Here is a 72,089-nt window from a genome sequence, read left to right as displayed (position 1 = left end):
AACTATCATTTCCCAAATCAATGAATATATAGAACAGATGGGAGAAAATTTTGATACACTGATGACAAGTTATTTTGAAGATTTCAAGAAATCCATGAAGCAAAGGGTGAGAATACTAGTTTCTTTAGTAGAAAAACATGTTAATGATATATGCTTCTTAGTTGATATTGACTTCACCTACATTCAAGCTACAATTCCAACAGTGAGATGGCTAAGTCCATTTGGATATGAAATCAATGTTGATGAGGCATCTGCAACAATAACCTACATTATTGGCAAAAGAGACAGATAAAAGTGCACCACATTTTGGCACTTATGATGTAGTAAGATCAAAAATAAATATGGAATTAAAGACTGCTTCGACATTAAAGAAGAAAGAAAAATTGTTAAAGAAGATTAAGAAGAAATTTGGTGAAGAAATTGAGGCTGAAGTAGAAGAAGAAGAAGATGATAATGATGATGATGAAGATGAACAAGAACAAGGCCCAATGGAATTAATTCAATGCCTAGGTGAAGACAAGGAGAAAGGTGCAGAGGAAGCCAAGGAAGCACCAACTGAAGTTGAGTCAAAGAAACGAAAGGAAAAAAAACAACCTCTAGCTCAGTATAAACCAAAGAAATCTGCCATGCCATCACCTCAAAAGCCTACAACATGAGCTACAACAAGGGGCTCCACTCAAAAGGCTAAAGAGGAAGATACAAAGAAGAAACAAATCAAGGAAAGATAGGAAGATCCAAGGAAAAGAAGAAGATATGTGGCTCAACCTGATATAGATGAAGAAGATCAATCTGAAAAGGTAAGCCATTCTTCAGTTGATACTTTATGTAAAAAGATTGGAAATGGTGATTTAAGCAACTTAAATAAAATTGATTTCAATAAGTTTACTAAAGAAGAACAGAATAAGATAGAGGAAATAGTTTATGGAATGATGGCACAGTTCAAGTACACTCCACTTGAACTAGATGGACAATTGCCAAATGAACTATCTAAAATTGTGGAAGACAGATGGCATTTTTTCTTGAAAATGGAGAAGGAGATGAGGGAGTCAACCCTAGCAAGCGTATTTCCTGATTTGACTAAGGAACAAATAAAGAAAGTAGTCAAAAGGCATAATACTAGGTTCGCACCAAAGTATAGGGCATTCTTCATTCTCCAAAACAAGATAGAAGAAATTTTTCAAAGAACAATGAAATCATGGAAAAACTTGTACAAAAAGATTGAAGATTTTCTTGAAGAAGAATACAAGGAAGAACCTACTGCTCCACCAGAAGAGAGAAGAAAAAGAAGAGAAGAGATGATAGTAGAAAAGAAAGGAGAAGAAGAAAAGAAAGAAGAAGAAGAAGAAAAAGAAGAGAAGAAGGAAGAAGAAAGGAAAGATGGAGAGGAGGAAGAGACACAAAAAAAAGATGTAATGGAAACAACTCAGTAAGAGCAGCAACCAGACCAGAGTGTGCAAGACACACAATTGCCACCCTCCAACCCTCCTCATGTACCCATCACACCTACATAAACTGCAACTATTATTGATGTTCCTGACACTTTTGGTTAGAACATCAATCCATTAACTGTAGAAGATCTCAAAAGAATCCTTGATCAATCTAGACAACAAGCAATATTATGTGCAAATCTAGTATTGGTTAGAATGGATGAACTGCAAAAACTAGTAGAAAGCATAGTTAGAGATAAGGTGAATCCACAAGAAACACCTTCCATCATATCTACAACTACTAGTGGTCAACCTCAAATGCCAACAATTATTTCAACAGGAATAGTTGACACCAGAGTATAGAATCCAATTGTAGTCATAGAAAAAGGAACAGAACAAACAAGACAAACTATTACATCTGATCCTATAGCACAAACACAAGGTGCACTTCCTAAGATTACCATAATTGATCAAGGTAATAGACAATAGGAGGAGAAAATAGTGGAAACCCCTAAAGAGCAGGAGGCAATACAAACATTGATAAATTTGTCTACCTTGGGAACTCCTTCACAACAGCCATTGCAAATATCTACACCAGGATCCAGTACTACAAAAGTTGCAAGGGTACTTCACTATGGAGACCCTAAATTAGATGAGGAAATAGTCATACCAGGATATGACTCAAAAACAATAACCATTGATCAAATCAATGAGGTGCAGGAAGTGCTGAATAGGAGAAAGAGACAAGAGATACTCAGGAAGGAGTATAAACAAAAGAAAACACTACATGAGATTAAAGACATCTTTATGGATGCCTTCAATTTGCAGTCATCAGATGAGTCAAAGCATATTACAAAGAAATTGTCAGATATCGTTGACCAGGTGAAAAATGAAGACCAACAAACAAATGCAAAACTTATGGAATGGTCTGAAAGAAAATTTCAAGGGAAAGTAAATAAGAAAATATCTAGTGAAATAGCACTTTCACAGGTTGAATTGGCAAAGTTAATAGACAAAGTGAAAAAGGTACTTGAGAATATATTCTCATTGTACAAAAAGTTGTGTGACTTTTCATACTTCACACAGGAAATAAGCCAAAAGCTACTGAGCTTGGAGAGAAATTTAAACATTTCAAGCATACAGCTACCAAATGATCTAGCTCAAAGTGAGAAGCATTTTGCTCAATCGCTTCACACTCAGAAAGAAATAGTTGTATTAACAATAGAAGAAGCCAATATCAAGGCAAAATTGATACAACTCCAGTCCTCCATTACCCCACATTTGGAAATACTCCATAAGGAACAAGTCTATGCAGAAACTGTTCTCAAGAAAGATCCTAATCTTTCTACTTCAGATGGACTTATTCATCTTGCTACAGAGATTTCCATCCAGCACAAGTCATTGGAAATTTCTTTGAACAATTGGGATGCATATCTCAAGATAATTATGGAGGTAAATAGCACAATTTTGGCAAAATATGGTCTTAACCCTTAAAATTCTTTGACATAAGTGTCAAAAAGGGGGAGGTAAGAATAAAAGGGGGAGATATTAACTAAGGGGGAGATAATATAAGATGCATATGAAGATGAGAGAATGGGAGAAACAAACAAAACCAAGGAGAGCATGATATACAGATAATGGCACAACCAACTCAGGGGGAGTTATGATAATTTTGAGGTATATATTGTAAGTTACACAAATTTTGATTAAAGGTTTTTAAACCTCTGTATATACCAAGCAGATTAGTTAATGTACTCATAAGGTTAGTTAAGTGTTTTTGTAACTCATGTCAAAGGGGGAGATTGTTAGTCTTAGAATGGTTTTTGACACTTGAGTGCCAACACACTTAATCACTTTTTATATTGGAGCCGAGTACACCATGTATGCCGAGCCACAACATGAGCTGAGTCAAGAAAGACTTTAGGTGCCGAGTGATCTTCATGTGCCGAGTAGTCTTCAGGTGCCGAGTGAAGATCAAGTGTCGAGTGAAGTTCAAATGCCGAGTGATATTTAAGTACTGAGTCACAAATGATGTCAAGCAATACAAAAATACAATAGGTGCCAAGTAAGCTAGTCTATTATTAGTGTCGAGCATCTAGAATCAGCAAGTGCCAAGTAACACAGAATGTACATATGAGTTTGTAACTTCATTGATTCATATGTAAACCATTTTCATGGCCAACATATGATGAATCTCAAAGGATTAAATGATAAGATCAAATATTTTGTATTTCCTATGCAATGTACATGCAGCCAATAAGAAAAATGGAGAAGGCATGCAACCAATAAGAAAAGTGCAAGGAATGAGCGGAAAGCAAAGATTCAATATGGATCATAGATCAATATCTAACCCTAAGTCTTTGAATGTCTTTATAAGGAAGATGAAGTTTCATTGTAAAGATATGAGGATGTACAAGGGTGTGAAAGGAAAAACTACTTTCAGAGCAAAGAGTATCAGATCTTAGAGGATCAAGATCAGAGAAAATAGATCAAGTGCCTATATTCAACAATCGAGGGATTGTAAGCTATCAGGTTTATTGTACCTAATACTCTCTAGCAATTGTATTAGAATGAAAACCTTATGGTTATAGGTTAGGTTACCAACTATTTTGTAGATCCTTTAAATAGGTGATTAAATCCTTTGACAGGGTGACACTTCATGTAAAGTGTTTGTAAATCCTTTAACCAGGTCACTATTGATACAGTGTAAAGCCTTTAACAGGGCAAACCATTAGAAGTGGTTAAACATTATTGCTGCAGTAAATTTGGTGGGTATCATCCCCACCCTAGTTTTACTTTCTTATTTCTGGAGGATTTCTGGGTTACCAAAATCTCAAGTGTTATGTGGTGATGCTTATGTGTTTTATCACAATTATCTGATATGTTTATATTCATGCAATCTACTTTTAGTCAAAAGGTTTTAATGGTAAAAATAAAATACTTCTAATTCACCCCCCCCCCCCCCCCCCCACTCTCAGAAGCATTCTTCCTATTTGAATATTTCAACACAGCTATCCAGCAAAAATGTAGAATGTCGTCTTTGTCAGAGGCCACTTAAACCATATTAAAGTCCTCACACATAACCCAAGTAGTTGGAGGCAAGTTTTCAGCCATCTAGGCCCACATTTGGGATCTTTCCATAGCATCATTGGAAGCATAAACATTAATGACTCCAAAAGAATGATTTTTAATGGAAAGAAAATGGCAAATAATTGTATGTGTGGGGTCAGAATAGTGTGAAATAACATCAAAATAAACGTGAGGTGATAGGAGAGTAACTACACCACCTTAGCCAACTTCGAGCTGGGATAAAAACATGATCCCATCCTACCAAATTACATGGCATGCCAAAGAAAGCATGAAACCAAAAATTTTAACTTCTAGCAGACAGAGAAAATCTAAATTACCAAGTCTAGTATGGACATCTTGAACATAGTACTTTTTGGGGAGGTCTGTGAGACTTTGAACATTCCATGATAGGAAGTTCATGAGAACTCTTCCATATCATCTTCATCCTTAAGAGAGGAATAGCTATTCTACAAGAAGGTAGAAACATAGTAGAAGTCAGATGGAAAACCCTCTAGACTTATAGCTTTATGTTTCACCTCTGGTATCTCCGCACATCTAGGATGACTATGAAAATATTGTGTTGCTAGTGGTGTTATGAAAGAGGTAGCAAGAGGAGTTAGTGAAGGAAAAATCCCTAGTATCTACCTTAATCCCCTGCGAGCTAGCAGGGTTTGAAACCTACGAAACTCCAGAAGCAGTTCCTTTGTCTGCCACTTGTGTCCCTATGCTGGCTAGAACTAATGCTCCTATAGGGATAGGAGGAACCACAGTGACTGTAGCATAGGACTACTTGGGAAGAAAGGGATTTAAGGGAGCCTTGCCCTTATGCCCAATAGTAACCCATTCTTCTTTTTTCCCTTTGGCCTATTTGACAGGCACCTCTTTAGGTGTGGGCTTGACCTTATGCATAGCCAGAGGGCAGTCCTTGATCTTGTGTTCTATGAACTGACACCTATAACAAGTTTTGGGGAGGTTCAAGTAAGGCACCTTCTAAAGAAGTTTTTAGTCCTAATCTAAATTTCCATAGAATCCTTGAGATCATTGGAAAGATCCATCTCTACACAAATGTGTCATTACGGGTGGGCATTGAAGAATTTTGCAGGCTCCTTGGTGACAACTTTACCAAGGGCTTTGGCAATAGACTCAATGAAAGGCTATCAAGGTAGGGGTAAACCTAGGAACTCGACCCATATAGGAATCCAATCTTTTTATCATTCAAGACTGTGAAGTCTCGTGATCATTTTTGAAAAACAAGCAAGGAAGAATGCATAAACCATGGTCCATTATTAAAGACCATGTCTTCCTATGAGGGGTTAGTGAAGAAAAATTTAAAAAAAACCTTTGGTAAGGTTTTGCACAACGTCAAGGTGGACTCCATGTGGAGTCAAGCTCTTGTTAACCCATTCTCGGAGCATAGCTTTGGGGGGAGTCCTACCCACAAAATAACCTATCAAGTTGTGATGTTCTAACCAATCACATGTATCATCAAATTCTTGCAAAGGAAGGATAATGTCAGGATTACCTCATGAAAAACCTTTGAGACAAACTTACACAAACATTTTTTCTATGGAGGTGCCATGGCAGACCAAAGCAGTAGTGTGAACACTAGAAACAATTGGTTCAGTGCTAGTTGAAGCCTTTATATCCTAGCCTTAAAAAATCTAATAGTATATGCGGTGTGACAAGTGGAACTAATAGAGGGAAAGCTCAGATGAAAATCCGTACACAAAAAATTGAAAGATTGCATGAAGCAAGAAACCCTAGCAGAGTGAAAAAAACTCTTCATATCTTTCGTTTGAATAAAATGAAAATATCAAAATTATTGTATAGTTGTCTAGAAAATCTTCATTGAGGATATGATCTTTTCACCTCATGACCAATAGATGATATTATGTTTACATAAAATGAATGAACATGATATTATATTTATTTTTGAAGTGTAAAATCTTTTTCAATTTTTAATTTTAAGTTAAAAATATATTAAGAATTAATAGAAAATAATTGAATTGAAATTATTTTAATATAATTTATATAGTAATAAAGTATATTTTTATAAGTAATGTTGATTTTCTCTTTAATTTTTTCTAGGGTCTATTTGTCTAAAATATTATATTTCTTATGTGGTATAATCTTTTTGTAATTCCATTTATAAAATTGCAATTGTTTTATTATTTAGTGTTTTCTTTTTAGCACTCAGATAATCTAATGTAAGATAAGAGCTTTCTAGGATTTTGGCCTCTAGGGAGTGTTGCTCTCCACTAGGGCCAAATGTTTCCTATCTAGTAAATATTTTGTTTTTTCTTGGTACCAGTAGATTACTAGACAATTGTTAGGGAATGCTAAGCTCCCTTGGTAGAAATAAGTTTGGAATAAGTTTTCTTGGTCCAAATGTAATTTTTGCATGTGGTCAGTGGCTCACAACTAGTGTCTTATGTGGGATAATCTTGGTAATCATGCATTTCAAGACCCATCCTTTTGTGTGATATGTGGTAATAGAGAGGAGTCTATCTCTCATCTCTTCTTCCATTATTCCTTTTCTACCCACTTCTAACATCTTTTTTGGAGTGCTTGGAATTGCTCTTATCAGCATGCTTCCTCCTTGACAAAGTTTTGGGATCACTTTGGGAGTGGCCCCTCCAAGCCTTCACCTCTTTAGGTTGCATAGACTACTAGCCCCTCTTTTATTCATTGGCATATCTGGTTGGAGAGAAACTTACGAATCTTTCATGAAGTCTAGATCAGAGTCATGCATCTTTAGTGGAATGTATCCCATTCTCTTCATGCAACTATTCGGGTTAAGTGTAAGTTAGATGGAGGTATGGATCATGGTGATCTTTATATTTGTAATCGCCTTAACTTTCATTCTTAGGATGAGTTCTCATGAGCTATAGGTCAATGGTATCATAATGTTCCAAAATATCCTACACATCAAATGAAGTGGTGGGTGAAATGAGTGGGTCATTAGTTTTCTCCTCTACCTTGAGTTCTTAAAGTCAACACTGATAGTTCTTTTCAACAAAATTCAAGTCATGCTGGTATTAGGAGTGTGGCTCGATGCAACTCTAGAGAAGTTCAAATTATTTTCTTAGTACATAAGGGTTGGCATACTGACAATCTCATGGAGGCCCTAGCTATTTTATATGTTGTGGAGAAATGTTGTTTGATGGGATGGCACAAGCTTATTCTAATGAATTTGACACTCAAGTGGTGGTGAATTTGCTTACTTCACAGTTTCTTGAGGATGTTAGTTGGCAATCAACTTCATTTATTAATTAGAATATTTTCTTTTTTACTTCTTTCGATTCCATTAGTTATAATTACATTCCTTGAGAATGGAATGGAGTTGCTAATTGTTTGGCCAAATGGGCTTCTTCAGGATTGGAATATTCTGGATAGGGGATAGAGCTACCCTTGGATCTATCTTATGAGTTAGATGACATTGTTGCTTAGGATATAGCTCCTTGTTGAAGTCTCATTTTTTTTTTCTCTTTTTGTCTTAATAAATTTTTACCCCTTTTTTAGTCAAGAAAATAATAATTAGTAAGTGTAATAGAACTTTCACACCATTGTCATCTTGTAGCTGTCATAACTTACAAAAGGTTGAATTCTTTAAAATTTAATCTATGTCATGAAAGGTATTTAGAACCATATTTTATTTTATTTTTGTTGGCCATATCTTAAATGATTTCTATTATTTAAGACTATGTTCATGGACAAACAAACAAATTCTTTTATATCTCACAACTTATTAGATACAATGATGATCTCCTAAATTTTGTAGCTCTATTCTCCTAATTTTGATAAAATTATGCATATGTATGGCATTCAAGTACTAGTGATATGGTTAAATTCATCATTACTTAGCCTTTTTATACCTACACTCTTCTCTTACTCTATCTTGCAAATATCATGAAGATTTCATAGTCACTCTAAGAAGCTAGCCATTCAACAATGTATATGTCATGCATAGGCAATCACAAATATTTATCCTATAGGTTTTGTTGCATTTGAATACATTTTTTTGAGATTTCCACTAACGTGTACTCCATATTTTTTTTTCTTTTTATTCATAAGTAAAAATGAAAATATTTTTATTGTAGAATGTACCTTCTAAATATGATACTCCTTTATGAAGAAAATGTTGTTTCATTTTTGCAATCATTTTCATCATTAACTTCTAATGGTTGATTTGAAGACAAAATTTGAAATTACAAATTTTAAAATTTTCTAGTTTAAATGTAACTCATACATTAGCTAATCAACTACCCTCCCAATTCCCAATTGAATAATCAAGTAAGGATGTATCTAAAAATGTTAAATCACTTCTTTGTTAGAAAGGAAAACTAATCAATAGTACTAATTTTATGCATATAGAATGGTTATTAGATAAATTAAATTTTATTTATTAATATTTTATGAAATGAATGAAAGTTTACCTTCAAATTAGAATTAAAAAAATATTCTTAACTTACTAATATAAAATAAAATAAAATGAAAACATAATGAAGATTTTTTTAAAATGGTTTTTATCTTTAAGATATTAGTTTAATTAAAATTAAAAAATATTATAAGAAATAAAATATATAATATATGATTATATTTGTAATATACATTCAAATCATTAAGAATAGTACATAAGTACTTCAAAACATTTGTAATTTACTAGGAAATATACTTATGCAATCAATCTGAAATAGCCATCCTTGTAATGGTAGGCAATATTGTTTTCTAATTTCAAAAAGAGAAAAACTTGAAAAAACACCCCTATCTTAATGTCCATATAATACTATTCTTAAAAATAAATTTAGTCTTTCATTTCTAATTTTATCATTGCCATTAATGTTAGTATTTTCATTTTCCGAAGATTTTTTTTTTTTAAAAAGGGATTTGAAGAAGTTGTGGTAATATGACCAATGTGTCTATTTTCCTTGTTGCACTGTTAATAGTATCTTTTGTGACTATTTTAAGTCATTTTTTTACTTTTCAATCACTCTCACTCTAATTAGAACACTTAAAACAAGATAGGATTACTTGTGTCCGAGCTATGATACTCTTTGACTCCACTTGATAAATACATACATAGGATTGAATGAATGTGAAATTGTAATATTGCATTCAATTATATGTTTATTGTTCAACGTAAAAGGATGATGCCTATCTACTTGGAAACCTACTAAAATTATCTATTGATTTTATTGGGACTAATATTACCCTCATGTTCTTATGATATAGTTTAGGCATATCCCTATCCTTAATGTCATGTTGTAACACTATGATGTAATTAAAGTTTTCGTATGATGTATAGATATTTCTTTTGTATCATTAATTATTTTGTGTCTTATATTATGCTTATGAAATTCTATAATGATACATTTGTGGTATTAAATCATATAATTTAGATTTATACTATGGGTCATACTCTACATGGTTTTTATACTTCTATTTATGAATTATGTTACAAAATAACTTTACATTGCATTTTTAGTATCTTGGTTGGACATATTTGTTATATGGATGTTATCACTATAGATATTATTTCTTTTAATTTATATTTATGATTTAGTTTAAAGCAAACAAAACTAGCCTACAATGTCTTATGCATATGTATTCTCTACTTTGCATGTCTTATGGATGAGCCAATCAACTAGTAATGTACCTTAACATTAGAAGTAGTGTCTAGAACTATGTTCTCATGGTTTAGATATTTTGTTGCTACCATGATATTTTAGGTATATTTATCAAAATATATATGGGTGCACAAATATACGCCAAAATTCTATATATATTTTGGCATATATCTAGATCATATATGCCAAAATACTAGTAGATTTCCTTAGAACTTATCTAGATCATGACATTATCTCCTACCTTAGGGGAGTGTACCATTTATGGTTACATGTGGTTGGGTGGTAAAATATTTATAAGGTGTTTGTTTGAGTGTTGGATGGCTTTATATGGATCCTTGTCGAGTAGAAGTTGAAGATTATTTCTTGAATTTTATACATGTTTTCTTGACTTGGAAGAAATACATGTAATATTTTAATGTAAAATCTTGAATAAATTAGAAGTTCCTATGTATACATATTGTGAATTAAAAATCTATGTAAAAGGCTAGAGGGTATCTCTAAGAGAAATGAAGGGATGTGCGAGTTCACATATTGTATTATTTATAAAGATGAATGAAGTTATGATGATGCCATGAAATTGTATATTTCTATTTTAGATGATGATAATAATATGATTTATGGTGAATAAAAGAACCATGTACAATGCATAAGGTTATCAAATATATAATCTAAGTAATTAGTTAATAGAAGATGATTTGGTTTACATGTATGGTTTATATATATATATATATATAATGAATCTTTATTGTATGATAAGTAGATGCATTTGATTATAAGGCTTAGGATATTAGCTCCTAATTTGGAAATGAGATTTGTGAAAAGATCTTTTCAAATTTAAGAATAAATGGCCAGGGAAGACTATCTCAGTATTTTTAATCATACACTAACTCATATAAAAATATATGTGGAAAATGTTTATTAAAAGTGGCTAAGTCCTATATGAGATCTATGATTAGAAAGTGATCCACGAAAATTAATATTGGGATAAGCACTTCATCGAAATGGAATTTATAAGTAGACATAAACTAATAGGTGATTTAACTTAACTAAGGAAATGGTAAAGAAAACTAAATGAGACACAATTAAGAAATATGTGATGATTTGGATTAGTAAACATAAATTTTGAATTTGGAAACTAAGAAAAGTGTTTAAAGATAATGTTAGGGAACCTATTAGGACTATTACATTTATGATAAATTAAATATAGGAATTAAATTATGTTCAAAACAAATTTATCTAGCAAACACAATAACTTTTAACCTCGTCCTTTTTGGTTAACTAGAGGGGCATTACACTTAATAAGTTTTAAAATATTCTTTAGAACAATTTTTTATGGTAATACAAAATATCATAGCTTAGGATGGATTTTTTATAATTATTTGTTGATCAAATCTTCTATTGTTACTTGTAATGGTATGTTTATTTCAAAAAATTGAGCATTGAAAATTGGGGGAGATAGAAAGGGAGAATTCCCCTAAAGAAAGACACAACTTTAGGATATCTTATGCTAAAAGGAGACTCTATTGAATAGGATAGAGGATGTTCGATATATGGTATACACATACCTAAAAATCCACTATAAAATAACTCATATTCAAAAATAAAAATAAACATTACATAGTTGTACACATCCACATATACTTCCATGGTTTTTTTTCATGGCTATTGTTCTATTATACTTCGAAGTTAGTCCCAATGGAGATTTTTTAGTAGATAAAGAAAGAGAAGGCTTGGACCCTTAAAAAATCTAAATTCTAGTAGAAAAAGAGACAAGTTTTTATAAGAAGTGAGACCCTAGAAAATAGAACAGAAACTAAACTACTACAACTAGAAACAAAAAACCTAAAAAGAACTAAACTAAAAAATAACACAAGAAATGACAAATAACCACACTAGCATGAACCTTGAGTATAAATAACCACAACACTAGACAACCACCTGGGAAACTCATTGAGCTTATCTAGGATGGAGGGAAACTTAGAGGATCTCTAAAAGGCCACATCCCTAGGAAAAACCTCTTACTTTGTAATTATCAAGAGACCCTCTTCTTTACCACAAATTTTTTAGCCCAAAATTTTATTTTCTATTTCCTTTCCTTCATGTCACCTTGAGTCCCTCTAATAGCATTCTCTAATATGTCTTGGACTATCTTCTACTAAGTAGCGAAGTCCTAAATCTGACCTTATAGCTAAATTTGGGACTTTTCATGGATACAAGGGCAATTTTAATATTATTTTTCTTATGCTCTGATGGAACAATGACTCTAACATATGAAATCTATCACTCCATTATTTGAGTTATGAATATTCTCAAAAAAGTCTCTTCCCACTTCCTACAAAGCCTTGTCCCTCTTTGCTATGATCCATTCTTCTACCCTGAATTCAAAAAATTCTTCCACTTTTTTTTGTATCTTTCTTCTTCCTATTTGCAGTTGGAAAAGGAGACAATTGATAGCTACTTTTAGTTTATTTTTTATAAATACACAACTCATCAAATTTCATAGCCAATGCCTCTAGATCAATGATACCATTGGTAGCCTTAGGAAGTAGGGTAGGGAAAGAAGTCCTAGGAATATGGGGATCCTTGGGGTAACTTAGTTTAGTTTTAGGAGAGGGTGGGAAAAAGTGGTAGGACATGTAGAAAATCACAAGTGTGATTATTAGGAGTGCTCAATATATTCATTGATCATGAAGAATCAATGTTTGAATCATCAATAAATCTTATAGTATCATCTTTCTACTCCTACTAGGAGGAATTTTTAAACTTTTATTTCCATTATAGTTTATCCTTAACTTAAAAGAAATAAAGAGGGTAATTTATGGGGCATACAATAATTTAACTAAGGAAGGAACAAAGGTAAAGAATAAACAAATAAGCATAATAAATGTGTTATAAAACTAGACTTTAGGGGTAAGAAAACAATGAAAACTATAAAGATAAATAATAATAAAAAATTAAACCCTAGTGAGAGGGGTTCCACCTTTTTCCTTGTCCTTGTTACAGAAAAGTGATAGAGAGGAGTAAACTAAGAAAACAAAATGTAATTTAATATTATGTAAGAAGTGATTAAGAATGTATAAAATATGGGAATGGAAGTTCTTGTACATTTCTAATAAACATGGTAAGAATCTTTGCAACCATTTTCAAGTCACTTGATGATGTAGCCCAACAATAACTTAGAAAATCACACAACATAGAAATTATAGATTGCTAGATTGTTCAATAATTTTTCCCAACACTTACTCTACCTCTACAATGAAAGAAAACACCTACTTATTAAAATTCCAAAAATTATCATATTCGCCAAATTTTTGGAAAAAATAGATTTTTCCATTTTTGGTAATTTTCAAAACCCATCCTACAAATCCCAAATTTTCCCAAGAAAAACCCCCAACTAAGACAAGATGAATTTCCAACTAATCTACAAAATCAAGAATATTATTTTAGATTTATTTAAAAAAAAAAATTCTTAACAATTGGATAAAAACACAAAAAAACCAAATTTGTAGGTCAAGATGAAATTTTAGGCTCCTAAAAAAATGTTGAAATAGCCACCTATCAAGCTAAGCTCCATTGGCAATCCAAATAACTCCTCATGCAACTACCTATAAAATTTCAGCCAAAAACCACATTGAAGTCAAAAGTTAAGACACTAAGATGATCCTGCATCACTTGACAACTACTAATGATTGAAACTACTCTAAGCTTCAAAATTTTCTCCCTATCGTGCAAGAAATTCTTGAAATTTAATTTGAATGAAGATTTTGTATTTTGATACATTTTAGATATCTTCATGCTCAATTCAATGACCAAAATAATGGTTTCTATCATATTCATGAATAAAACTCCCCAAATGGAGACTTTGTATCATCTCAAGAAACTAAAAATTTTTGGAAAATTTGAGGTTGTAACCCTACATATGTTCTACATATTTTTTCATATCCCCATTCTCAACAACCTACCAAACCTACTATTGCATTTAAAATCATTACATTTATCAGGTTCAATTTAATTCATCTTAGCACACAAGGATACCCACAACCCTCCCTTCTCATAATGAAAATAGACCAAGGGACAATAAAAATAACCCGTAGAGAAATGCTTGAGAAAACGTAGATATAGGGGTGACTCCACAATAGTGGGTGCCACTTTTTTGGCATTAACAAAATTGGAAATTCTACAAAAAATACAAATTTTAGGGGTTCACACAAACCCTATATCTCACATTATGATCAGACGAACCCTACAGTTCATGATATGTTCGCATAGATCCTATTTCATTATATGTTTGTGTGAACATAATTTAAGGGTTTGTGCAAACTCAACATCTAAAATCATTGTGTTTCCCTTCAAATTGATATTTTTTGAGAAACATGTTCACACAATTTTTTTTTTGCATTAACATGTACTATATGTTCATGCAAATAGTGTGTTTGCACAAATAGAGTGTTCACACGAACATGTTTTTCAAAAAAGCTTTCTTATTTTTCAAAAAAGAAGAAGGAAAAATTGGCCTTTTTATCCTCAATACTATGATCAAATGACCTCATACTATAAATCTAAAAATGTCAAATTGTTCTTGTCAGGGCAAGCTTCCCAATAACTATAATTTTAATAGGTATTATATTCATTAAGACTTTCAAATATGAGTTTAACTCATTATAGGTTGATTAAGGATTGAACATTGACTGACTTCAACACTTTGGGAAAAATTTTAAATTAGGTCATTTTTTTTTTCAAAAAATAACTAGGAAATAAAATACTGAGTTAGCTTTCTATTAAAAAAAGGAAAATTGATTTATGATATACTGAGTTCAAGTTATACTTGTCAAAATGAATGTATGTGTGAATTATGATTGATATCACATTAAAACTCCATAAACTATACAATATACAACTAAATTGAATATAACCAAATTTATCCTTTAGATATTTATGTTACAAATCCAACATAAAAATAATTATCTCATTATCATTTGTAGAAATAAAGTTATGCTTGTCAAAATGACTGTCACTCTTAAAAAAATTTAATCTTTCATATGTACCACTTTTTAGGGGAGAACAATTTTTTTACTTAAATAATTTTCATTTTTCTAAAAACTATGGTTACAAAGTAGGAAAAAAGTACTAGAAATCACTAGTTTATGTCATCTTAAAATTCTTAATACTTTTAGAGATATAGTCACCCAAATATGAGGTCTTTTTAAACAATATTGATTTCAGTATCAAAGTTGTTCAAAAAGTAGAACCATTATTATGGGCTCACCCATAGTCAAGAAGGCACCACTAGATACTTGTAAGTGAAAAATATAGAAGGAAAATAAAAAAAAGGATACCCACCCAAATCCCTAGACAAAGTGTAACTACTAAGCCTCATTACTTCAATCAATATTTCAATCATTATTGAAGGAAGTGACAATATCTTGCAATATCATTGGACCGGCCTCCATGGGTATAGAAATTTTAATAAAACACATATACTTTAAAATGGTTTCCAACCTATTCATAACATGATTTTCTTCTCCAAAAATATGTTGGAAAATGACCCTATCTGTCGTGTCCATGGAATGTAAAATTTTGTTGATGATGTGATAATGTTTTCAACTCCTATGAACTTTATGATTTACAAAATCGATAACATTTAGAGTGTTACCTTTGACCGTGATTTTTAAAGACCCATTTTCACCTATTATCTCAACCCCATGAAAACATACTAAAATTTCTATCACATAAGCAGTTTGATTCTCATATTCTTTGTATAAACCACCAAAACTCTACCTATATAGTTTCTTATGTGCTTACCTCTTTCCTATTAGCTAAGATTAGTAAGAGACAAAGCAACATAATTAAATTTTATCTATCTAGGATATATGTGTTAGGCCTAATAAAGTTTTATGAGGAGATGTGTATTTTATTTATTGTAGAATAAACATTAGAAAAAAATAATTAACCACAAGTATTGGAATATGGTGAATGCTAATTGTAACAAATATAGATGGAGCAATAGATTTCATTTCATTAAGCTGAAACTTTAAAAAAGCTATAAAAATTATTTTATCGGTACATCTTAAAAATAATTTGCTAACTATAATTTGATCATATCCAAGGTAGCCTTAGAAACTTCAGCTTTGTGAACTTGGTGATTGTTGAGTAACCCCTTCTAATAGTATACATATTAATCATTTGTGTGATTTGATGAATACTTGTTGCTATAAAATTTTCATAAGATTTTATGATTGTTAGGGTTAATCATAATAGTAATACAAAATCCTAGTAAAATATAATAAATGGATTTAATAGTGTATGGATAGGTCACTGTAACTTAGGAAAAAACCTAAGAGAAATTTTAAGAGGTTATTAGAAAGAAACAAAAATGGTTAACTACTTACCAAAAATGGAAAAAAATAGTAATAGCGAAAACAAATTTGGCAATCATGTTTTTCAGAATAAGTCTGAGCACATTTACCCAAAGAAAGGCTTCTATTGTAATAGGGTAAAACATCCTATTTATGATCCTCCAAATCACCATTATGTCTGAAGAAATGGCCAAGTAGAACATTCTTGCCTTCCTATTAGTAAAAAATTTGATGTCTTTTAAACAAAAATAAAAGAAGGAAATGGATAGAGGAGTGCATATTTTTAGACTATAGTAAAACTTCATGAAGCAAAGAACAAATAAATATCCAAAATGCAAGGAAAGTAGAACCAAATCTCCACTAATGAAGATAAAAATGGGTGGTAACAAATGACAAAAAGAAAGATCAGGAGGGCAATAATGTCCTAAAATAACATATACACAGCCTCAAACCACTTAGTAGAATCATTAATTATCAAAAATAAAGAGCCTTTCTTCAAAAAAAAATGCAAAGAAGATACCTATGATTGATGGACAAAAAAATCCCAAGAATAAGCCAAAAGAAAGTAGAAATTTAAGGAAACAAAAACCAACAAAATTTTTAGAAGCAAATAGAATCCCTCTAGGACCTAGACAATAGATCATCACACCTAAATCTAATCTTAGGGATTCCACTAATATAACCCCAAACATGAAAGTTTACATTCCTCCCACAAAAGAACATATAAATGTAAGGGAAAAGGTAAAAACTTAGAACCCCTCTCTATAGGATCCCTAGATAATCATAATCATTATCCTGATACAATAATCATAAGCGATAGATATATAGAGGAGAAATGGATGGAATTTTTAGAGCTAGGTAAATTTGTACACTAGAGCGGACCAAGTACACTACACTAAAAACTGGTAAGAAGATTAGAAAATATTTGTCAGAAACAAGTATCAAAATCTTTTCTAAATATTCATTATATGTTCACTATAAAAACAAAGAAATTAAGAATAAATTAATATCAATTTTGTACTACTTTAATAAAGGATACTTAGTTAAATTTTAGCTTGGGAAGCAAACTAGAGTGTTAAAAATATTACAAGATATAAATCTCCCAATTGGTTTAAATATAAAAAGTTTCCACATGAACTTAATCATCTCCAAACACTAATAAAAATTAGTAAATTTCTAGAAAATTTAATAGGTATTGAATCATATTTTAACCAATCTAGTAACATTAAAGTTTTAATACAAAATAAATTAGGAATACATTAGTATCAATTTTGTACTGCTTCAATTAAATTTCTAGCTTGGGATCCAAACTTGAGTGTTAAAAATATTATATGAGATAAAGCTCGCATTTGGTTTGAATGTAAAAACTTTCCACCATAATTTAATCATCTCCAAACCCTAATAAAAATTGGTAAATATCCAGGAAATTTAATAGGTATTTAATCATATTTTAACTAATCCAATAAAATTAAATTTTTAATAGAAATAGAGTTAGGTTAGAAGGATTTTAACACTAGAAGGTTAATAACAAGGAGATCCATATATAAACCAGGTTTTTGCAAAATTTGAAGGAGAAATCAAACTAATTATCAAACCTAATTTGAAAATTGAATAGAAAATCTTGAATTTAAAAGAGGCACTTAGTGGCATCACTAATAATCAAAGGACATAAATAATAGAGGTAATAATAAATTAGAAGGAAGATAACATAGAGGAAAGGAAAAATATAAAAGACAAGAAAGAGAAAACATCAGTAGGAAGGATAATGGGATAGAGAAAACAGAGAGAAGAAATAACATTAGAAAATCAAAGAAAAACACAAAGAGAAATAGTAATAGTTGGGGAAACAAAAAGAAACATAGGCCAACAATGAGAGATAGTTAAAATTGACAAAACTCAGAGAATGCAAGGTGTGCCAAAAACACAATAGGGCACTAAAAGAAATTGACATGAGCATTCAGGATTTAATTAGAATGAACCATGATATATTGTTATTACAAAATGATATTTAAGATCAAATAACAGTAGGAGAATAGGAACATATTGATCATAGGAATAGAGAACAACAAGATCAAAAGGAAGAAAAAAGGAAAGAATCAAGTAGTATAGAATCAGATGAGAGAATAATAAGGGAAAACATCCAAAAAGGAACAAAAGTGGAAATTAGAATAGAAGAGGACCAGAATAATGAGAATTTTAATAAAGATGGAAAAATTGTAGAAGGAGAGGTCTCATTAAAACTAAATACAATTGGAAATAAGCATGATTAGTTAAATGATCAAAATAGCAGTGATCAAACATATCCTTCTAAAAGTAAAATAGAAAAAAGGAATCAAGACAACATAGAAATAGAAGAGAGTTGGAAAAATAAGGAATAAGGATTCTTGATCCAAACAAAATTATCATCTCAATGGAGCAACATAACAATTTCAAAAAATAATAAAACAAAAACAGCCATAAGTTTTGGCAAATACGCGAAGAATCGAAGAGACATCTTTGGAGTAGGAGATAGAGAATAACAAGCTGTAACTAATGGATCTCTAATCCTAGCTAAAGTAGCAGCATACATAGAAGCATTAGAACTAGAAGGAAAAATAAACAACAAGGAGCAGAGAATAGGAAAACAATATAATGGGATCAATCAAATATGGGAAGAGTTTGGGGTATTGGATGACATACATATAATAAAGGAGATAGAGGAGGTCAATGCATCAGAGAAACTAGTCAATGAGAATAAAGAGAAAAATAGAGAAGATAATGAATTAGATGATCAAATATTTAAAGAGCTAATAGAAGATGGAGAATATAAGAAGAAGAAAAAAACTTAAGAAATGACAAACACTCAATGGACAATCTAGGCATCACTATTAATCAGGAAGGTTTTAGAACCCTAAAATGTGGTAAACATATAATGAATAGAGGAAGAAAATAATTAAAAGAACCAAGAGAGGTAAATGGACAAGAAAAGGAGCAAAAAAAAATTTGAAAAATTAAATGTAGGGAAGTGGAAGAGGCTTCACAAAGGTCAATGAGGATTACAACTTTGAATGCTATAGGTCTGAATGCCCCTAGCAAGCAACTATTGTTAAAACATAATCTTGTTTTATTTGAAATAGATACAAAATTAATACAAGAAACCAAATTGAATAGAGAAGAAGGGGGTAAATTAGAAAAGAAATTAGGAAGATGGAAAACACCAATCAGAGAATCAAATGTGGCTTCAGGAGGATTAGGATATATTTGGAATCCATAGAAACTAGACATAAATATCACAAAATCCAAGAGCAACTAGATGGGGAGCATATTGTTTAGCTATAGATATAATTTATAGATAATTCTAATAAATACCTATGGAACCACACAAACAACAAATAATAAAAATTTGTGGGGAGAAATCAACATATTTGTGGTGAAATATCCTAATGAAAATCTTATTATTTGAGAAGACTTTAATGCAATTCTAAACTTAGAAGAATAATATGGAGGGCCTCAAGTAATCATAAGAAAAACTATGGAATTCCAAAAATGGGTAGGGGATAATAAGCTACTTGAAATACCAACCAGTAATGGAATATTCACTTGGAACAACAGAAGGAAATATTTTAGTTATATATTAGAAAAAAATGGATAGGTTCTTCTTTAAAGAAGATTTAACAAATATAAAATCAATAACTGCTTTTGATCACTACCCAATTAGAATGAACTATATACGGCCTTAAAAACCCTCGAGAAATCCTTTTAAATTTGAAAAACTGTGGTTCCTAGATAAGAACTTCACCGAATGCATTAAGCTATGGTGACAAGAAGGTAACTTTACAAGATAAAAAATGTATTATTTTCTATCAAAACTAAAAATTATCAAAGAAAAAATATTAAAATGAAATAAAACTCAATTCAATAACACATTTCATCAAAATATTGAAATAGAAGAAGAACTAAAAAATTTAAATGAAAAAGTAATTAAAAACAGTATGGACAATGATAAAAAAATAAAAATAAAAATAACTATTACAAAAATAGACAAAAATATTAGCAAAGGAAGAAATATTTTGGAGGTAGAAATCTAGGTAAAAATGGTTAGCAGAAGGAGATAGAAATACTAAATTATTTCATAATAGTACTATCTGAAATAGAACAATCAATATTATAACTAAAATGAAAGATGAGGATGGTAATATGTAAGATAACCCCTCTAAAATAGCATAAATATCCCTAAATTGATCATAGAAAGAAGATAAAAGACTGCATTTATAAATATCCCTAAATTGATCATAGAAAGAAGATAAAAGACTGCATTTAACAAACCATTTTCCATAGGGTAAATTAAGTCAATCCTCTTTAATCTCAATCCAGACAAATCACCTGGACCAAATGGATTCTAGACCTTTTTTCTTTCAAAAATGTTGGGATATCGTAGGGGAAGATTTTTTTGAAGGAAAGAGAGGTATCCAAAAATGGAGGAACACTATTAATAGAAATCAACCACACTTTTCTTGCTTTAATTCTCAAAAAATCTGCCTCAGAGACTCTAAATAACTTTAGACCTATTCCTCTTTGTAATACTATATATAAAATTTACTCAAAAGCATTATCAAATCAAGCTAAAGCTATTGTCCCTAAAGTTATTTTATAAGAACAAATTGGCTTTGTGTTAGGAAGATCTATTCCTAATGAGATTTTAGTAATTTAGGAAATCATCCGCTCAGCAGTTAACAACAAGGAAGCATGTACATTTATAAAATTAGATATTCAAAAAGCATATAATGTAATGGATTGGAGATTTTTATGTAAAACTTAGAACCTTTTGGGTTCTCTCCCCAATGGTTCAATGTTATATTCAATTGTATCCCAAAAAAAAAAAAAATCTCTTCTAATTAATGGAACGCTAGAAGGATATTTTATTATATCAAGAGGTATTCAACAAGGGGACCTAATTCTACCCTTCTTATTCATTTTCATGGCTGAAGCATTAGGGAGATAAGTAAAGATAGCACAGGAAGCTGACAAAATTAGAGAAAACACAGTGACAGAAAATATTCCTAACATTACCCATCAACAATTTGTTGATGACACTATACTTCTAGGAGTCAATACAAAGTAAGAAGCCCAAAGTTTAAAAAAGAATCATTATAGACTACTCAGAAGCCTCATGACAGAAAGTAAATACAAAATATTTAGAAAGTTTCATTATCAATACAACAATAAAAATAAAAAAATAAATATGTAATTAGATGGTATATAAGAAAGGCATGTTTTCATGTAAGTATCTTGGAATCTAGTCAAAGAAAGGTACAAGAAAGAACAAGGGATGAGATAATGTTTTAGATAGAATTGATAAATAAATAGAAACATGGAAAGGAAAGTTTTTAACAAAAGTTGGTAGAGCATTAAAAATTAAATCCATTCTCTTAGGAATTCCTACTTATCACATGTCATGCCTCTATTTACGTAACAATATTAATAAAAAAGTGGAAGGATAGCTCAAAATTTTCTTTTGGAGTGGAACAAAAGAAAAAAAGATATTATCCTTAATAAAATAGTTTAAGGTATTAGGAACTTCAACTGGCAAAATGAAGCATTGGGAGCAAAGTTAGTATGGTAAATATACATAGAATGGGAAATAAAATGGACTACAATCTTACACAATAAATACTAGAATGAGGATGAAACTTCATCATTATTTTAAATTATAAACCTACCTTCTAGATCAGAAGCATGGAACTTCATGGTAAAATGTCAATCAATGATTAATAAATTTTCTAGTTGGGACTTAGGTAGAGGAGATGAAGCTCTTTTTTGGGAAGATTTCTTAGAAAAACTAGCCCCCCTTATCAATGCTAATGTCCCCGCTAATATTAAGAATGTGTTTGTTAATTTATTGCATTCAAAGGTTTCTAATTATAAATATATTAAGAATGAAAATGGGGAAGATATATGGGCATGGAAAACTCTAGAGAATGTAGATATTACACCTAAAGATAAAGAGAATTTTGGAAACATCATAAATTAACAACATGTGAAACATAAAGATAGGAAAGAAAAACTTATATGGGGAGCTTCCAAAGATGGATGATACAAAATTAAGATAGGATATAATCTTATCATTAACTCTCAAAGATGGGAAAATATTAACATTCCCCTCAAGTTATGCTAGGACCCAACATGCCTACCTAAGGTAGGAATCTTTTTATTGGTTGCAATGCAATAAAGAATTCTAACAATGGACAAATTCATAAAGGTGGGATTTTAAGGCCTATCAAGATGCTACCTTTATAAGGAAAACTCAGAGATAGCTAAGCACCTTCTCTAAAAATATTCCTTTGCTAAAGAAAGTTGGGATTGGTTACATCAAAAAATAAGTTGGTTATTGTTCGTGTAAATAAGTATTTACTTATTACACTTACTTAATTTAGGTTAATTCATTATTTAATTATTTTTATTTGTGAGATGCTTAGGAGTTTGCATAGCTTTTTGAGTTTTCACGTAGACAACATAGGAGTACGCAACTCTATTTAAGCACATGGTGTCTACAATACTGTTTTGCATGTCACACCCTTGTAGGATTATCCTCTCATCACCACACTTACTTTTGTGCTTAATGGAGGATAACCCATATCTGGTGGACATGTGCTTGGTTGTATGACACATCATGGTTTTGATTACGAAGCATTTTATATGTATCTTATAGGCCTTTATATACAGGCACTCCTAGTGTACTTTTACATTGCATGAATTATGGCATATTGAATACATTGTCATTCTGATCATACTCTCTCTCTCTCTCCTTGGTCTACTGTGTGCTTGTGTTTGAGTTCTTAGTTCTTGAGTGAATTTTCCCCTTAGGAAAATTCTTACATGGTATCAGAGCAACTTGGAGACTTTCTCATCTCAAGCCATTTGAGACCTCTCACTTGCTTGATCACTTCAACTCGAATCTAGAGTGCTACAAAAATTAGGAGTGTCTAGAGCCAGATTTGACCTCGCCATTGCGTCACAAATGTTGAACCGATCAAAATTGACTATAAACTTAGCTACCTTGGCCCAAAGTCAATGGTGAGGCAAATTTTTTTTTGCAAATCGAAACCCAGAGGCCCCAATTTGCAATATGGGTATGGTCTTTCGAAGATCTCATTGATTATATTCAGATCTATTTGATTAATTTTTTAGATCAAAATTAATTTTCATCTCTACAATTAGGGTATTTTTTGAAATAATTTTTGGAAATTATTAACCTTTTTTTCTTAAATTTATTTCTAGTCAGAGAGAGAATTTTTCACAAACTCGGGCTGTCAAATCCCAGATCAGTATTTGGTGGTATTTTTATTTGTGACAGGGGTATATTTTTATACCGCACAGAGGCCATATCATTTAATTGTAGTGGGGACAAGACAGTGCTAGTGAATAAATTCGGGCTGTATCAATTCACCACAAACCCAGAATATTCCACAAGCAAGTGGATTCTCCAAAGTTCCCGGCGGCATTGGTGAAGATCTTTGGTGACCTATGCATGGAATCAGCTAGCAGGCATATTCATGCACACTTTTTTTTGATGGTTAAAGGTTTGATTTTCTGGTAATTGTTTTGCAAATTTTGAACATTGGTTTCGGGCGATTGTTGAAGACTCTACCTGTGCGTTTCAGACTCTTGCCCATGATCTATTTTTTCTAGCATTTGCAGGTTCATGATGGTCACACATTCCAGGATTATAGGCAACCAGACTTTATCTCTTGCAAGGGTGAGCAAAACTGTGGCAAAGTTTAAAATCTCCCGCCCATGCACTTAACCCGCTAGCCCTCCACATGGCTGAATCCACATCTGTAAGCCACGGGGGACACAATGACACTTCAGCAATTTTCTCAGCACAGTTGAGACTGCCACATCCCCATGTGGAACTCAAATTCTTCTGCCATGTCACCTAGCAGAAGACTCAAACACGTGTCTTATCCATAGAGTACGGATGACACATCATCTGCCACATCAACCCATGCGTTGATTTTTTGCTGACTTCACATTTTAACTTGGTTAAAATTGATGCCTAACTAACCATCAAAGCCATGCATTTTACACTTGTAGTGACGGCTATTTGATCATCAAATTTAGACTCACAATTTTTCTTTCAAACCCCTCTCCAGATTGCTTTTCAGTTTGGCAGCTTGACTTTGCGAGTTCATATCTCAGACATCCAGACTTCAATTCAGGTGTAATTTTTTTTGAAATTGGGTAAAATTTCCTATATTTCTAGTGGTGGTGTTTTTTTCTAGTTTTGGTACATATATGTTGTAGTAATTTCATTTTTTGGCAACTGTATTTGCATAATCCTACATTTTTCAACTTTAGAAGCTCCGTACGGACACATCTGATCACTTTTGTAGGTTTTTTTTAATTTTTTAAAGTGTGTATTTTTTTGTCTACTTTCTAGATCTAAAGTCAGATTCTAGGGTTGTGTGGACCAATTTCTCACTTTTAGAATTAGGCCTTCTTTGGCATTGTAAAGCTTTGATTGTTTTTCAAAATTGTTGTAAATCTAAGCTACAGTGCTTAAGTGAAAGATTTAAGCCTCATAAGGTAGTTGTAAAAGAAAAATTAGAAAGTCCACTTTGTTAGTTTTGACAAGTGGTCCATTGTAAATGCACTACTTATAAAGTGCCAACAATATCTTTTTTGGGGGGGTCTTTTGATTAAGTGAAAAGGGGGGATGTGTACTATGTTTTTTGTGTCTCTCTCTTGTGCTCTTTTCATTTTCTACATCATGGGTTTTAAATGTCCTCCTCTAACTTCACGCAACTACTCTACATGGAAAGATATTGCATGGAGTAGATTAATGGAAAAAGGATATAGTCTTTATGTTGATGGTACAATTACCAAACCTACTGATGCTAAAGACCTCATTGATTGGCAAAGACAAGACCAACAGGCTTTAGGTGTTATCAGGAGTTGTATACATGGGGATCTTCTCTTTCACATTAAAAATTGTTTAGAATCTAAAGAAGCTTGGGATAAACTTGAACAGTTGTATGGTAAAGTGGATGAAGAAAAGGGATTTCAGATTGAGGATGATCTACTTCTCTTGGATCCTAAGAATTATGACACAATTTAGGATTACATCATTAAAGTCAATGAGTATATAGCACTTCTGAGAGATTGTGGAAATCCCATGAAGGATGACAGGTTGATTCACCACATCTTGAAGAGGCTACCTTCTAAGTATGCCAACTTTGTTTCAAGTTTTAATACTCATAGGTTGACCATGGGATCTTCTTACTAGAAGCATTCCTTTGATGCATTCACAGACATGTTGATTGTTGAAAAATCTCACTTGGTGGATTTTGGGCTTCTCAAGTCATCTGAGACCAAAGCCTTGGTGGCTAGTGATGATCACAAATCAAGTCAAGGGAGGAAAAGAAACAACAAGAAGAAGCAGTGGAAGTAGAAAACACAATCTGAGACACAACAATCCTCCTCTCCACAAGGCAGTTCTCCTTCAAACAAGAAGGGAAGTAATGAAAAGAAGGACAAACTCTTTTGTGCATACTGTAAAAAGCCAAATCATGACGAGCATCATTGCAAGACAAAAAGAATCGATGAGTTGGAAAATATACTCAAGAAGAACAAGATTCAAGTGCCAGGTACTTCCCAGGATTCTACTCCAAGTGGTAAAGGTCAAGCACTTATGGCAAACACAAGTTTTTCATCGGAATCGATCTTTGACTCAGGTGCCTCTTATCACATGGGTTCTTCAAAGGAGGATTTTCCTTCAATGAAGCAGTCAAAGGTACCACACATCTTTGAGAGAGATGATACTAAAATGGAAGTTGAAGGAAAAGGACATGTGGAAATAGAAAATGGGGAATTCAAAGATGTTCTCTACATTCCAAATCTTAGCTCCAATCTCCTATCAGTTTACCAAATCACTCACCTTGGAGATGGTCATAAGGTTGAGTTCCTTCTAGATTCAGTGATGGTGCGAAGTCTCAAAGATGATTCCTTGGTAGCAGTGGGGAAAGTCAATGATGACAAGAGGCTTTATTCCTTCTCTCACTTTGTGCCAAAGAGTTCTTCTCAAGCCTTGTTAACTCACTCTACTTCACAAATCAACCTATGGCATGAGCGATTTGGTCACCTTGACTTTCACTCTCTTCAGCAACTTTTCTCTAATCATATGGTCAAAGCTCTACCTAATATCAACTTTTCTAAGGGAGAGTGTTCATCTTGTTCGGTGGATATGAATCTCAAGGAGAAGTATGATAAAAGGAAGTCTTCTCAATCTCCAGTTGTTCTTTAACTAGTTCACATGGTATTAGTAGGACCCTTTGTAGTGATATCAGTTAGCCAAGGCCACTACATACTCACATTTGTTGATGACTTTTCAAGATTCACTTAGGTCTTCTTCCTTCATCACAAGAATGAATTGGTTCATAAGCTTCAAGACTTCAAGGCTCTTGTTGAACACAAGTCAAGGAAAGCCATCAAAGTACTAAAGGTGGACAATGAGAATAGATATGTAGATAGAAGACTTAAGAACTTTTGCAGAATTAAGGGAATTGATCTTTAGAACTCATCAACACTTAGTCCACACAAGACAAATGTTGTAACTATGAGGATTAGGACTCTCAAGACCATGTAAAGTTGCATGATAAAGGCCAAGTCTCTCGATCCTACACTAGAAGTTGAAGCCATTAGCAGTGCTACTCACATACTTAATAGATCTCCTCATCCAACCTTAGATGGCAAGACTCCTTTTGAGGCATGGTGTGATAGAAAACTAGTTGTGAGTCACCTTAGAGTCTTCGGCTATCTAGCATGGACTAACCTATCTTCCAGGAGTTGCAAGGCATAGGCACCTAGGCCCTATACCTTCATCGATTATGAAGACAATGTGAAGGCTTACAGACTGATGGATCCAGAGACTCATGAGATTTTTGTGGAGAAGTATGTTCACTTTGAGGAGAGTTCACCAACCTTGTCCTCTACTCCTCTCTACATATCATACATAGTGGAAACTGATAGTGACACCAGCGATAGTGCTTCAACAGGTTTAGACACGTGGGGTTCTATAGACAGTTGTAGTGAGAGGTCACATCAATCTAGTCCACATGCTTATATTGCCATAGTGAAAGGTCCAACACATCATGGTACATCTCATCTTCCAACTACAGCTTCAATTGACTTGGGAGATAGACTTGAGGACATTCATCCTCTCATTGATGAAGGTGATCCTTCTACAATTGTTGTGAGGGCTCACTCTAACCCTCATGTCCATTCTCTACATGATCAATCTTAACAGTTTGGCATGATTGTGGATCCTTATGAATAGAAATTAGTGGAGGTCTCTTTGTTAGTTGAGGAGATAGATGGTTTAGTGGAATAGGTTCAACAAACATCCTTGCCGAATTCACATTCATTCTTTTTAGCACAGTTGTAAGGGGTAAACATCATAATCAGTATAGGGATACTTGAGCAAGTTTCAAGGCTAGCATACATATTTAGGAGTGTACCTTTGCCTTTGTTTCTTCCTAAGGGGAGGAACACCATTCTGTATTCTTGGACGAGCTTCTTCATTAGAGCAGCTTTCACTTGTTGGCATTCTTCTTTTGGGGGGGGAGCCTATTCTGTCTCTCATTCTTCTCTTATTCTCTTATGTATATACTGAATGTATGTCATAATGGGGGTGTCTTGATTACTCCATCCATCAATGCATCCTTATTTATCTCTCTTTTTGGGGGAGGGTTTTTCCCATGAGGTTTTCCCTCTTTCCCTACTTTATGGGAGATTTGCATTTTCATTATGTACATGGGTACCTAATATGGCCTAGTAGCAAGGACCTATTATGCATCCTCATCCTAGTTCATAAGCTTAAGGGCATTCTCCTAAGTTGTACTTAAGGGGGGGTGTTGGTGTAAATAAGTATTTAATTATTACACTTACTTAAGTTTACTTAGGTTAATGCATTATTTTATTATTTTTATTTGTGAGACACTTAGGAGTTTGCACATCTTTTTGGGTTGTCATGTAGACAACATAGGAGTACACAATTCTATTTAAGCACATGGTGTCTATAACACTGTTTTGTGTTTCACACCCTTGTAGGCTTATCCTCTCATCACCAAACTTACTTCCATGCTCAATGGAGGATAACCCATATCTGGCGGACATGTGCTTGGTTGTATGACACATCATGGTGTTGATTACGAGGCATTCTAGATGTATTTCAGAGACCTTTATATATAGGCACTCCTAGTGTACTTTTACATTACATGAATTATGACATATTTAATACATTTTCATTCTGATCATGCTCTCTCTCTCTCTCTCTCTCTCTCTCTCTCTCTCTCTCTCTCTCTCTCTCTCTCTCTCTCTCTCTCTCTCTCTCTCTCTCTCTCTGGTCTATTATGTGCTTGTGTTTGAGTTCTTAGTTCTTGGGTGAATTTTTCCCTTAGGAAAATTCTTACAGTTATCTCCTCTTCCCAAGGACCTCAAGAATTAACTATTAGGATGACAAACAAAAAAACAATTTTTGTATGTATTGTAAACTATGGAATATATGCCAATCCATACTAATGTAGGAAATATGGAAAGAAAGGAATACGTGAATCTTCAACAATATTGAATTGAGTGAGAATTCCTTCCTCAGCAAAGTAGAAACTAGCATAGCACAAGTTATGAACAACTATTTAAGAAAATCTATCAAAATCAAAGGAACATTTTGTTAGTTTGTTGTGACTAATTAGGAAAGTATTGTACATACTTCATAAATTCTATGGGGTTCAGGGCATCGCCCCCCAAAAAATTTTTTTGGTACTATTTGTAGATTTACCACTAATGTAATGGCTAATTTATGGCCAACATGTAGTAACCCTAAATAAGTTTAATACTTGTATAAAAGGGCTTAGAGTTAGTGTTTTTTTATAGTGGTGATGTGAAATAGGTTCTTGTAGTGGTAGATAGAGCCTAGAGATTGGATGAACCACATTAAATCTTGGTGTCTTGAGTTCTTTTCTATGTGATTTAATACTTTCAGTTATTGGTAATATTTGTATGCAATTATTATTTCTGTCTATTGTTTAATCCTAAAAAGTGGTATCAGAGTGAGGTAGTTTTTTTAGTTATTCTCTATAAGAAACTCTCATGGTTGAGTGGGAGTCTCATAGTTGAGTGGGAGCAATGGTAGACAAGGGTAAGCGAAGGGTTGATAGATTTAACAAGCATAACTTCCAGTTATGGAAGATGCAAATGGAAGACTATCTTTATTAGAAGGATTTATAGAAGCCATTAGAAGGAAAAGCCAAGAATCAATGATCTTTGCCAAATGATAAATGGGATCATTTGGACAAAAAGGAACTTGGAAGAATTTGATTATGCCTGGCACCATCAATGGAATTTAATATTACAAAGAAAAGATGATAGAAGAATTGATGTAAACCCTAGTGAAACTATATGAAAAGCCCTTCGCTTCAAACAAGGTATTCCTTATGAAGCATTTATTTAATATGAAAATGGCAGAAGGTAGATCTGTTGTAGATCATTTAAATGAGTTTAATACTATTACTAGTTAGTTATCTTCTGTGGGTATCAATTTTGATGAACAAATTAGGGCTCTCTTGATTTTGTGTTCTTTTCCTGAAGGCTAGAATGGCTTGGTAATGGTTGTGAGTAATTCTATTCTTGGATCTAGTACCCTAAAGTGTGAAGATGTGATCGGTGTTTTTTTAAGTGAGGAAACTCATAGAAAATCCTTAGGTGGATCTACATCAGGAAGTTCTTTGAATGCACAAAGTTGGGGTAGAACGACTGAGAGAGGAAGTAATTCTAAAAATTGTGAGAAATCAAAAGGAAAGTCAAAGGGGAGGAGGTCTCAATCAAAAGAACTGAATGAATGCTGGTACTATGGGAAACTAGGTCGTAAAAAGAAAGATTGTTGGAATTGAAAGAAAAAAAAAGGAGATAAATTAGATGGAGACAAGGAGGAAAATGTGGTAAGTAACAAATCCAAAGAGGATGCTTCGCTTCTATCTTTAGAAAGTGTTGATGATTCATGGGTTTTAGATTCTGGTGCTTCATTTCATGCTACACCTCATAGAAGTTATTCCAATGATTATGTCCAAGAGGATTTTAGACTTGTTTATTTAGGGGATAATGAAAACCTATCAGATTATTGGAAAGGGAAAAGTGAAGATTAAGTTGCAGAATGGGAATCATTAGCTACTACATGAGGTAAGACATGTTCCAAGGCAGAGTAGGAATTTAATTTCAGCAAGACAACTCAGTGATGAGGGTTGTGTAGTTACTTTTAATGATAAAGATTGGAACATTTCAAAAGGTTCCCTTGTAGTAGCAAAAGGTGTGAAAGTAGGCAAATTATATCTTTGTATAGGTCATATTGTTCTTTCTACTTTAATTGTTTCAGAGAAAAATGAATGTTCAAGAACAGTTTTTATAGTTGAGTACGGAGAACAAATAGTTACTGTAGATTCTGATTTAACACTGTGGCACATTAGACTTGGGCACATGAGTGAGAAAGGTATGAAAGTACTTTTTTCAAAGAAAGTTTTACCAGGTTTGAAATGTGTTAATATGGACTTCTGTGAAAGTTTTGTGTATGGAAAACAAAACAAATTGAGTTTTGTGAAGACTGGAAAGGAAAACAAATAGGAGAAATTAGAGCTTGTGCATACTGATGTATGGGGACTAGCTCAGGTATCTTTCCTTGGTGTCTCACATTATTATGTTACATTTATTGATGATGCAACTAGAAAATTATGTGTTTGTTTTGTTAGAAATATGACGTTTTTCAAACTTTTAAGAAATGGAAATGCTTGGTTGAAAATAAGACTAAATGTCTCAGATTTGATAATGGTGGTGAGTATTGCAATCATGAATTTGAAAATTATTGCTCCACTAATGGTATTCATATATAGAAAATTGTTCCAAGGACTCCATAGGAAAATGGAGTGGCTGAATGTATGAACAAAACTATAGTGGAGTGCGCAAGGAGCATGAGGTTGCATGTTGGTTTTCCCTTACACATGTGAGTGAGGGTTATCAATACTATTAGATGTTTGATTAATAGAGGTCCCTCTACTCCTTTAGGATGTGGTATTCCAAAGGAAGCATGGATTGGTAAGAAGGTGAGTTATTATTTTCTCAAAACCTTCAATTGTGAAGTATTTGCTCACATAGATTCTAAAAATAGAACCAAGCTAGAAGCTAAGTCAAAGAAATGTATATTTGTTGGATATGGCATTAATGAGTTTGGTTATAGGCTTTGAGATTTTGAAAATTAAAAAATTGTAAGAAGCAAGGATGTCATATTCAATAAGAAAGTGTTGTACAAAGATCTGTTGCAACAACATGAGAAGAAGGAAGATGATTATGTAGTGCTAGATGATACTCCAAAAGCTGATATTCCAGCCATTCCTCATGATGTGCGACAACTGCAACAACAAATACCACACACACTAGTGAATGTTAGACGGTCAAAGAGGAAAATTAGACCTCCACAAAGACTTTCTCCCTCTTTATATTCTATTTTATTTATTGATGCTAGTGAACCTGAAAGTTAGGATGAAGCTATGCAGGTGGATACAAAGATTTAGTGGGAGTCTACAATGAAAGATGAAATGGACTCTTTGTTGAAGAATAAGACATGGGATTTGTGCAATTTGCCTGTAGGTAAAAGGGCTTTATAGAACAAGTTGGTTTATAGGTTGAAAGAAGAGGAATGAGGTAAGAAAAGATTTAAAGTTGGGTTAGTTGTAAAAGGATTTGCATCGGAAAAAGGAATTGATTTTGATGAGATATTTTCTTCTATTGTTAAGATGACTTCTATCTATACTATTTTAAGTCTTATGGCTAGTGAAGATTTGCATTTGGAGCAGCTTGATGTTAAAACAACCTTCCTTCATGGTGATTTGGATGAAGAGATATATATTGCTCAACCACAAGGATTTATGGTCAAAGGTAAGGAGAACTTAGTGTGCAAATTGAAGAAAAGTTTAAATGGATTGAAGCAAGCACCTCGGTAATGGGATTTGAAATTTGACAGTTTTATGCATGAGCATGGTAATACTAGGTGTCATTCAGATCATTGTGTTTATTTTAAGAGGTTGGATGATGATAGCTATGTTATTTTATGTTTATATGCTGATGATATGTTTGTAGATGGGCCGAACATGGATCACATTAAGGGGTTGAAATACCAATTAGCACATGCATTTTCTATGAAGGATTTGGGGGCAAAAAAACAAATTCTTGGTATGAAGATTTACAAAGATAGGAAGAATAGAACATTGACACTATCTCAGGTTGCTTATGTTGAGAAGGTGTTGCAACGTTTCTCTATGGAGAATGCTAAAGCTATCAGGACACCTTGACCTAGTCATTTGAAGTTGACTAAGGAGATGTACCCTAAGACACAAGACAAGGAGGATAAAATGTCCAAGGTACCCTATGCTTCAGCTATAGGAAGCTTGATGTATGCTATGGTATGTACTAGACTAGATATTGCACATGTAGTGGGAGACATTAGTAGGTATATGAGTCATCTAGGAATTGAGCTTTGGAATGCAGTCAAATGGATTCTCAAATATTTGAGAGGAACATCCAATAAGTTTTTACACTTTGGGGGCTCTACTACTGATTTACAGGGCTATATTGACTTAGATTTGGCAAGGGATATTGATACCATGCAAAGTACTACAAGTTATGTCTTTACTGTTGGTGGGGCAGCCATGAGCTGGGTTTCTAGGTTACAAAAGGTTAATGTTTTATCCACTATGAAGGTAGAGTATGTAGCTGCTACAAAGGTAGCCAAGGAGATGATATGGCTTTAGTTATTCTTGGAAGAATTGGGACATCTTCAGAAGGATAATTATTTGTTCATAGATAGTCAGAGTGCCATTCATCTTGCAAAGAATTTAGCTCTGCATTCAAAGACCAAACACATACAATTGTGGTACCATTTCATTTAGTCAGTTTTGGAGGATGGATAGTTAAAGTTGGAGAAGATACATACAAATGACAATCTAGCAGATATGTTGACAAAGCTAGTAACAAGGGAGAAGTTGAACTCCTCTTCGGCTTTGGTTGGTCTTCTAAACTAAACATGAATCAAAGAATAGTAAAGTCTAGGGTGGTTTGATCCAGTGGGAGCCTCATGAAGTAGCAGCATAGCTACAAGATTATTATCCAAGTAGGAGATTATTGTTTAGTGTGGAGCCTGATCAATCCCCAAGTGGGAGATTGTTAGTTTGTGGTGACTAATCAAGATAGTACTGTACATAGTGTACATATGTAATAGATTCACCATTCATAGATTCACCACTAATGTAATGGCTAATTTATGGCTGAAATGTAGTAACCCTAAATTAGTTTAATACTTGTATAAAAGGTCTTAGGGTTAGGGTTGTTTTATAGTGGTGATGTGAAATAGGTTCTTGTGGTGGTATTGAGCTATAAGGGATTATAGATTGTAATTAGGTTGTAATCGTTAGATTTTAATAATATCAAACTCTTTGTTTGGTGGATGTAGTCGAGGGATTGGGTGAAACACATTAAATCTTGTTGTCTTGTGTTCTTTTCTCTATGATCTATTATTTTCTGTTATTGGTTATATTTGCATGCAATTGTTATTTCTATCATTGGTTTAATCCTAAAAAATTCTCAAAATGGAATGGGATAATGAAAAAGACCTTGTTGATCAACCCTCCATTAGTATATGAGAAAAAAGATAAAAAATAAAGAAAAGAATGTAGATAGGAACTGTCACCAAAAGGTTGGATGAAACTAAACCTTGATGGAGCATAAAGAGGTAATCTAGGGAAAGAAAGAATAGGCTACATTACAAGGTTAGACACTACAGATTGAATCATTAAATGAGCCAAACTCCTAGGCATCTCTACCAACAATACAACGAAATTAGAAGCACTTAGGGAAGGACTAGAATTAAGTTTTAAAAAGAGCATAAAAGGAACAATCGTAGAAGGACACTCCCAAATTATTATTAATGCCATTAAAAAATGTAAAACTCTCAATTGGGTGATGAACTCTAAACTTGAAAATGTTCTAAGATTAATTAATTAGTTTGAAGAATTGAGATTTCAACACATATATCAGGAAAGTAATACAAAAAAAAATGTTCTAGCAAATAGCAGAGTTGAATGTGAGGATTTTTTTTCTCCAAGCCTTAGGATCATCATAGATTTGATTCATGTAGTTTTATATCCTTCCCCTTTTCCTAACATTTGGGCCTTTTTCCTTTCTCTGACTTTTACCCCATACTTTTTAGTAATGGGACATTAATCACATTTTAGAGTTTCCCAACATTGATCATTTAAGTATAATTTATCCAACAAAGTCATAATCATGCCTTTTCAAGGCTTTTAGCTCATCTACTCATGACAACTTCTTGGGTGATATATTTTTCTCATTCTAGATCCTTCCTTGGTTCTCGTCTATTTAATTTTGGCATTTTAGAAGATTTTTTAACCATCTCAATGTATTTTGTGTAGTATTTGTAAGGAAACTCAGGTGTGGAAACAACTTCCTACACTAATCTCATAAGGAAAGTATGGTGCAAATCTTTTTAAAATCTTCTTCACTTACAGATTCAATATCATGTAAACAACAATATTGCAGCCAACCATGCATACATAAAATAGATAGAGAAAGAAACACATAACACAAAGATTTTTCAGTGGGGAAAAACCTTTCGGTAAAACAACCCCACCCCTTCAGAACTTGCACAATGTATTATCTTCAACACAAGATTACAATACACTTGCAATGCAAGTTCAATAGCAACAATAGAAGACTGCAGCAGCACCTCAGTACCTGCAAACTTTCATCTATCACACTATTGCATTACAACATGCAATACTCATTTTATGAACATCTTAAGACCCAACAAAATACCCACAAAAGAGTTGGCCATTTTTCATGGCTCAACCACCAAGAACCATGCACAATACCATATGTACATGCAATACCAAGAAAAGGGCGTCCATCCCTTGAATAGGCAATGACAACTTGTCATAGAATCTACCAAAAATAGTAGTCACAAGAGAAGTGTAAGGGAATCCATCATACCAACCTATTTTTGGCAAATTCTCTTACACACACCAACCACTCATTCTTGGGCACCCAAATAGGCCTCATGTCATAAGATGCTCTTACACCTATCATAACTCATTCCTTAAATAGCTCTTACACATCATAGGATTTTTTCATAACCATTTCAACCATGATCTCCTTCACACACTTCAAGATGCTGACACATGTAAGTGATCAACATGCCAACTAGACATGTACACTCACATTTACATATTATTTGTAAAAATACATTTTACAAAAAAAAAAAAATAAGAATAGGAATTATACAAGGTTGAGACACCTTATTGCTAACATTCTCCCACTTGTCAAACACCTTGTAAGAGAAATAGGAACATAACAGGAACTAACTGCTATAGGCTGAAAGGCCCATAGACTCTGAACACCATCTGAACTTCTCAGTGCCCACTAGTTTTGTTAATTCATCTGCAACATTCTTCACAGTATCTACCTTTTCCAAATTTACCTTTCCATCTTCCACCTTATCTCTCACAAAGTGATACTGCACATCAATGTGCTTTGTTCTGGCATGGAAAGTTGGATTCTTCGCAATGCAAATAGCACTTTTACTGTCACACCAAATAGTAATCTGTTCTACATCAACACCAACATCAGAACACAATCTCTTAAGCCAAACGGCTTCCTTACAAGCATGAGTAGTAGCCATGTACTCAAATTCTGTAGTAGACAAAGCAACCATAGGTTTTCGCTTACTCATCCAACTGATGGAACCACCAAATATAGTGAATACATAAGCACTGGTGGATCTCCTGCGATCAATATCACCTACCCAATCTGAATCCACAAACCCATGAATCCAAACTGAATGCAAAGATCCAAAAGAGTTACCATGATAACATATGGAGTAATTTGATGTACCCCTCAAATATCTGAATACTCACTTGACTGCATCCAAATGTACCCATCCAAGATTAGCCATAAACTGACTTAGGACTCCCACTACTTGGGTAATGTCTAGTCTAGTACAGACCATAGCATACATAAGACTGCCAACTGCACTAGCATAAGGTACTCTACTCATGTCCTCCACCTCACTAGGATATTTTTGATAATCATCTACAGATAACTTTTTTCCCATAGAAATAGGAACAAATAGTGGTCTACAATCTGCCATGCTGAACCTGTCCAACACAGACTTCACATACTTACTCTGATTCGACCAAATTTTTCTGTTAGACCTGTCTCTACTGATTTCCATACCCAAGATGTACCTAGATGCCCCAAGATCTTTCATCTCAAACTATACTGACAACTGAGATTTAAAATAAAAAATCATACCCTTACCCTTCCCAAACAGCAACATATCATCAACATATAATGCAACAATAAGAAGGTGATCGTTTTCAACTTTGAAATAAACACAATGATCTAACTTTGATCTTACAAATCCAATTGACAACACCAAGACATCAAACTTAAGGTACCACATCCTAGGAGATTTCTTCAAACCATATAGAGATTTCTTTAATCTGCAAACTAAGGATTCTTTACCTTTAACAATGTAGTGCTCAGGCTGTGACATAAATCTCTTCCTCCAAATCACCATGAAGGAAAGTTGTCTTCGCATCCATCTATTCTATCTCTAAATCATATGATGCAACAAGAGATAACAGAAATCTAATGGATGTCAACTTTGCAACAGGAGAGAATATTTCACCATAATCTATTCCCCCTACCTATGAATACCCCTTTGCAACCAATCTAGCTTTGTACCTTTCAACACTGCCATCTACACAGAATTTCTTCTTGAACACCCATTTATAGCCAATAGATTTTCTCCCTCTAGGAAAAGGTACAAGGTCCCAAGTCTTGTTTTTCTCTAATGAAGCCATCTGATCATCCATAGCCTCAATCCAGGAACCTACATCTTCCATGCTCAAAGCCTCTTTCATAGATCTAGGCTCATCAGTGTTAGTAATCAAAGCAAAAGCACAACTGGAATCTAACATAGAATAACCAAACCTTTCTAGTTGCTTTCTTTCTCTTGTGGATGTCCTCAAGGGCTGAGGTTGAAGTTTTTTTTCCTCTTCTTCTGAACTATCAGAGTTTCTAGAGATCTCTTCATCATTAGACCCAACATGGTCTCTCTTTTCAGTCTTCTCAGGGGTAGGAGGCAACTGAACAACATATTTTTCCTTTTCTTTTTCTTCTAGTTGTAGCACAATAGGAGAAGATGTTAGCTCTCTAAAAATAACATTTCTGCTATACAACACCTTACTAGTCATAGGATCCCAAAGCTTGTATCCTTTCACACCAACACTGTACCCGATGAAAGTACATTTAACAGCTTTTTTTTCCAACTTAGATATTTTCTCCTTTGGAACATGTGCATAAGCTTCACAAACAAAAACACAAAGATGTCTAATTGAAGGCTTCTTACCAGACCACACCTCTATAGGTGTCTTACCAACACAAGCTAATGTAGGAGATCTATTAACCAGATAGCAAGCAGTGGCCATAGCTTCGGCCCAAAAGCTTTGTTCTAAACTAGCTCCACTAAGCATACTCATAGCCTTCTCCATCAGTGTCCTGTTCATTCTCTCTACAACTCTATTTTTCTCTTGGGTATAAGGAGTTGTCTTATGCCTCTCGATACCTTATTCTTTATAGAACTATTTAAACTCTACTCGGCAAAACTCACCACCATTGTCAGTTCTCACATACTTAATCTTCTTACTAGTCTGATTCTCTACAAGGGCTTTAAATTCCTTTAATCGACTAAAGACTTGTGTCTTACTTTTAAGGAAATAAATCCATGTCCTTCTACTGTAATCATCTATGAAAGATACAAAAAATACAGACTTGGAGATCGAAGGAACTTTTACAGGACCAAATACATCAGAATGAATAAGATCCAAAACATCAGAAGATTTGTGAGAACTAGAGTAAAACTGAACACGATTTTGTTTAACATATACACAATCTTCACAGAAGTCAAACTCGAGATTGCAATCATTTAACCCCTCAACGAGATTTTTATTTTTCAGGGTTCTGAGACCCTTCTCACCAATGTGGCCAAATCTCATATGCCACAACATTGTCTTTTCTGAGGAAGCTTTCCTTCCAAAGTGTTTGCATTGCCATCAGAATCAATAACCACAAAATTCTTCATTGCTCGTTCAGATGGTGAGGATGAAGAACTATTACATAGAGGAATACATGCATCTAGCTGAAACAAAGTACCTCTCCTAGTACCCTTAGCAAGCACGATCGATCCTCTAATCCTCTTACATCCTTCTTTCGAAAAAACAACTTGCACACCTACATCATTCAGCATACTTATAGATAATAGTTTTCGTGCCAAACCTAGAATGTGCATAACTCCATTGATTCCCTTTACTCGTCCATCAGGAAATTTGATAGTGACCCTTCCACGTCCAACTATCTTCAGGTGAGAATCATCACCCAAGTACACCTTTCCACCATCGAACTCTTCATATCTTGAGAACCAGTTTCGATGAGAGGTCATGTGAAAAGATGCACCCAAATCAACCAACCACACATCATCAGATGCATGGGCTACCAAAGCTACGATGAATGCATCGCCATCTTCTTGAGATTTTTCAGAACCAAAATATGAGGCTTTCTTCTTCTGCTTAGGCTCTTTATAGTCTTTATGGAAGTGCCCAGTCTTATCACAGTTCCAACATTTTTCCTTGGACTTATTGGAAGTCTTTGACTTCCCACGAGATTTGGATCTACCCTTATTGTCAGACTTATTATCATTTTTCTTTCCTCTTTCCACGGATCTCCCACGAATAGCAAGGGCTTCTTTTTCTGAAATGGAAACCTTTCTCCGCATCTCCTCTGATAGTAGCGAAGACACCTCATCATCCATTTTGAAGGTGACTAATGTGCTTCTGAGAGCCATCACAAGATGGTCCCATGAATCTGATAAAGAACACAAAAGTGTGTAGCAACGATCCTCCTCCTCTAACTTGACACCAGCAAATGTCAACTGTGCAGCCAATAGATTAAATGCATTTAAATGATTTGTTAAGGATCCACCTTCCTCCATTCATAGAGAATACAACTTCTTCCTTAGAAACAACTTGTTCACCAAAGATTTGGCCTGATACACCGCCCAAGTCTCTCCCACAAACTATATGCAATTTTCTCATCTAGAACATTCAGAAGGACTACATCGGTTAAACAGATTCTTATGAGACCCTTAGATTTACGGTCTTTGATATCCCAATCTGCTAGAGTTATAGTTGCTGGTCTTGTAGGAGTTGTAGTCACTTCCCATAGGTTACGATCTTCCAACATGTCTTCCATCTTGAGTTTCCACAACTCAAAATTAGTGCCATTAAATTTCTCCACCTCCATTCTTCCATATGATGAACTCGCCATCTCAATCTACAAATAAGATTCAAAATGCTTTGCACAAGACTCCCACTCAACTTGAGATTAGCTCAAAAAACCCTACCCAACAACTAGGATCAAAAGTTGATCAAGCTCTGATACCACTTGTAAGGAAACTCACATGTGGAAACAGCTTCCTACACTAATCTCATAAGGAAATTATGGTGCAAATCCTTTTAAAATCTTCTACAGTTATAGATTCAATATCATGTAAACAACAATATTGTAGCCAACCATGCATACAGAAAATAGATAGAGAAAGAAACACATAAAAAAAAGATTTGCTGATGGGGAAAAACCTTTTGGTAAAACAACCCCATCCCTTCAGAACCTGCACAATGTATTATCTTCAACACAAGATTACAATACACTTGCAATGCAAGTTCAATAGCAACAATAGAAGACTCCAGCAACACCTCAATACCTGCAAACTTTCATCTATCACACTATTGCATTACAACATGCAATACTCATTTTATGAACATCTTAAGACCCAACAAAATGCCCACAAAAGAGTCGGGCATTTTTCATGGCTCAACCACCAAGAACCATGCACAATGCCATATGTACATGCAATACCAAGAAAAGGGCATCCATCCCTTGAATAGGCAATGAAAACTTGTCATAGAATCCACCAAAAATAGCGGTCACAAGAGAAATGTAAGGGAATCCGTCATACCCACCTATTTTTGGCATATTCTCTTACACACACCAACCACTCATTCTTGGGTGCCCAAATAGGCCTCATGTCATAAGATGCTCTTACACCTATCATAATTCATTCCTTAAATAGCTCTTACGCGTCATGATAATTCATCATAACCATTTCAGCCATGATCTCCTTCACACACTTCAAGATGCATCACATTTACATATTATTGCAAAAATATATTTTACAAAACAAATAATAATAAGAATATTAATTATACAAGGTTGAGACACCTTATTCCTAACAATATTAGCTTTAATTTGGAGTCTCCATAGAGTGGGCGGTTACACTATACCATCCATTGGAGGTTAGAACTATGGCATTGTAGGGGTCTATTAAGCCTGAGAGATGGAATGTGATTTCAAGCCAAATAGATGATATGTCTAGGTTTATTGTTAATTAGGCTTCAGGGGAGAAGGCTTTCAATTATGATTTCACCTAGCTAATTAATAACTTTTTTATTGGCTCCTTCATAGGCTATGTAGCTAGGGAAAACATAAGAAATTGGGAGATCACTCAACTTTGTTATAACATTTTTGACCCCACCTAGTTGGTAGGTTTGGAGAATGGTGTCCTTAGTATTGATCAAAAGCTCAGGCTTCCATTGCTTGAAGTCTATATGGATTAAACCCTGAGCATCCTAGGGTTAGCCAGGATCACCAGGAGACATTCTTTATACATCTAGGATAATATCTAATTCTATTTGGTTTGGCCTAAAATAGAAGCTATTATAAATTTTATGCTATGTTTGAGGGGAATCATGGAAGACAAGAAAAAGGAGTGGTTATATCATTTCCTATAGATGTTTGAGGCCTACATTGAACTAGGGGTGGCTTTTAATGATCTTGACAAACTATAGTTTACATTACGAGCAAAGAGAAATTGGCATGCATGTTTTCCCAATGATTAAAGGTAGATGAATGGGATAAAGCTATATATATTATCATGGTGTTTTGGAGGAAATACGAGGAATTATAACTCTCCTTTATTTGGGTGGATGCATATTTGCATACTTTTTGTCATCTTCTATTTTATGGCTTCTTGTTCTAGATAGGGAAACCTCATTTTTTATGGTTGGTAGAGTGATCCTCTTTATTATCTAGGGTTGGTTTGCTTTTTGACACTGCTATTTTTGGTTACCTCAGCAAGGTGTCTCGGTATCTAGATTTTTGGTATTACTATTAACCTTCTCTTTGTGGGCGTATTTTTCATTTTTGAACATGCATGTGGGTGATCACACAATAATGGGTTCCATTTTTTGACCATTTTTTCGCACTCAAATCAATATTTTTGAAACAAACCTCACATTCAAGTGATTGTATCGCTTAAACTATGAATAATTTAAAGATGGCGTAAACTAGTCATTTCTATTACTTTGTTCCTACTTTGTAAATATATTTCATGTTTTTTTTTAAAAAAATATTTACATTAAATTTTTCATTCCCTTAAAAGGTAGAACATATGAAAAATCAATATTTTTAAAGAGTGATAGTCCACTTGACATGCATAACTTTTTTTCTAGTAATGATAATGAGGTAATTCTTTTAGTATTGGATTTGTAACATCAATATCCAAAGGATACATTTGGTTTGATTCAATTTGGTTGAATATTGTATAGTTTATGAAGTTTTCAAGTGACATTAATTGTAATTTAGACATACATTCATTTTGACACATATAACTTCAACTCAATTTATCATAAATCTAATTTTAATTTTTTTAATAGAAAGTTATATCAGCAAACTATTTCTAGATATTTTTCAAAAAAATCTTGATCTAATTTATAATTTTTTCCAAAGTATCGAAGTTAGTTGATGTTCAATCATTAATCAACCTATAATGAGTTAAACTCATAATTAAAAGTATTAATGAATATAATACCATTAAAATTATAGGCAATGGGAAGCTTTCTTTGAGAAGCACAAATTGGCATTTTTTAGTTTACAGTAGGACATCATTTAATCTCAATTTTGGGGATCAAAAAGCCATTTTTTCTTTTTTTTTAAAAGAAAATAACAAAGTTAAAAAAATAAAATAAAATATGTTCATGCGAACATATGTTTTCAAAAAATGGCAATTTTATGATGAAAATAGTAACTTTTGTATATTCACATGAACATTTATAGCAGTTATGTTTTTGTGAACATGACTATTTATATGTATTTATGTTCGTGCGAACATAAATGTAGGGAATGTTTGTGCAAACAATTAAAAACTTGAAATTGGAAATTTCGTTTTGTTTCTGACTTTGTTCATGCCACAAAAGTGGCACCCAGTATTATGGGATCACCAATGTATAGATATTACTATAAATATAAAGCATATATTTCTTGAATTTTCATCTGAGAACGCTCCTTTGTATCCAGTTTGGCTAGGGTTTTTCCATCATTATGGTTTGGCATTATATTCTCTTTATATTTCCTAATGGTGCAAGTATTTGTACGTTATAAGAAATTTATTGTTGATAAGAAGCTTTTCTAATGATTTTTATGGTATCTTTTGATAGGTGTGTCATTACAACTCATTGTAATGGTAGGGCCTTCAATGTATAGGTGGGATAGGATCATAATTAAACTAGCAATATTGGAACAGAACATAGATCTCAAAATAAAATTAGATCTGATCAAAGGAAATCTAAACCCTAAATTAGGAACTTTAGAACTCTCTAACTTCATACTCATATTGTAGGTAATTTGAATAAAAGTGATGAAGTATTAAAAAATAACAAAATCACAACTACATAATCTTAGGAAATTATGTACACTAATCAAATCTATCTAACAATTATCTTGTAGATAAAAGATAGAATTGATTTCAAATTATCTGAAATTAAAGAGGGATGGCTAAACCCTAAATTAGGAACTTTAGAACTCTCTAACTTCATACTCATATGGTAGGTAATTTGAATAAAAGTGATGAAGTATTAAAAAATAACAAAATCACAACTACATAATCTTAGGAAATTATCTACACTAATCAAATCTATCTAATAATTATCTTGTAGATAAAAGATAGAATTGATTTCAAATTATCTGAAATTAAAGAGGAATGGCTAAACCCTAAATTAGGAACTTTAGAACTCTCTAACTTCATACTCATATGGTAGGTAATTTGAATAGAAGTGATGAAGTATTAAAAAATAAAAAAATCACAACTACATAATCTTAGGAAATTATCTACACTAATCAAATCTATGTAACAATTATCTTGTAGATAAAAGATAGAATTGATTTCAAATTATCTAAAATTAAAGAGGGATGGCTAAACCCTAAATTAGGAACTTTAGAACTCTCTAACTTCATACTCATATGGTAGGTAATTTGAATAAAAGTGATGAAGTATTAAAAAATAAAAAAATCACAACTACATAATCTTAGGCAATTATCTACACTAATCAAATCTATCCAACACTTATCTTGTAGATAAAAGATAGAATTGATTTCAAATTAGCTGAAATTAAAGAGGATCGGTCCTTAAGTATTAAGTTACAAATTTTAAAAAAAGCCTTTTTTCTTACTTTTATCCTTTCCAAAGAAGTATCTAAATTAATTTATAGTAGTAACCTCTTAAGATAAAGTTTGTAGTGATTTGTGATTGCATAATTTTAGTTTTCTACTCTACATCGTAAAAGCAAGAAGCTTAAAAGGGTATTAAGAAAAGTCTTAGTTTGTGAATTAGAGATGTCGACGATCTTTTGATTAAAATGTAACAAATGGAATTTTATTTGTCCTAAATGCTCCTAATGTATATGTTTTAAAAAAATTTATAATATAAATTAGTATTAGTATGATCAAAATGTAAAACTTGGTAATGCCCCTTTTATAAATATATTTTGTAAAGGACTAAAGTCTTGGGCAAGACTGGAGGTTTTCTCTTTGATTCGTTGCTACTACTGCTTGTTTGAATGGAGAAACTAGAGATTACGTTCTTGGCAAATATTCACCTTTTGGCGATCTCATCTGAGGGGTCAATCATCATTTGGCAAATAGCACATACAATGCAGGTGAACTGCGTTGTTGGATATTTATCAAATTTGGGTCCAATGCCTGGGGTAGTCGCCCATTAATTATCACATTATTGGTAAAAAATATCGATCCAATCACCAATGTAATATACATTTTGGATATATTTATTTTAAACATATCACTAGCCTTTGCATGTTGTTTCTTATTGGCCAACATTCTTTTTCCATTACTACAACCGAATAATTTTCCCTTGGGTTGGGTGTCGCCAACCATTTTCCTAACATGTGTTAACCACCAACCCCTTTTAGCCAACTCTTTCCTACTATGGGCTTACATAGGAAGGTGATTTTCACTTGAATTTAAAATTCCCACTTGTTAATCCCACCTAATTCGCCAACCTAGATTGAACTATAAGATATTATTATTCTACAGAATTTTCTATTTTATGGTCTAGAAACTAGCATTTCTTATTGTTGCCAAACTTTTAGAGTTCTGAGTGCATTAACCATTGACTTGTGGACCCTAATTTTTGTAAAAGGCAAGTGATTTTTTATTTATTTTCTATGTTAACAGTGGTACTGGACCACTAGTACAGTGGTACTAGTTATTTTTTTAGTTGTACAGTCCAGTGTCCACTGGTAACTAGACATCTCACATGCTAATATAGCCTATAGGTTTGCAAATTATATTGGGTAGTACCATAGACTATAGTACCATAGCAATAGTACCCATTTTTTGAGAATAAATCATATTATTATTAATATATGTAGTCTAATTAGTTGATTCTTTTGTTCAACAACTAAGTTGATATATTTTTTGTAGCCTTTACCGATTTGCCATGTCAAACAAGAGGGGTAGTAGGGGTTTCAGTAAGATCCTTGAAAGCCAAGAGAGGCCACCATTACCAAAATGTAGAACCATAGTAGAATATGTTGGTGGTGGAAATGTTGGAAACCTACAAGATTCACAAGTTAGATCTCCAGTGCTTATTGAAAAAGGAGATTCATCACAAGTTGGACCCTTAGACTGTATTGAAGTTCAAGTTGGTGAACCTGATATCTTAGTTGAGGATGAACTTGAACATGATTTGGAGGCACTTCCCCTAAGTAGCAAGTCACAAACTAAGATTATAGAGTTGGAGTTGGTCTTGGACCAATCAAGTGAGAAAACCAAAACTAATTCCATAAATCGTGTTCGTGCACAAAAATGGAAAAGAAAATTGGAATTGATGAAAGATCAATCTCATTGGGATCTATCCAAAAGGAATTTTTAGTTAGAATGGGTGGAAAAGTACTAGTTCATTGAACCAGTGCCCAATCTAATTGATGGTGAGCCTCCTATGGAATGCGAATGTAAGATTTGCATAGAGATAAAAAAGAAGAAGAAGAGGTTGCAACTTAAATTTGATACCATAGAAAAAAATGTCGGTAAAGTTTACGAGAAGGAAACTATAGATGGAGTTGAAAAATCTATGCTAACTTGGAAAATGAAGGACAACTATCTACATATCAAGAATGCCAAAATATACAAATTACACCAGCAATTATTGGAGAAGCGTTCTAGGGTAAAAGGTTCTATTAAAGATTTCATTAGGAAAGCAATGGAAGTGAAAAATATGGGAAAAGTAGTTCAATTAAGTGTGGTCTTTAAATATATTGAGTAGAGGACATCCTATGACAGACTACCCTTCCATTCCTACCTTATTACGCTTTTTGAAAACTTAAAACTATCAAAACAGTCACTGGTCATTAAACAACAAGTGGGAATTTGTAATGAACCCTTTTTGGGGTCCATTATTTATTTACGACTTGCCTTTTATTTGTCACCCTTTTCCATATTTTCTCTGATGATAATAGTTTCTTTAAATACGAGATAGCCATTTCTAGGTCTACGGCTTAATCTAAGCATGTAGTTTAGAATTCCATTTTGGAATAACATCTTCCTTGGATGATAGATCACTACTATATCTAATATGACTTGAGGAATTATGCAAATGTGGGATGTTCCGATTTACAAAGTATAGAGAGATCTCTAACCTCACTATTGTCTCAATGTGGGATATATTCTATGAACCTCCTTGATGATAACAATAATGCCATAAAGTATTGTGTTTGATATGGCAATAGCAATCTGTTGATAACCTTCTCCTATCAACTACAACTACAAAGGATTACTATTGTTTTTTATTATGACTAGGGACATATGCAATGTGTGTGCTGCACTTTCCAATTTATCCTTCAAACTATGCAACTTGTTTGATGCCAAAGGAAAATGTTGATTGAGCATATCCAAATACGAATACAAATACATAGACAATATCTACATACTGCATTTATTCTCCTCCTATCCAAATGCTCAATAGGCATGTTGTTGGTTTCCTTTTCCTATCTTGTTTTTGTCTCTGTCATATAATATTAAGTGCTAGCCTAAAGTGGTAGATTGGAAGTGTGATCTATCAGATTGCTCAATGCTTATATCATCCAATCGCTATCTCTGTCAGATTGGGAACTCCTTTTTTCCCATGGTAAAACAATAACAACTCTTTTGTCTTTAACCATCCTCTTCAACAACCTTATATATGTGCTTCTTAACTTGGGATGTGTCCTTTCATGGTTAGGTCTTTAGGTATAATTAGTTTACTAGGTTTGATGATTAGTTTTATATTGGTCATTTATATGTTATTTATTATCTTCCTTATTTGTGTTAATGATTTTCATTATTTAACTTAAAGTATCAACTTGTTATTGATTTAATAATATCAATATAAGTTTGTTAGTTTATAAGGATTATTAATTGATTATAATTGATTTATTTATAAAAATATTTAAGTGAAATATGAATTTGCTATCTTAAATATATTTAACATTATATGTAATTGATATAGAGAATTATATTTAATAGATAATGATATTATTATATATTTTTATTATCTAATATATATTCATATTATATCATTTAATTATATTTTAATGTTTAGGTATACATATTTCTACTAGTGTATAGTTTTTGGGTCTTATTTAGAGGTTCATGACACACTGCCCAACATTCTATTGCCTTAGTGAGAATTCTAGAAATGAAATGTGATTCCTTAACTTGTCCTTTACAATCATTCTTATAATATTAATTATATTAATAAGGTAATTATGTATTTTATTATTTTTATTAATTATATATTATTCTTAATGATTATATATTGTATTATTATATTAATATATTATTATTATTTATTCTTTAATAATATATTATACCATTAATAATATATCAATATTTCTTTTAATGTATTATAACATTAAGAAATAATATATGTATTTATTCATAATAATTTACTTATATTACCCAAATTAGGGAACATGATAGAATTGGCTAGATGTCTTGCACATGTTGAAAAAGAAGATATGAAGCAAAAAATTAAAGACTCTTATTTCATTGCATTATCTCTAGATGAAGTTACAACAATTGATGATACTTATTGGGTGTGCATGCATGTTTATACTGTAAAGAATCTTTGTCATCAACCATTTCTACTATCTATTGCTAAATTGAATCATAGTGCAATAGCTGAAAATTTATATGAATTATTAAAGACTACTCTAATTGAATCTAGAGGTTTGGATAGCATGGAGATTGCCAAAAAGTTGGTGTATGTTGGAGTGGATGGAGCTTTGGTTATGCAAGGTCATAAGGTGGTCTTTGCAACAAGATCACAAATGATTTGGCACCCTACACTATTCCCATTCATTGCATGGCCCATCGAATGAATCTAGCTTTTGGAATTGTCGACAATTTTGGTTGTGTAAGTAAAGTGGAATCTCTAATCAAAGAGATTTACCAATACTTTTGTCATTGTCCAAAATGAGTAAGAAAATTTCAACACTTTTCTGAAGGACTTACTAATGGGAGGAAGCTTCTTAAAGACAATGATACCAAATGGATCTCTTTGGATGGACTGACACATTGAGTAATGTCTAAATATCCATCATTGCTTGGACTAATCCACTTTATGCGAGATAGATTCTCTTAGATATATTCAAGCCTAACTAACGTTAAGGTACTCTTAACCTTAGCATCTATTTTCCCCATGCTATAGGACATGAGAAATATTATAGAAAAGGTTCAACAAAGAGCTATGTACATTGTAGAATATAATAAACTACATAAAATGACATGTAGTAGCCTAGATACTTTATACCAATTAATACCATTAGATGAAACAAAGTTTGTAAAGTGGTTAGAAATCTCAGATTTGAACAATCGTGAGAAATTTTTACATATTGGTGCAAATGATGAGGTATATGCCAGGGTACGTGTTATTGACATACCAATGTAGTACTATGCCCGCATCAACGCTGACTCCAACCCCAATGAAGTAGGAAGAAAAGTTGAATCAGTACCAAAGAAGGTACTTTAACATGTTACAATTGAAGATTTCAAGAAGATCAAAGACTCAGTGCTAGACCCTATCAAGAAAGTTTGCTACAATCTTTTGTTAGAAATCAGATTCAAATTCCCTCTAGTGTTTTTTCACAATATTGGTCTCTAAACTATCTGACTAATTTTTGAAGAAGGATGACAGCTTTGATTCAACATTTTTGCAAACCTAAAGTAATCAATGGAGTCACTATAAATGGAATTTTAGATGAATCTCGAGTGAGAGATGAATCATATTCTTTCGCAAACATAATGAGGGAACAATTTGCTCTTATGGAGAACCCAATTGAAGAGGGAGCAGTAACAAAGCTTTGGAAAAACCTTCATGAGAGTAATCAGTTGAGAGAGACAATACCAAAATATTTCAAGCTTACCAATTTATGTTTGAAAATGATATTGGGTTTAGTGGAGGATGAGAGAGTTTACAATTCTTTGGGCTTCTTTAAGTCAAGGTTAGAAACAAATGAGACAAAAATTTGGATAATTGTCTGAGGCTCTATAATTCTAGCTATGAGGTAGAAAATTTCTCTTATGAAATTTTTTTCAGCATTTGAAGAAAGCAATGTCAAAGAAGAGGGATTTCCAACATTTCAAACCCAAGTGGTAGTGATAGTGGTGGTGATAGTGATCTATATCCTGATATTGGAAGCAATGAAGATGATGTTGACTTTGGCATGCATAATGAGTCCAACACTAACAACGAATCTAAAGAAAACACAACTGACAATGAAATGTTGTATGCAATAAATGAGGAGGATTCTGATGATAGTGATCCTAAGTTGGTCTAGGTGGAATGACAACTATAGCAACATCTCAACCACAAGTTCTAACTTCTGTGTGAGTCAAGTAGTAGGCTAGTAGCTCCGATCTAAGACTTTTCCTACTAATTAATTATGTAATATGTTTGTAGAAGTTAATTTATAGCCTTCTTTCATTGTCCCTTTATATATTCTTAAATTATTATTTTTTGAACATGTTGATGTTACAAACTTACATGTTGAGATTTTCATAGATTGTATTTTTTTAACATATTGAGATTTTTACTAATTCTAATTTCTTTAGGAAATTGTAACATAATACATTTAATAGAATAAGCTATATTTAAAAAAAATTCTATTATAATTTATAATTATAAATCAACCTGTAACATAATACATTTAACAATTGTCAATTAAAAACAATTACAACCCTTTGCAAATGATTCAATGTTAAATTGAAATGACCCTGAATTCCCTTTTGCAAATACAAGGGAGAAACAATAGTTGTAGGTCAGTTTGTAATTTTACATATAATCATATTATTACTACATAATAAATTATGTGTACAAAATCACATTTCCAATTGTACAATTTTTTCAAGTAGTAGGGAAATTTTTTCCATCTGCTCTGTGTAGTAATAGTATGCTAGTGCCTAGTTGCCCAACTATCTTGATATGCTAGGTCTTGATTCCTGTAGCAATTAACATTAAATAAAGTTGAAATTAAATCTAAAATTTGAAATTAAAGAGCAACAAGTAACAAAATTATTATAGTACTATCACTTACTAAGTTGTTACTTCTTAGTGCTATTAGCTATGACTACCACTGACAACAATAATAATAGCTTCAGTTTGAGAAGATGACCGAACTTCAAAGAATTTCTTTAGGGCACTCCATTTTGCATCATTTGAAAGCTCCATTTGTTTGAGATTGTAGCTAGTTAGTTGTAACCTCATCAACAATAAATACTTCTAAGAGACATTTTTACATGAATCAAGGAATTTATCTATAACTTCATTCATTGTTGATAGTGGTTTGATGCAACTTGCAATTCTTTCTGGAGTGGTTTCCTTAGGCAAGTTTCTTAAATTAGAATTCATGTTTTCCTACAACATTTTCATGTAATTTTCTTTTTGAATGAATCTACCATCTAAGTTAGCTAGATTTGGTAATCTTGTAGTTAGAAAGTTTAGTATGATGTTATTCATGTTCATCAATTCTTTGGAAATGGATTTGAGAGCTTCACCTATTTTCATTACTTGTTCACAATGGTGACCAACTTCAATAGTCATTATAGAGGCATCCAAGTGGTTGTTTATTCCATGGTTTGCCAAATCCCTGTCACTGGACCTCATTACTTTATTCAAAATTTGGTTAGAAAGATTTTTTAAGGAATTGGTGAAGATTTTGAAGTGCTTGCCCCTAGTTCGCATTTCCGTTATCATTGTCAAATTCTTTTAAGTTGATTTTATGCATTGATTAGTTTAGAGATATTGGATGTACAATATTATGATATTATTTCATGTCTTGAATTACATTATTGTTTATTTGATTTCATTCATGTGTTGTTAATGGTATTTTGATGATCCTAGTTAGTAAATGTGGTTTCTTTCATAAAAATGTTAACATGATGTCTTTAATGATGATTATGTTGTATTGATAGAGATGCATTATTATATGTACGCATTTGATATTAGACTTATGATTTTTACGATACTTACTCCATACTTGCATGTGTATGGTGCGCGTGTTTATTTTACCTTCTTGTCTGACGTGTTTGATGTGGTTAAGGGAGGGAGTCGTAGTCACCTGCTAGTCAGGATCTACACGATGAACCACTCCTCGCCATTGTCTGTTTAGTTTAGATATATTATATACATGTACATGCTCGTCTTTTATGCAGGATGTAGGTACCAGGCATCAACTTCCCTGAATTGCCAGGATGAGCGTGCCCTATTACAAATACTCAAATGGTGAGAATGGGAAGATGATGATCATGTCCAATCCTAGCCATAAGCCTATAATACTTGTCCTGCAAGGAGGACTCGTAACATACTGTCTACCCTTTTTAAACCCGTGAGTATTTTATGCGTATATTGTTTTGTGAGTCTTTGATGGATTTTCTATTAATTAAGTCTAATTAATAGATTAAATTAATAATTTAATTTAATGAAGAATTATTATGACTTTTTGAATATTTAATTATATTTAATTAATTGAGAAATTAATTAAATATAAAGAATTGAATTGAAAGATAAAAGTTTTAAGATTAAATTTAGAACATGATAATATTTAGTTAATTTAATAATAATATATTTAGAGTTCATTTTTAAATAAATGCTAAATATTATTGTTATTTAAGTTAATAAATATTTATCAAATTAAACATTCAAAATATATTAAAAAGGAAAAAGATATTAATTTATGGAAAAGATTTAAGTTCGCATGAATGAGTTTTAAATATAAGAGATTAATTTAAAAGATAAAATATGTGAACTTGATTAAGATATTTTATTAAGTGCGCATGAGATTAAAGTTATCAATTTATTAAAGTAAAGTAAAGTGGAAAGTTAAATAAAGTAATTTAACAATTCACTTAAAGTGCATGAAGGAATAATAAAAGAATATTTTAATTTAAAAAGGAAATCAATTGTTAATGAATGAATTGATTAAATGAGAGAATTAAATATTGGAGATAAAAGTTAAAGTTTAAATTTAGAACGTGATTATATTTATTTAATTTAATAATAATATATTTTGAGTGCATTTTTAAATAAATGCTAAATATTATTGTTATTTAAGTTAATAAATATTTTTATCAATTAAGTTTCTAAAAATGAAATTAAAAGTGAAAAGATATTTAATTATCATAAAGATTATAGTTCGCATGATTTATACATGAGTTGGAAATAAAAGAAATTAATTGAAAAGATTAAACATGTGAAATTAATAAAGATATTTAATCGCATTAAGTGCGCATGAGCTTTATAAGTTAATAAATTAATTTAAAGTAAAGTAAAGTGGAAAGTTAAATAAAGTAATTTAACAATTCACTTAAAGTGCATGAAGGAATAATAAAAGAATATTTTAATTTAAAAAGAAAATTAATTGTGCATGAAAGAATTAATTAAATAAAATAATTATTATTTTAGAGTTGTGGAGATAGAAACCCTAAAGGGTAAATAGATTCTATATTAGAGGTTTTTGGGGTCATTATTAGGGACAGAGGTTTCAGGGCACACACATGTTTATGGAGAGCAATTCGAAGGGTTTGGAAAGAAACGAATTTTATGTGGTTTGAAAGATTTTGCTTGCGGTAGGAATTTTGCAGAGGTTAGCATCAGATCCAGGTAGGATCTCGTGGTTTAATTGTATAGTAGTTTTGCTCTTCAAACTTCTGTCTACTCCGTGTCTTTTGCATGTATTGTTTTTCTGGTATGCAATATTGTTCTTGTTTGAGAAATATTTGTACATGGCTTAGATGGGGTAGTTCGCTGAGTATATTTTAGGGAATTATATTTTAATATGAATAAGATTGAATAAGAAATCAAACAAATACGAGAATCTATTGAATATTGAAATCGGACTTGAGATTTGAAAGATAAATGTTGTCCTTTTACTATAAATTTTAGGTACCGAAATTAATCTAGAAATGCACTTGAAAGAGAAGAAAATTCTAGGTTAGAAATTCGCTTGATTAGTGATATCTTTTCTATGGAAATTATCTCCTACTTATCTAAATCTTTCTATCGTTTTATATTTATAAAAGTGTATTAAATATATATATAAGATTTTTAAAAAGAGAGTTTTATTAGTTTTATTAAACTTTATATAAATTAAAAATTTATAAAACATAATTATAAAATTTTGGAAAGGTTTTTTTTATAAATCGGTTTCTTTTTATAAAAATAAAATAAAAATAAATAATAAATTAATTAATGGGGTTGCCGCCCCCCCCCCCCCCCCCCCCCCACCTTCTTCTCTGCCCGCGTCACAGCAAGTACTGTTGTAGCAGCAGGTACTGCTGATGCAGCAGTACCTTGCTGTGGCAGACAGTAGTCTGCTGGCTGGCGGGCCAAAAAACTCTTTGATAATGCATTTTTTTTAATATATAAGTCAACGTTTATTAATAATGCCCCACCAAGGGATCCAAAAGAATTAACCTAAAGTTTCACTAAGTTTGCTAAATTTTTTTTTTTTTTTTAAAGTAAGAAAGTATAGCATACACATCAAACACATAGTAGCGGAAGCAATAACATGTAATCATCGACAAACATACATTGTAAGTTACATTTCTTAAAGATCCCAAGACGTTGAGTCACGTTTAAAATTTAATTAATTCTAAGTCTAACAACTATCACATACATATGAAAGAATAATCAGAAAGTCCCATGTCCATAATATACATTTGTTCTGAATGCCTCTCGAAAAATTAATTCGAAATGCCCAATCATCCACTGTACAAGTCACAGGGTATGAAAGGCTTAAAAGAATATACTTTCATTGATGAAGATTGGTGATTCATGGATGTTGTACTTTTGACATGTGGCTTTTGACTTGAGATGATTATCTTTCATTGACTTTATCTTATGATCTTGGTATTTGGTTTATATTTGGTTTGTGTATGATGTTTGGTTATGTGGTGTCGGTATTGGATTGAGTGTTCTTACTTTTGGTTTATTTTATCTTCTTGAGTAGTATGTGTTACCTTTGAGGTAGTTTTGGTTATTAGGGGTACCTTTCCTAGGAATGTTTTATGTTTGATAGCCGTATGTGGATCATTCATTATCTTCCCTGCATGTTGGGAGTGGAAGCCTGACTAGGTAACCACGTGGTCGGGAGGTAGTGTCTTCTTACCATTCGGGTTCCCCTTCACATTGCTAGTTGTTGGATGTTCGATGCAAAAAATGTACCTTTATCATTCTTATTTCTTATCTCAGAGACTTCTTTTCAGATGATGTATATACATTATCATGTATTCTGATGTATTGTATCTATTTTCACATACCTTGCGACATGTGCAGTGGATGTTATTGATTGGATGTACTTTCATTGTATTGTTTATATTTATGCCTTTGCTTATGCGATTATGTATCTGTTATTTCCTTATGATCTTGAGACATTGTACTTGGAACTTAAACTAATTAATTTAAAATTATTAAATGTGACTCAACGTAAAGGAATCCTTGAGGAATTGAAACTATATCTATAATTGACTTATGTGTATTTGATATGTATGTTCTTATTGCTTTCGCATTAATGTTATCTTGATGTTGTTTAAACTTCAAAAAAGAAAAATAGTTCAGTAAACATTGTAACATGTTAGGTTTATTTCTCTTGGGTTCCCGAGCGGGGCGTTACATCTGGTATTAGAGCGAGAGTTTTAACATTGGTAATAAAGCATTTTTTGGCCCGTCGACCTGCAGACTACTGTCTGCCGCAGCAAGGTACTGTTGCGTCAGCAGTACCTACTGCTACTGCAGTACTTGCTGTGACGCAAGCAGAGAAGGTGGTGGGGGGGGGGGGGGGGGGGCGGTAACCCCATTAATTAATTTTTTATTTATTTTTATTTTATTTTTATAAAAAGAAACTGATTTATAAAAAAAACCTTTCCAAAATTTTATAATTATGTTTTATAAATTTTTAATTTATATAAAGTTTAATAAAACTAATAAAACTCTCTTTTTAAAAATCTTTTCTTTATATATATATATATATATATATATATTTAATACACTTTTATAAATATAAAACGATAGAAAGATTTAGATAAGTAGGAGATAATTTCCATAGAAAAGATATCACTAATCAAGCGAATTTCTAACCTAAAATTTTCTTCTCTTTCAAGTCCATTTTCGGATTAATTTTCGTACCTAAAATTTATTGAAAAAGGACAACATTTATCTTTCAGATCTCAAGTCCGATTTCAATTTCCAATAGATTCTCATATTTGTTTGATTTCTTATTCAATCTTATTCATATTAAAATACAATTACCTAAAATATACTCAGCGAACTACCCCATCTAAGCCATGTACAGATATTTCTCAAACAAGAACAATATTGCATACCAGAAAAACAATACATGCAAAAGACACGGAGTAGACAGAAGTTTGAAGAGAAAAACTACTATACAATTAAACCACGAGATCCTACCTGGATTTGATGCTAACCTCTGCAAAATTCCTACCGCAAGCAAAATCTTTCAAACCACATAAAATTCGTTTCTTTCCAAACCCTTCGAATTGCTCTCCATAAACCTGTGTGTGCCCTGAAACCTCTGTCCCTAATAATGACCCCAAAAACCTCTAATATAGAATCTTATTACCCTTTAGGGTTTCTATCTCCACAACTCTAAAATAATAATTATTTTATTTAATTAATTCTTTCATGCACAATTAATTTTCTTTTTAAATTAAAATATTCTTTTATTATTCCTTCATGCACTTTAAGTGAATTGTTAAATTACTTTATTTAACTTTCCACTTTACTTTACTTTAAATTAATTTATTAACTTATAAATCTCATGCGCACTTAATGCGATTAAATATCTTTATTAATTTCACATGTTTAATCTTTTCAATTAATTTCTTTTATTTCCAACTCATGCATAAATCATGCGAACTATTATCTTTATGATAATTAAATATCTTTTCACTTTTAATTTCATTTTTAGAAACTTAATTGATAAAAATATTTATTAACTTAAATAACAATAATATTTAGCATTTATTTAAAAATGCATTCAAAATATATTATTATTAAATTAAATAAATATAATCACGTTCTAAATTTAAACTTTAACTTTTATCTCCAATATTTAATTCTCTCTCATTTAATTAATTCATTCATGCACAGTTAATTTCCTTTTTAATTTAAAATATTCTTTTATTATTCCTTCATGCACTTTAAGTGAATTGTTAAATTACTTTATTTAACTTTCCACTTTACTTTACTTTAATAAATTTATAACTTTAATCTCATGTGCACTTAATAAAATATCTTAATCAAGTTCACATATTTTATCTTTTAAATTAATCTCTTATATTTAAAACTCATTCATGCGAACTTAAATCTTTTCCATAAATTAATATCTTTTTCCTTTTTAATATATTTTGAACGTTTAATTTGATAAATATTTATTAACTTAAATAACAATAATTTTTAGCATTTATTTAAAAATGAACTCTAAATATATTATTATTAAATTAACTAAATATTATCATGTTCTAAATTTAATCTTAAAACTTTTATCTTCCAATTCAATTCTTTATATTTAATTAATTTCTCAATTAATTAAAATATAATTAAATATTCAAAAAGTCATAATAATTCTTCATTAAATTAAATTATTAATTTAATCTATTAATTAGACTTAATTAATAGAAAATACATCAAAGACTCACAAAACAATATACGCATAAAATACTCACGGGTTTAAAAAGGGTAGACAGTATGTTACGAGTCCTCCTTGCAGGACAAGTATTATAGGCTTATGGCTAGGATTGGACCTGATCATTATCTTCCCATTCTCACCATTTGAGTATTTGTAATAGGGCACGCTCATCCTAGCAATTCAGGGAAGTCGATGCCCGGTACCTACATCCTGCATAAAAGACGAGCATGTACATGCATATAATATATCTAAACTAAACAGACAATGCCGGAGAGTGGTTCATCGTGTAGATCCCGACTAGCAGGTGACTACGACTCCCTCCCTTAACCACATCAAACACGTCAGACAGAAAGATAAAATAAATACGCGCACCATACACATGCAAGTATGGGGTAAGTATTGTACAAATCATAAGTCTAATATCAAATGCGTACATATAATAATGCATCTCTATCAAAACAACATAATCATCATTAAAGACATCATGTTAACATTTTTATGAAAGAAACCACATTTACTAACTAGGATCATCAAAATACCATTAACAACACATGAATGAAATCAAATAAGCAATAATAACCGATGCATTTGTAATTCAAGACATGAAATAATATCATAATATTGTAAATCCAATATCTCTAAACTAATCAATGCATAAAATCAACCTAAAAAAATTTGACAATGATAACAGAAATGTGAACTAGGGGCAGGCACTACAGATTTGTCTTTTACACACAATATCACTTTTTACATTTTCAAAGGAAAGTTCGAGATTGCTATTTAAATCAATCCATTCAAACAAACTATTACTATTCTTCATTATTTTGTTCCAATTTTCTTGCTTGATAAGCTTAATCGTGTTTATTACAGTATCCTTCACATGATAGTCTTCGAAAGAGGTCCTTCTATTTTTTTCCATGACATTCTCCATCTTTTTCTTCATTTTAGACATCTCCTTTTCACTCTTTTCTATATTTCCTCTTGTTTCCCTTGCCAATTACTTGCTCTCTTCCTCTCTTCCTCCAATTTCTTCTTCAAACCTTGGATTGTATTCGTAGTAGTTATCTCTTTTTTCTTCTCATCCTCGAGTTCACTTTTCAAATAATGGATTGTCTTTGTAGTGGACTCCTCCTTTTTCTTTGCATTGTCCAATTCTTTCTTCAAATCATGGAGTCTTTGAGTACACTCCTCTTTCTTCATGTTATCCAATTCCTTTCTAAAATTGTGGATTTTCTTTGTAATTGACTCCTCTTTTTTCTTTGCATTCTCCAATTGCCTCCTCATGTGGTGGATTGTGTTAGTGTTTGTAGTAGCACTAGACTCCATTTTCTTCACATTCTCCAATTCTTTCTTCAAATCACTAATAATTTTTGTAGTTGACTCCTCTCTTTTTTTCATATTCTCCAATTGCTTATTCAATTTGTGGATTGTTTTTGCACTAGATTCCTCTTTTGTCTTCTCATTCCCCAATTCCTTTTTCAAATAAAAAACCATCTTTTCCATAGAGTTCGAATGTTTCTTTTCATTCTCTAATTTAGTCTGCAGAATATTATTTTCCTTAATATCATAGTCTAGGTCAATATTCAATTTATTGTTGACCTGTCCACTACTCTCTACAGACATGAACAATTGTGTAGTAGAGGTTTGTTCATGCTGAAGTCTTTTTTAGCACTCATCCAATTCTTTAGTCAATTTTTGCAGTTGTTCATTCATCTTTTCTTGCTAGACAATTGCCTCTGTAGTAAAAGATTTCTTTATCTTGTTTTCCAATTCTTTGAACCTATTGTCTATTGCTTTCTCCTTCACCTTCTCATTATCAAGGTCTACCTGTAACTTTTCTATTGGATTTGTAAGCCTTTTTTTCCCTCTCCACTTTTAGAAGTGTAGATTAGACTATTTTGTTGCTCTCTTTTTTTATATTGATTTTGTCAATTTTTTTCACTTTTGGAAAATCTATTTGAAGACTGGTAACTTGTATATCGTTATGATTTATTATATTGTGTGGTGGATTATTATCTCTAACCAGGGGCATAATAGCCATGAAGTTCATCATTTCATTTTTTGGATCATATGTTTGAAATATTCTGTTAGTATATCACATTCAACAACTACATCACTTTTTAAAGTCTTCATAATTTGCCTATTTCTTTCGCTTGTTTGTTCAAACTTTGATGCAAACTCATTCAAACCAAAGTCTAGGTTTTCTGACACAATTGAGTGTTTGAAAGGTGAATTACCAGTTGTATAGTTGTATGCTCCTCCAACTCTAGTTAAACTTACTCCACCTACATTTGTATTTTGAGGATTGGTAATAGACTAAAGATGGCCCATTCCAAATCTTGGCATTTTAGGACTATTTTTTGGGTTTTGTACAGAAGCTATGGGTGCATACATTGGTGAAGCAACTATTGACATTGTTGGTGGTATAATTGTCATAACTTTTTATTTTTTGCACAAGGTTCATCCATGCTAGTGCTAGTGCTAGTGCCAGTGGGATCAACTACAACTGGATTTAAAGATTTAACAAATAATGTTTTGGGATGACCTTAAGAAGTAGAGGCATAATGTTTTTTTTCCCTTTCTAGATGAATCATCTTCATTCTCAGAGAGTCCAATGATTGGATTACATCCTCTTTTGGGTGGGTCTGGTACTGGAATTGGATTCCAAATCACTTCACCACTTGCACCAATGGGCCGTATACCTGCATAGACCATTTTTTGTATCATAGTTGCCCCTTTACTATATGTTTGTTTAATTTCTTTCAGCATAGACCTCTTAGAAGGTTCAGATACTTTCTTGTACAAATTTAAGTATGTCAGAGGTTCTAATTTCTGCAATGTCATAATTTGGGATGACAATTCTTGTATTGAAATATTATTCTCTATTACATGTTTCTCCATCTCTTTCTTAACCTCATCCCACAAATCTTTGTTTTTTAACTTTTCTATCAATGGCATCTCTTGATGTTGATATTTGCTCATAGAGTTCCCATTAGTAATAAGTCTCATTTTTATTATGTTCAGTGGATCATAATTGCAGTGACTGACAAAAATAAAGCCAAAAACAAGTTACCAATTCATTTGCCACTTTGAAAGCCTTTCTCTCAAATGTGAGGCCTCCAATTGTGAAAGACAAGGAAGGAAATATTGTTTTTTTTTGTTGCCCACTAAAAAGTTCATCTGCTCTCTCCATCTACCATACATATTCTAGTGCAAAAACCCTTTCTGTAACATGCATTGGAAGTTTGCAGGGTTCAACCGCTGAACTGTAAAACCTTAAGACAATGTACTCTTCCATGAAGAACCAGTCAAGCAATTGAATATGACTTCTCAGTTGAATGCAATCTTTATAAGACATGGGCAATCTAGGTTTTGAAGTGCCTATGATTTTCTGGTAAATAGGTTCCAAAAAGAAGTCTATGAAATGGTTGTAGTTTTTATTTGTAGCACTCATCCTCAACTTATGTGTACACTCATATAATGGACTTGGAGTCTTTGATTTCTTCTGGGTTTTCTCGTTAAACTTATATACCTCAATATCAAGCTTGTTGTTCTCTGTCTCAAATATTTGGTGATGCTTTGCTAAAAGAAGGTAGGACAAGTAACTTGTGAACCTAAATATCTTTTTCTTGCCTACAATTGTACTTTGTTTAATCATCATTAATTATTATTGCATAGATTCAATAATGTGTCAAACAAAATTATATCTTACATCTACCTTCTCAACTAACTCACCTCAATAATTTATATTATAAATCATTTCAAGAACACTGGGCCCCACTTCCTTGTTACTATCTAATCCTAGGCAAAATGATAACAAAGAAATACTATTCTGAACTCATGGCACAAAAATATCATACTAATAAGGAGGCTTATGGTCTATGTCCAGTCTAACAGTAGTAGAGGACTCTAAGTTTATTAAAACCTTAATAAATGAATCTTGAAAAACTCATTCCTGTTTGTCATGAGCTTGTGCTAGTTTATCTAAGTCAATGCACTCGTTAGAGATTTTTGGTTTAAATCCTAGCCCTAGGTCTAATACAGTGAAAAATTCACTATCAGTTATGGATAAAATTTCCTCTTGAGTGTTTTGGTTTATAATTGTCTTTCTATTTTCATCATAATTCTGAGTGCATAGCATTAAAATTTCAGGGCAAGGGAATACTTTAAGTACAATAAGGTTTGCTAATCTAGTAACCAGAGCAGCTAGTTTATTTGTATTTGCACAAATACTATTGTTATATTTGTAATAAATTCTTCCCTTCTATACATATTTCCACTTATTAAACAATGAATTTCTAATTCCCATGATTCCTAAATCTCCATGGACAAAAGGATAAAAAAATATCATGACATTCATCAGTGAAACCTGGGGTTTGTAGCACTTGCCTCAGTTCTATAATGTGTTTTTTTTCCTTTATTCTAGCACTCATACGAGAGGTTTTTGACTTTTTTTTGCCCATTCCTTCTACTAGTTATTACCAAAAATTCTTCTTTAGGCCCTATTTAAAATAATTGTAAAGTGTAAACCTAGGGCAGTTAAAATCAAAATTTCTATTGCTACAAATTGCAATGAAAAAAGTTTTAAACAAATTATATACCTGAAATCAAGATTGGATAATTATTAATTGGTGTTGTTGTTTGATACTCAAGTTTCATACTTTCAGTGTTCAGAACACAAAATAGAATTCTGCCAATCTGAGAAAATTTGAAAGTTGAAAACCCTATCGTATTAGACTCTAAAAACAATGAACATATGGGGTAGGGTTAATAGTTAATAAGAAAGTATTAAGTAATTAATGGTTTTAGGTACTTTATTAATAGTATGTACAATGTGCATGTAAATGACATAAAGAGTCAATACTCAATAATTTAGTAATGTACATAACAATAAAAATTTTTAAAAACCAAAAACTTATTACATTGATATACATTTGAATAAATTTGTTCATTTTAAATAAATTAATTAATAAAAATAGAATTTAATTATTGATGATTCAATATGATTTTTAGGTGAATTTGTGGAGTGATATCGTTGTTGTCAAGAGTCATCCAGAATTGTGACATGTGTCTATCAATCATGACACTTGTCAAGGACACGTGTCACAATTCTGGATGAATCTAGGCACTTGAAAAAGCATTCCCCACATTGGCCTAAAATTTAATTCAGGCTGTTGATCTTTCTTTTACTCAATGATCAGGATTTCAATTTTCAGGTAGAATCTTGTAGTACACGTGTCCCAATTTTTAGTTAATTTAATTATTGATATAGATTAAAGATATATTAAATTTTATAAAATAAAAAGTGCAAGATATGAAATAATTACCAATAGTACTTGCCTTTATTTTTTATATAAATCTAATTTAAATTTCACAAATTTATTATAATATATCAAATATTTTAATTAATAAAATTGTAATATAATTTTTTTTTAATGATGTTAATTTAAATTTAAATTTTATTCATAAATATACTATATAATCATTGATATATATGTTCTATTACATATATATATATCATATGGTTATAATTATATTATATTAATAATTATATTATATAATAAATAATTATATTTTTATAATAATAATAAATCTTAAATGATTATATAATATAAGTAATATTATTTTTAATTAAATCACAAAAAAATTATTATAATTTATAAAAAAATACAATATTACAATATAAATATAAACTAATGCACTTACTATACAAAACTAAAAATATTAACGTTAATGAATCACATTGAAAATGAAATATTTAGCTCTTATCCCTAGGCCTAGTAGCTACCAGTAAGTACTAATAATTATTAATAAATTATAATGACAATAGTTTAATTTAAATTAAAAAAATAAATTTTAAAAAATAATTACAAATGTTATATTTTTATTCATATTTATTATTTTGTTTCAAAATAAAAATGTAATACAGTTTAATTATCAATAAATTATTAACATATATTGATAATTTTGATAATTGTTTATAAACATAATTATTAATAATATTAATTGAGTCTTTGGATTGGCAATGATCGGACATGTGTCACGATTCTAGATGAATCTAGTCACATGGGAAAGCATTCCCCAAATTGGTCCAAAATTCATCTCAGGCTGTCAATCCTTCTTTTATGCAATGGTCAAGATTTCATGCATTGGAAGAATCTTTAAAATAAGGAAGGAAACATTATTTCAATCCATAAGTTTGCATATTGATGACATTTTGGTGTAGATCTAATGGAGCAAACCTTCACTTTTAAAACTTCAAAGCAACAAAAAGCACTATTTGGAGTGTGATAGATCACTGGTTGAAGAAAATGGTGAAATTTCCTTCAGAGGTAGTAATTCAAGCTATGCAAGAGACATTAGGGTCATTTTCACATGAAGCTTACCGTCATTGGAAGGTTCAGGTAGATATAGTGGCAATGATAATGGCATGGGGTTTGCATGTTAGCTCAAGCATGAGAAAACTATGGCATGGGTAATGAGGGAGCTTTTTGAGGAAGCTTTAATTTCAAATGTGGATGCATTACTAGAATGGGCACATGTAGGATGGGCATTTGATTTTAGTGAAAGATATGCAAATGAGGAAGAAGGTGTTGAAAAAGGAATTTTTCCCCTTGTAAATTGGCCGTGTGGGTAGATAGATCAAGAAGCTTACACAAATGAGCATCACCATGCATGGCATATACTCAAATGTGAAATCTTGGCCCATAAGGAATAGAAGAAGGTGGCCATTGTTCCACAAAATTTCCCTAATGGAAAATCATCAGCAAGGATGCTATAGTAGAATGAATCAATGATTGTATTTTTTGAGAGCTTTGAGGATTATTCAGATGATGATCTAGGACGCTAGGAGAGGTATTTTTTAGAAAGGAGTAGTGAATTTCAAGAAAATCAACCTAGCAGAGGCTTTTTGCTTTTAGAATGTATACTTATAGGTGATATATCTTTTTGTAAAGGATGGTCTCTTAGAAAGAATTAAGGACCTTATAATCACGATGTAATTATTATTATAATATTAATAAACTAAACCTATTACTAATCAAAAAATAAAATTATAATAGTTTTAATATATATAAATAAAAGATTTTCTTTTCTATTATAGAATTGGTTTTCTTTCATAGCATAAGCTTTTTATTGTAAAGATGATATGAAAAATTCAATGAAGACATATTAAATTTTATAAAATAAAATTGGTGCAAGATATCATGAAATAATAATAATGACAATAGTTTAATGTAAATGAAATAATTACAATTTAAAAATATAATTGCAAATGCTATATTTTTATTCATATTTATTATTGAGTTTCAAAATTAAAATATGTATAAATTATTAAAATTTAGCATATATTAAAAATTGTGATAATTGTTTATAAACTATTCTTCATCATATAAAAGATTTCATAATGAAAAAAATGTTAGGAGTAGGTGACAAGATAGGTATGAAAAGAAAATTTGACACATAAATTATCAAAATTATATTTAACTTTGTTAAGGCTATAATCTATTAATCTTTAGTTTTTCTTGAAGCTCCATTTGTTTTAACCAATTAGATTAAACAAAAATAGTTAATTATTAATAGTTAACTATTTTTAACAAAGTCACAAACTAATAGTAACATTTCAATAGTTCTTTGAGAATCAAGATGCTAGAAAAAAATTTACAAAGTTGTAGACCAATAAGAATAACAATTTGAGAAGCCAAAAACTATTATTTTCATTGATAATATTTTAGATTGTATAATGTACACAGTACTAATTCATAGCATAGATATTCAAAATAGCTAATTAAATCAGCTTGGTTTTACTATTTTTTAATTTACAAAAAGGGCATTAGGCAAGGACCAATCCAAAGACAAATATAGATATCTTTAAAACATTTTTTTTCCCTAAGGGCAACAGGTAAGGAAACAATATTTGGAAACAGGGAACAGGGAACTAGGCAACCAGGGAGGCTGGAAGCATGAGCAGGATGAGGGGCCAAGGGCTTGAAGTCTTTAATCAGAAAAGTTTTCAAGTCTATTTGTGATAAATCTGTTGGAGAAGATGATGTCGCTGAACTTGTCTAGCCATGTGAGGAAGTCTTATTGACGTCATCCAACAACAACCATTTCCATAGGAAATCCCTTCTAAGCCACACCCACTTTTGATTACTAGTTAATTATTGTCCATTCATGCCAAGCAAGAAAGGATGCTTATGTATAATGCACCCTATGCCTTCCTCCCAACACTTGTCTACTACTTTTGCAAAAGGGATGTCAATGCCTAGCCCTAGTGCCTACTCAGCCAATACAATAATTTTGACATCATCTTCTAAAAATGTTTCCATAAAAATATTACACAAAAACATTATCATGTCTATTTGATTGCCTCCAAGGTTGAGAAGAGATACGAGGAAGCAGGAGCTAACATTTGTGGACACATGGTACCTCTTATTGTTTCTCAAAAATTCATGGTCAAGTGCCATGAATATAGCATGGTAGATAAAAGGACTTCAGGCATCTACCTTGCAAACTATGGCAAGGACATTATTAGGAATCCTACCTATAAAGGGCTTTTGTAGAGCCATTTTAGTGCATTTTAGGTGAATTGGTGTATCCATGATCAAGAAACTCTGCAAACTGCAACTGCAAACCAAATTCAAATTGAAGAATATGAGCAATGATAATGAAAGAGGAATTGAAGAGGCTATTTAATGGTAGTTGCATTTAATTCTTTGGTGTTTGTGATATTTCATATCTTATTTTTTCATATTCCTATTAATTTTTAAGAGTGTGAAACACCAAAATGTATTGGCATTAATGTTGAACAGTCAATAGTGTCTGACATTGACTAATGATTTGTATGCAAACCTTTCCACGTGTCTCCATTCTAAACAATTACGTGTGTCTCTAGGTCTTTTCAAGTGAGTGGCCCCGAGATGCATCTTCTATCGTTGATCTCTAACTAATCAATGGTCAATAAAATTATTGTATTTACTATTAACAATACGAAAGTGACAGTAGCTGACTTGGTAATAGTGACATTGGTGTAACGATGTTACGACATTATTATTAACACACCTAAGATAACACACAAGTTGAAACTTGAAGTCACTACTCAGAAGTGACTACAGTCAGTAGCGAATACATGTGTGAATTTTGCTTTCAGATTTAACAATTTTTAAGTTTACCACTAAACATTAGCCAAAATCATTAATTTTTAGTTTCCTACAAAACATGTAATTGGCCTCTAACATTATTAATTCATTTTTGGCAAGGGAAAACATAGCCATCATTTATTTATCCATTAGCAAAAAAAATATTAATTTTCCACATTTAAAATGATTTTTTCTAGGGCAAGAAAAAAATCACTAACATATAATATTTTATTTCCCTATATGGAACAAACAAGTTGCCCTTGACATTAAAATTTTCCTGCCCACAAAAGTTTGGATTCGCCAACATTTTAGGCTTTTTTTAGGGAGGGGTTTCTTAAAGTTATCACTGGGAGAAACATGTAAGCTTAATTTTTAATACAATATAATAAAATGGTTTCAACTGTTTACCAATAAAAAAAATATAAGAGATTTTTTTTTTGGTCAATACAAAAAAATGCATGCCAAAGTATATAAAAATGTATGACTAAATTAAAATTGGACTCCTATATGTCTAAGAATGGATTATAATGTTTCCACCATGTATCTACTATGGTGAGAAGGTTAATCTATTTTCCCAAACCATTGATACTTTTAGGAGGTAGGCTTCTTCCTAATCACCACTAAATCCTTAGGAAGAGGATTTGGTGCATCTGTGCTATAATAGAGGTCTACACTCAATCTAATAAGTATAGTGTCAAAAAACTACTAAAAGGATTTATCACATCAAATAGTATAAAATTGTCTTATCCTTAATACAAAGGATTTCCAATTTTAATTGATGCGAGTCCATCCACTAGTATTAGCATAATCTCTCATAACACACAAAAGAAAAAAAAGAGATAGTTTATATTTTATGTTTTTTAATTTAAGAATAGACATTTTGGTAAATTAAATAATCCAACTCTCTAAATTCAAGTGTTACTTTTATAGGCCATCTTTCAGGAACATGTGAAGATTTTAAGCACGAGTGAAAACGTAAGAAAATGATCAATTTTATAGGATGGAAATAATTTTAAAGAAATAGAGATTTTAAGTTAAAGGAAAGATGGTAGTTAAAATTTTGAGCCATTTAGATAAATAGTGAAGGCAAAATGCTTCACTATTTGAAAGTTATTACTTTCTTAAGTTTTTGAATACCTCTAGAAAAACCATTTAAAGTTAGATTCAAGGTAGTAAATGGGCTTGTACAACCCCAAAAAGAGGGTGATTATTATAAGAATTGATTTTTTTTTGTAGAACTAATACAGATTGATGATATCATAAATGGTTCATAAATTATAGTCTTAGATCAACAGTTATGCTTCTCAGAAGTGGCACCACTTTTCTTGAACTTTCTATTTTTTGTACTAACTTCTAATTCAAAATTTAAATCCTTTGTTTCCACACCCAATCACCAAGTTTGAAAATATATCTTTTATTCTTATCCATAAATTTAAAATTATTTATTTAAGGCCCATTGATATGCTAAAAAGGAATTTTCAAGGAATTTCTTGGAGTTTTCTTCAAAATCTAATAATATTTTAGTCAATATGGCATGTAGTTGGGATTGTTTAGATTGTAATAAACATAAAAGCTTCTTTTTTTTCGAAAACTATAAATTTCCTTTTTTTGTGTTTATTTTTGTCTTTGGTTGTTTTCTCATTAGTTTCTAATCAATATAACCCTGTGTTTCTAAATTTAGTTTTCTATAGGTCTCTAGTGATAAGACCATCCAACTAGGAGGAAGTAGATTTTGACAAATACAATTTAATGATATTAGTTATATATCTTATTTATAATACATGGTAACCTTTCATTTATTAATACATGTTGTAAAGGATTGTATGATAATCCTCATGATACAAGGAGCATGTGTAATTACCACTACGCATGTGGTAAGGAATCTACATATGCAACTATTAACTTATCAAATATTTGAAAACCATTGTAAAATATATATATTCATGAACTTTTTTAATGTAAGATAATCCAAAATTTATAATTTTAACTATAGTTATCTTCTATTGGCATAGTCCTATAAAATAATTCTAACTGTGATTGTGTCATATCAAAGGTAGTCTTAGCGACTTTACCTTTGCAAACTAGGTGACCTTTTCAACTAATCCCTTTCAATGATCCAAAAATTATTAATTTTAATGAGCTAATGAATACATACCACAACACAAATATCCTATGATTTCATACTTGTTATGGTTACTTGTATCTAGAAATAATCGTAATGCTCAAGAAATGGACAAATATAGTACAATATACCATTTTAAGAGTGTATAGATAATTTTATTTAATTTAGGGATTAATCTTCACAAAAAAATTAAAATAATTTAAAATGATTTCTTTTAATTATATAAGGATAAGAAGGTCAATATAAATTTAGATAAGCTTAATACATTAGGTTGCATCTCATAGACAATCATCATTTGACCTTGAGATCCCATGAGCATCCTTCACCTCATGACACCTATGTTACAAATTTTAAATAGGTCAAAGGTACACAAAGATTCTCTAACAATCTCTCAAATTATATCTATACAAAGATGTTTCCACCAAAATAGTTTTCTTGTGTGATCCCCAAATGTCATTAGTGATTATCAAAGAAAGAAAATTTTTGTGCTATTTGGTAACATGAATTACAAAGATTTCCTTAAAGTTATTTATGCCTCGAATTGATATATTTACCATTATTAAAAAACCATTTCTAATAGTAAAGGTTTGGCATTTAAGCATAGGAACCGACCTTATCACTCAATGTGACATTGCCTAAACTTACACAAGCATGTAAAAAAATACTTCCATTAAAATTGGTCATAATTTATTCATGAAAATATGCCGCTTTATCATATATCATTTTCTTAATTGAAAAAAATATTTTCTAAGTGATAAGTATGCCATGTATGCTATACTCTACTACCCAACTATAAAAATGTTAACGTGTAGAATGATAAATAGGTTTTAAGTGGACATTATATTTATAAATTAATAGTACAAATATGTACATATGATAATTAATATTAGTACATATGTACATATGATAATGAATATGAACAGTATATTTATAAATTAATAGTACAAAGATGTATATATGATAATTAATATTAGTACTTTGTCTTATATTTTAATTAAAGTCAGGTATTCTACAATGAAATCAATTTTAGTTATAAATAATCTGACATTTTGAAAAAAAAATGACAAGTGCTTATAAAGTTTGTGTTGATGGCCAATAAATTAAAATTAAAATGTTATATTTAATTCAGATTTAATTTTTTTTGCACCAACATTTCTTAATTGGAAAAACAACAAATCAAATGAAAAATGAAATAATGAAAAATTCTATGTAACTAACCATTTCATAGTAACGATAGCATGCAACAATGGCGAGTAATTTTCCAAAAATTAAATTAATCATTTAGAAAAAGGATTATTTCATAACTCACACTTCTAAAATGCTAATTGGCCTTACTAATATATTTGATCATCATATAAATTTTCCGTAGTTTAAGAGAGACATTATGATTTTTTATTAAAGCTCTCGTACTGATGATTTTTCTCCAAAAGTCAACATTTTTAATATTCTTCAATGATGATGAATCGTAAATATCTAGCAAAGAAACACAAAAAGAAAGGCTTCAGTGAGTTATGTTCATTGTTGTCACTAAGAGGTTGTAAATCTTTCAAAAATTTCCATTATGAAGCATTCACCACAAGAAAGTGTTTTGATGGTAAAGATTCCACAACTTCCCAAAAAAAAATCCAGCCATTAAAGTTTTTGTTTGCATCAAATTTTCTTTGTGTGCTTGTATTTTCTGATATCACTTGGTGTAAGAAAGATCTATAAGATGGGACATTGGAAATCATATAAAATAAAATATTAGAAATCATGTTTAGGTAAAACATAAGGTTTGTAATTTAAGAAGTAACTATTTTAATCTACTCTTATATACATTGACTATTGATTTTAATGATGTATTTAATCTTTTGTAGAGAATCAATACCTGAATTTATTTATTAATTATTGATAAAAGGTTGAAACTAAATATTTTTTATTGGTTAAATTATATTATACGAAGTCTATATTTGGTGCCTAAGATATAGTCTAAAGCTAGAGTCTAGAATATAGAATAGACAAGGCTTAAGGAGGCATACCTCTTTTTATAGAAATTTCTTAGGGTGTACCCTTTCATTTTGAATGATTTTTAAATATTTCAATTTAGACATATTATTGAAGAACTTATGTGCCTAGATCATTCATTTGATAGAAATATGTTGCTTCATTATGAGTAAGAATCCACCCCGACCTAATTTTCTTGTAGCTTCAAAACTTAACACATCTTGACCAAGATCATTTTAAGATGAAATGCATATCATATTCATAAAAGAGAAATCATAATTATTTTAGATAAATTAACAAGGAGGTTAGATAAACTGGTTTGATGTTCTAAATTAGTAGTTGTCATTACATTAAATAGGTTATTATTTTACTCGAAGTCCTTTTATTGTTAATGAGGTTATAGTTGTCAAAGGTGCACATTTTATTTTGGTTAAAAAAAGTTACTCAATGATTATAAAGAATTTTTATCCTTATATTGATAATGAATGATTTTATTTTTAAAGCTGAGAATTGAGCTATTGAAATTCAATTATTTGGTTGCATAAAAAATTATCTTTCAAATTTATTTAAATAACATCTAATCAAGAATAATTTATCTTATTCTTAAGATCTAATAGTATTTCATTATTAAGATTTAATAGTATTTTAGATATATTTTTTATTAAAATTGATTTAGATACTTCTTGGATTAGTCATCTTCTGATTCCGAATCATCCATCTCCAAGATTTTCTCTATTAACCATATCTTTTTCAATATTGCGTCTTCACTATTTTTATCTTCAGAATCAAAATACTGAAAATGAACTTAATCTGAAACCTCATTATTGAAAGTTGATTTTGAAGCTAGGTTCAACGTGAATTCAGATTTTATTCTATAGTTTTTATCTTACTTATCTCACTTTTCATGGATGCTGATAACAATATTCAATTCATCTTCAAAGTTATTAGAGGATCGAACTTGTGCATTAAATTGTTTGGACACGAATACATTGTCATTCGCTTCAAGGTCTGGTGAATTCAATTGTGGATCTATTGATTTCGTAACATTCAGATCTATTCAAATTTTAATGTTCTTCTCCTCCCCATTATTGATATTAGAGCTGTTAGAGGATTTTCTAGCTATATTAGTGGATTTAACTAGATTAATCAATTCATAACTGGCTCGGTTCCTAATCGAATTAGACATCAATATGTTATTTTTATCAAATTTGATTCTTGATCAAGGATGGAATTTCATATTATTTTTTCTTTATAATTTATCTCTATATTAATGTGATTAAAGTTATCTTTAAGGAGGTTGTAATCAAAAGTTGGGTTTATATATTTCTCATGATCATTCTTGATTTCATCTGATAGTTCATTTGTGTTTTTAATACTTTGTTCTAATTATTTCTTAATAAATTCTTATTGTTTATATTTATTGTATACTTCATCATGAAATGCATCAATTTCTATCATTATGTTACTAAGAGCTATTGTATTATGTTTAACCTTGTTCACATCCTCCAATTTTTTTAAATCATAATTTCAATTACCTATCTCTGTATCATATGATTCTATTTTTGCGGATTTCTCACACAATTTGTTGTGTAATGCATGTTCTATTTGATCATTTTCAGTCAG

The sequence above is a fragment of the Cupressus sempervirens genome, chromosome 7, assembly GCF_028749045.1.
Source record: "Cupressus sempervirens isolate cs-2001-9-10 chromosome 7, ASM2874904v1, whole genome shotgun sequence".
NCBI lineage: Eukaryota > Viridiplantae > Streptophyta > Pinopsida > Cupressales > Cupressaceae > Cupressus > Cupressus sempervirens.
The sequence above is the reverse complement of the archived record's forward strand: the minus strand, read 5'-3'. Positions refer to the sequence as shown.